Genomic DNA, 53,621 nt, shown 5'->3' with positions numbered 1-53,621 from the left:
CCTGGGATGGGGACTCCCCACTGCCCTGGGCAGCCCCTTCCAGTGCTTTACAACCCTTTCCATGAGGGAATTTTCTCAATATGCAGCCCAAACTTCCCCTGGTGCAACTTGAGGTTGTTTTTCCCTTGTTCCCTGGTAGCAGATCCCAAATCCCCCCTGGCTCCACCAGGAGAGGGAGAGGGTCCCCCCTAAGCCTCCTTTTCTCCAGGCTGAGCACAGGGACTTGTTTTAACCATTCTGAGCTGTATTTGTGGTAAAACCCAAAGGATTTGGCTGTGCCAAAGTCAAGCAGAGGGAATTCTGGAGCTGGGCCACTCCTGAGCCATATCAGCAATTCCAAAGTCCAGGAATGAGAGATAAGGAGCCATTGCAGTTACAGACACACCAGGCATGGACAGCATGGAAAAGCTGGGAAAATAGGAACTATCAACTCCAACCCACACTCCTCCCTCAAACAGCAGCCCAGGAGGACTCCCCAGGCACATCCTGGGGGGATTCCCAATAAATAAGGAACATGAACCAGGGTCTGTCTGAAGGAAAAGATCCTTCCAGCCAGGTGCAGGGACAGCAATTTGGGAGGCACCTTCCTAGCAACTCTTCCTAGAATTTTTCACAGGGAAGCATGAAAATCCCCAAAGGAAAAAGAAAGGCAAAAACTCTTTCCCCCTTTAACTGGGAGCAGGGATGGGGCTGGGCTTAGTTCAGAAACATTTCAAAGGTGAAAGAAAACAGCACCAAATATTGACACAAGGGAAGGGAAACATTCCATGGGGGAAGGGTGTGGGATGCATGATCCTCCAGTGCCCCCAGCAGCACAGCTGGGAAAGAGCAGCAGGAGCAAAGGGAGGAAAACACACCTTGAGTGACAGCCCTGGAGTCAGCAGAGCTTCCCCAGAGCTCCTGGAATGTCAGGGAGCTGTTCAGTTCCCAAAGGGATTCACGTGCTGGGGGAGCTGCAGGATCCCTGGGGAAGTTGCATTTATGGGAAGGGCCTCAATGGTTTCCTGCAGCCCTGCTCAGCATCCTGAAACACCTGGGATCATGGAATGGTTTGGGTGGGAAGGAATCTTAAAATCCATCCCAACGTCAGGGACACATTCCACTGTCCCAGGCTGCTCCAACCTGGCCTTGGGCACTGCCAGGGATCCAGGGGCAACCACAGATGCTCTGGGAAATTCATTCCAGGGCTTCCCCACCCTCCCAGAGGGGAATTCCTTCCCAATATCCCATCTATCCCTGCCCTCTAGCACTGGGAGCCATTCCCTGCGTCCTGTCCCTCCATTCCTTCTCCCAAGCCTCTCTCCAGCTCTCCTGGAGCCCCTTCAGGCACCAGATGGGGCTCCAAGCTCTTCCCTTCCCTTCCCTTCCCTTCCCTTCCCTTCCCTTCCCTTCCCTTCCCTTCCCTTCCCTTCCCTTCCCCTGACAGATCCACACATTTCCTTTCCCCCCTACACTCTCCCTGCAGGAGGAAACAAGGAATTCCCAGTAAGGACAAGGACAAATCCATCCAGGTTTTCCCCTGTCCCTGCTCACCTGGGCAGGAGCAGCGACACACGAGCACCACCTCCTGGAGGTGACACCTCCTGTCCCTCGGGGATGGAGCTCACCTGGAACAAGGCTGAGCTTCCCTCACTCCCATTGCAGCAAGGAAAAGTGGAAGTACAACAGAATTACCTGCTCAGTTCCCTGGCACCCCTGAGGTGCTGAAAGGAATGGGAATAAAAGTGGGATTAAAAACCCCAACACGGAATTTAGGATAAAATTCAGTGATTTTTATTCCAAGGATATCATTCCCAAAAGCACTCACCGTTAGGGATGAACCTGTCCTGGGAGAGTTCAGCCTGGGCTGCTGGGTCCAGGCAGGGGATTGTCCTGCAGGTGCCTCACCCCAGTCCTGGGGGAGTTTTGGGTGGATTTTGGGAAAGGGCTCCTCATCCAGAGGATGCTGGGCACTGGAACAACTCCCCAGGGAATGGTGACAGCCCCAAGAAGCCAGAGCTCAGGGTGCTGGGATTTTGGTATCAGGGGGATTTTTGGGTTGTCCTGGGCCAGGAGTTGGAGTTGGTCCCTTCCAACTCAGGGTACTCCATGACTCTGTGATCCTTGTGGGTACTTTTCAAGTCTGATTATTCCATAATTCTGGAGGTCAGGGAATGCTTGGGCAACACTCTCAGGCAGTGGGTGGGATTTTGGGATGTCCTGTGTGGGGCCAGGAGCTGGAGTTGATGACCCGGGTGGGTCCCTTCCAACTCTGGATGTTCCATGACTCTCAGATCCTCACAGGTCCCTTTCAGCTCTGGGATATTCCATGATTCTGGAGGTCTGGGAATGTCTGGACAACTTGGGCAACAGGATTTTGGGGTTAATGGGATTTTTTTGGAATGTCTTGTGCAGGGCCAGGAGCTGGACTGGAGAATCCTTGTGAGGCCCTTTCAATTCTCCCAAAAGCACTCACCATTAGGGATAAACCCCTGTACCAGGAGAATTCAGCCTGGAGTTTTGGATGTCTTGTGCAGGGCCAGGAGCTGGACTGGAGGATCCTTGTGAGGCTGTTCCAATCAGGACATTCTACATTCCCTCGGGCATGTTTCCTGGTATTCCAGAACAGCAGCACTGTCCCAGCCAGGGTGGGTTTCAGGTGGGATCAAACCTTTGCTGGGCCAGGTGAGGCCAAACCTGGATCCAAGGCAGGCCTCTGAGGGACTGCTATTCCAGGGATTATTCTTGATACACATGGACAGCACATGTAGGAACTTGGACTCCAGGAGCACTTCCTTGAACAACCTCCCACCCCGCAAAACTGGTTAAAAACAATCAGTCACAGACATTCCTTGCCCTGGATTCCCACAGGAAGCCAAGGCCCGGTCCTAGCAGGGATTCAGGAATTCCCAGCTCCGCCTCCTCGCCCGTGAATCCACGGCAGCGCGAGGCCGCCCCTCAGCCGGAGCCCTCGGGACGAGCAGCGGTGGATTTGAAGAGCAGCAGGCTCCTGTCCCAGGAGGTGCTCCCGAAGGAGCAGACCAGCTCCATGGCACACTCCTGGGTCAGGATGCGGGTGATGCTCTCGGCCATGTCCCCGTTGATCCGCAGCGAGCGGAAGTGCTCAAAGTCGTCGCGGCCCAGCCTGCGGAGCCGGCGCGCGGCCGCCCGGTAGCACCTCCAGGGCTGGGGCTCCACCAGCAGGAAGGTGCACAGCGAGGCCAGCAGGGCCAGGAACTCCAGCAGGCCCCTGTCGCCGTGGTTCAGGTGGATCCACATGGTCACGGACATGCAGAAGCCGATGTCGAAGGAGGAGCGGCCGAAGCGCTCCAGGTAGGAGCTCAGGAAGGGCTCCCTGGCCCCCGAGTCCATGATGTCCAGGCTGGCGAAGGAGATGGAAGCAGGGAAGGGGCTGCTCTGCTGGGCCCTCCGGATCAGCTCGGGATCGATGTCACAGCACAGCAGCTTCAGCTCCTTCCCGGCCCCTGGCGGCTCCGGGCTGGAACTGCTGTCCTGGAGCCCCAGCAGGTGCTGGTACAGAGCCACGCTGAGCTCCTGCAGGAGGAAAACAGGGATTCAGGGAGAGCTCCCACAGCTTCCTCTCGTGGCTGTCCAAAGGAAAATCTAACCAAGATCAGCAAAAGATCTGTCCTGGGAGCCCTGAGCACCTGGAGTGGATCCCCCATGGGGCAGCAGCTCTGTGCCCACAGAGAGAGGCACAGCTTTCCCAGGCATGGTTCTGGGGAAGGCTGTGAGAAGATCAGAGAAAAGAATGAGAAACAATTCCTATCTTCACTTGCTGCACCCGGTGTTGTGAACATGTGGAGATTTGTTTATCAAAGGGTGGTTTGTTAATTAACCAATGGTGATGGTGTTTTAATTAGAGGACCAATTAGGTCCCCCTGTAGCAAACCAGGGTGTAAAAAAGCAATGGGTTTCTTAATAAAGAAACGGCTCAACCTTCTGTGAGTGCGTGGAGTCTGTGTAACTTATTTCAGTTATTATTCAACCTTCTGTGAGTGCGTGGAGTCTGTGTAACTTATTTCAGTTATTATTACATGGGATCCCCCTGCGCTGACACCCCCACAGCGAGGGCCTGCTAAAAATCCAGGGAATCATGGAATGCTCTGGGCTGGAGGAACTCAGCTCATCCACCCCTGCCATGGGACACCTTCCACAAGAGCAGGGCCTCCAAGCCCCTGGAATGTCCAGGTCCCCAGCCTGGAATCTCTTTCCACAGTGCACACTGGTGGAAAGTGAATTAATCCTTAATTAAAGGAGATCCCATGGAGCTCCTGGAGCCACCGGCACAGGACAGGCTGGGAAGGTCCTCTGGTGGTGACAGGTGCCTCTCACTGACCTGCTCCACCGGCTCACCTGGAATGGGATCTGGAATTGTCTCTTTGGTAATGCCTCAGGGGAATTCCAAACCCCAGGAACAGCAGCAGTGTCCCGGCCAGGGTGGGTTTCAGGGGGGATCAATAATTCACCTTTGCTGGGTCAGGTGAGGCCACACCTGGATCCAGGGCAGGCCTCTGAGGGACTGGAATGTGTCTGGAGCTGGGAAAGGACTGGAGCACCAGTCTGAGCTGGAAATCCCTGAGGGAGCTGGGGGTCTCACGTGGGACCTCCTCACTCTCCAAACTGGACAGGAGGTGGAGCAGCAGGGGTCAGGATCTGCTCCCAGGAACAGAATGAGAGGAAGCAGATCCCAGGGGAGGTTTAGGTTCAATTTTAGGAAAACTCCTCATGGAAAGGGCTGTCCAGGGCAGGGGAGGAGTCCCCATTCCCAGAGGGAATTAACAGACCCAGGACAATGTTTCTGCCCAGTCTGCCCCACTCCTCCCAGTGCCCCATGGAGGTGACTGTCCCACTGCTCCCAGTCCTCCCTCCCACGCTGGGCACTGCCTGCCCCAGTGCTGCCCATCTCTCCCAGTGCCCCCAGCACGCCCCACCAGTGCCTCCCTCGGCTGCTCCATCTCCCCCAGGCCCCTGCCTTTCCCTGCATTCCCAGTTTGTCCCACTGCCCTCCTCTGTTCCCCACCAGCGTTCCCAGTCTGCACCACCCCACGCCAGTGCCTCATCCCGAGCCTTTTCCATGGGCTGGATTGTCCTGAGTGCCCCCCAGTCTGTCCCAGCGCCAACTGCCCCCAGCAGTGCCTCCCCAGTGTGCCCCAGTACCCCCAGTACCAGGGCACTGCCAGTGTCCCCAGTGTCCCCACCAGTGCCTCACAGTATTCCCAGTACCCCACACCAGTCTGCACCAGCGTCACCCAGGACCTCACGCCAGTACTTCCCAGTCTGTCCCAGTGCCCCCAACACCCCAAACTGGTGCCTCCCCAGTCGCCCCCACACCCCCACAAAGGTGCCCCAAACCCGCCTGCGTGTGGCCCCCTCACCCCGGAGTTGCAGCCCACATCGAGCCCGAGGAGCGGGCGGGTGGCCGCGGGAAAGAGGCTGCGCAGGAGCCCTTGGGGCAGGAGGCTGATGCGCCCCTCGGGCGGGTGGAACCGGGAATAATTCGGGAAGTTGCCGTAGGGAGCCGCGCCGGGCTCGGAGCCGCGGCTATCGCGGCTGATGGGCGCCGCCATCTTGGCACTGCTCCCCGCGCCGGGCGGGAACCGCAACTGGAGAGAAACGTTCCGGGGCAGAAATGAACCGCAACTGGGGAGCAACGTTCCGGGGCAGAAATGTCCGGAGGAGGGACAGGGACAAGGGACAGGGACAAGGGACACCACCACCAGGGCACCCACTTGGGGGTGAAAAGAAGAGATTTTGTGTAAAGAATCCTGTCTGGGCCCTGCCGAGCTGCAGAGGGACGGCGCCGACCACCCGTGTGTCTCCTTGGAACGCTCCCCCCACGTTGCCATGGCGACGCCGCGGCCCCAGAGGGTCTGAGGCCTTGGCGGGGTTCGGGCGTTTAAATTACACGAACCTGTTAATTAAGTAATATAAACAAAATATTTTGTCGTATAAAACATATGAATTTTGTTCAAATAAATAGCGTGTAAATGCTGCGTATATCAACGCTATTGAAAGCATATTTGAATAATATAGACCGATGTTATAAAATAAATACTGTATAAATGTTATACACATCAATGATAAATAAAAGTTGTTTAAATCATAATTAAACACATGATGGTGCTGGGGGTGCCCAGGACCCCACGGGCTGCAGCTGAGAGAGGTTTAAAAGCAGAAGAAAATGAAAGTTCTCTGTTAAAGGGGGGTTTAAGGGAGAGGAGGTGCAGGTTAAAACCAAGCCTGGCGCAGGTGTAGGGTTAAGCTGGCACAACAAGCTGCGTTTCATGTGCTGCTGGTTTCAAGCACAGCGTGGAGAGCAGAGGGCGCCTGGAGCTCACAAATGCAGGTGAAAGGCTCTGGCTCCTTGCATCTTCTGAGTTTTCATGGGATCACAGAATGGTTTGGGTGGGGAGGGACCTTAACATCCATCCCATCGATCCATCCCATCCCACCCCATCCCACAGGACCCCCGGGCACAAAAGAAAGGCAGAAGATAGTGCAAAAATAAATACAATTTCCCCCCTTCTCCAGGCAATGGAATTCAGGGGTTTGAAGACTCCTCTGACTCTCTCTGGCTGGATTTAGGAGCCCCAAATTCCTGTTTTCAACAGGCATGGGAAGCAGCTCCATCCCTTCCTCCTTCCAGCATCCCTCACACCCTGACCAATCTTCCCCCTTATCCTGCATCCCTCCATCCTTCCTTTGATGGTTTCAGTCTGATTAATCAAATTTTTTGCCTGAGCATCCAAAAGCCCAGTGCTGAAATTTGATGGAATCATCAGCCTTTCATCATGTCTGTGGTAGTTTCAGGGAACGCTGATGATGCCTCATCCTGCTCTTGGACACCTCATTATTTGTGTGAGAATGTTCCACTTCAGTCTTTTTTTTCTGCAGAAAATGCAGGAAAATCCCTCCTGGCTGCTCAGCATCACTTCCCAGGAACCAAATTGCCCACATTTTGGTTTGACTCCTTCCCAAAAGCACAGACTGCTTTTGGGGAGGATCCAATCCCTGCTGCATTGGGATTTCTGTCCTGGACAGCCATCCCTTCAGAGCTGAGGGACTGAGATGGGAATTCACCCCTCCCAGCGCAGGCTCTCATTTTGGGTGTTGAATTGTCCGTGGAGGAATTTTTTCTCTTGGGAAAGCTCCACCTGCTCTCCAGCACGGCAGAAAATTCCCTTGGAGCTGGAGCCCTCCCACGACTTATCCCCACTCATTGAATTTTGAATCCTGTGGCCATATAAACTGAGTGGGAAAGGGAGCAAATCCCTCATTCCAGGAGCCCTTTGGCCCTCAGTTCTCAGCTACTCCGCAGCCATGACACCTGTTCCAGATCCATGTGCTTTTATTGCTCTGTGTGGGATGTTTTCCTTACTCATAACCGGGGAAGAGGTGACTCGGGCTCCGTTAAACCTCTGGGCCATGCCAGGATCTTGTTTACATCTGAAGGGATGAAGCAGCACCTGCACAACCAGAGCAGGAACAGGCACAGGAACAGTTTTGCAACCATTTATTAGCAATAGTCAGAGAAGATACAAAATTCTATTTACAGTGAAATCATAGGAACAACAGCTCTAAAGGATTGGGTTTGGAGCTGGATGAGGACTTGGGGCAGAGGACACAGGAGGAGGGGGAGCAGCCCTCCACATCCCACCCCAAATCCTGCATTCCTCAGCCTCCTGAGGAGCTGCACCTCCCCGAGCAGGACAGTGCTCAGCATCCATCAGGGCTGGCTGGGGTGGCATCAGTGTGGAAAAGGGAGCAGGACACGTGCAAGGCACACAGGAGGGCAGCAAGTCCCCCCCAGCCAGGTGCCTGGAGGGGGGTCATGCCAGGTGTTCCCAACAGGAGCAGAAAAGCCAGGATATATCAGCAGAAAGCCAGGATGCGGCAGCAGCAAAGCCAGGATGCAGCAGCAGCAAAGTTACTCCACACCAGAAGGAAAAAGAACAATTCCAGAGGGGGCTGCAGGTCCCTGTGCTCCTCCCCAGCTCCCAGCAGGGCATTTTGGAGGAGTTTTGGGACTATTTCAGAGCCAGAGCTCATCATGGAGCTCCACACTCCTCCCTCCAAGCCAGGAAAGCACAAATCCCTACAGGAAATAACTGTGAGCAAGGAACTGCCCAGCCAGTCTACTGAGGGCCAGGAAATTCCCTCTTGAAACTCTTAACTCCATCCACTTTTAGGGTGGTCCCGTGCAATTCCCAGTTCTGCCTGCTCAGCAATCCAAGGGTTTGGTTCTCCTCAGCAGGAACCAGCACGGCATGAACTTCCTGCTGGCTTCACCTCGTGCTGTCCTTCAACCCTACCAAGAATTGGGTTTTGGTTGGGGTTTTTTTTCTGTCTGACTGGGGTTTTTTGGCCTGGTTGGGGTTTTTGTCCAGTCAGATTTTTTGGTCTGGTTATGGGTTTTTTGTCTGGTTGCATTTTTTTGTGTCTGACTGAGGTTTTTTGGTCTGGTTGGGGTTTTTTGGTCTAGTTGGGTTGGGTTTTTTTTTTTTTTGGGATGTTTTAGGAAGGAAGACAAGGGGAAGGCATCACTCCTGCTCATCGCTGCAGCTGTGGAGGGGCCGGAGCGTTTCCATTCCCTGCACAGTGACTTTCCCTGGACACGTGTGGCAGGAGGACAGGACATGTGCGGGGTAAAACCCAGGGCAGAAGGAGCAGGAACGTTCCAGCGTTCTGGCAGAGTCTCTCTGCAGCAGGAATTGCTGGAGGCAGCTCCCTGACGCACTCGCCGGCATTCCCAGCGAGATGGGAGATACCAGGTCCTATCTGCAGGAGGGATCACTCTTGGAATGAGAGCAAAAGGCCCCTTATCTCCCCGGGGAGCTTTACAGCCCCAGATCAGCCAGCTGAGCCCCAAACAGGGAATGTGAGCGGCCACGGTGGAAAGTTACCCGAGCACATCCAGAGCCCGCGCTGACATTCCCGTTTGGGAGAGGAGAAATGGAAAACAGCCAGGGAGAGGGAACACTGCTGCTCCAATGGCCTCAGCCCCTGGAAAGAACCCCTTAGGAATGCTCAGTTGGAGCAACCAAGAGAGTTCTGTGGGGGTGTCAGAGCCTCAGGGTGGGTCACAGGATCCCAGCCCATTTCCCACATGGAATGGCATTTCCCAGCATGGAAACCCAGCCTCCTCCATCTCTTCTCTGCCATTTCTTGGCAATATTCCTTCCCTGGGATCCCAACCCCTCCATGAGGAACCACACTCCAGAGAGAACCAGCACACTCCCCTGGGTGGGACCCATGGATCTGGGAAGGGAAGGGAAGGGAAGGGAAGGGAAGGGAAGGGAAGGGAAGGGAAGGACATTCAGCCGGATGCAAGGGATCCAGGGGAATTTTTCCTGCAGTGGCACCAGGGATGGCCTCAGAGAGCTGCACGTCCTGAACAAACAGGTTCCCTATGCCTGGAGCACTGAAATCCAGCTACGTGATCCCACACTCCACGTTTCCAACAGCAGGAGTCACCAGGAATAGCACAGAGGCCACCAAGCTCCAATGGATTGTGGGAAACAGCACAATGCAAGGATTCCCCAAGGCTTTTCCCTTTTCCCTAACCAAATTCCCTGCTCTGCTGCCCTCACTGTTGTTTTGTCACAGCACTTTCACCCCATGATGGGCAGCACTCAGAGGGCACCTCCAGCAGCCCCTGGGGCCAGGAAGGTCCCGGTCTCCTGCCCCAGCCTCTGGACTGGTTTGGGCTGGGCAGGACTGGGGGAAGCAGAAGAGACACGAACTGAAGCCCTGCTTTGCTCTCTGGGTCACAAAGGCCTGGCAGCAAATGTACAAAGCTGCAGGAGGGGCCTGGGGCTCCTCAGTGCGTTGGATGGACCAGAAAGGGAGGGACTGGGTCAGGTTGGAGGGTTTGAACCCTTTCACCTCTGCTTTTCAATTGAACCCCTCACATTTGCCAGCACAGGGAGCATCCTGCCCTGCTGCCCTCACTCCTGGCTGGAGCCAAAGAACTGCAGGAAGAAGGAGAAGATGTAGATGATGTCCAGGTAGATGTTGAGGGCTCCAAAGATGTATTCCTCGGGGCTCAGCGAGTACCGGCGGTTCCCCATCAGCATCTGCGTGTCCAGGGCCAGGAACTGGAAGGGAAAGGAGGAAACCCTGGGACAGTGACAGGGAGGTTTGGCCCAGGGAGGCAAGAAGGGCTCTAATGACAGGAGAAGTCCCTGGATCAGGGTGCAGCCCCTTTTTATGTGCTGTAGCCACAATTTAAGAGCTCAGAACAAGGCACTGAATGAGCTGTAACTTTCTCCTTCCCTCATTTCCCTCCTGACAATCAAACCCCAAGTGCAGCTCCCACTCCAGGCCCTCTTCCCTCAGGCTTCCTCCATCCCAAGGCCAGCTCTGGAGCCACTCTCCCTCCTCTTTCTCCCCCAGAGCCCATAACTTGTTATTCCCACACTTCCCTCGGGTGGGAAACACCTGCCAGGGAACGAGGTGGTCACAGGGTGACCTGGCCCCAACAGGATACAGAGCAACACCACCAGAAATCCCAGATGTGACCCAAATCCACCATTCTCTCCTCCCTCCCTTTCCTCCTTCTGCCATCCTGCTGTCCCTCATGGCTCCAGAGTTCCCCAGGGCTGCACCACCCTCCAGAGATGCTGTTTTATCCCCCCAGAACAAATCCCAGCCGAGCTGCCCTGGCAGGGCCAGGCCGAGGCTCTGACTGATGTTTATGGGATAATTATCAGATGTTGAAGCCTCCTTGTATTTTACAGAGGGATCTTGAGCCACGAATCAGCGCTGAGCTCCCTGCGCTCCCTTGGAGTGACTTTTATGGGTGATAAAGGCAATTGCTCAACTGCTCCGATTCCCAACATGCCCAATGGGCACCGCCTCGGAGCCCAGGGCAGCCCCGGGCTGAGCCCCGGCCCCGGGGGCACCGGGCACCTCCCCTGGCATCTGCCCCGGCCGGGTCCCGGTGCAGCACCGCCGGGACGTGCTCGGGAACGGACCCCGGCAGCAAGCCAAGCCTTTTTTTGGAGGAGCTGCCCAGCTCCGGGGCTTTTCCCGCCTGTCCTAATGCCTCTTAATCCCCAATCTCAGCCTTCCCTGTTTTTCTGCACCTCTGTGAGCCAAGCTCATCCCAAACCTTGGCTCGCTCTCCCCCAACCAGCCCCGACTCGACCGTGCAGCCTCATCCCTGGATCCCAGCGCTCCCGGGGCCGTGCCGAGCTCAGCTCTGCCTGCTCCACTCCAGAGGCACTTCTGGCCTGTCCCCACGATCCCTGCGGAGCAATCCAGCCGGGATTGCTCACCCCACACGGCTTGGCACTCACTCCATGCCCTGCGCGGGCACCGGCACGTCTGCGGCAGCTCCCGCCGGGATCGCTGCTCCGGGGCTGCCCCGAGCTCTGCAACCCCTGCCCGGCTCCCTGCGAGGCTCCAACCCCTGCCCGGCTGCTCCATCCCCTGCCCGGCTCTCTGCCATGCTCCATCCCCTTCCCGGCTCCCTGCGAGGCTCCATCCCCTTCCCGGCTCCCTGCCATGCTCCATCCCCTGCCCGGCTCTCTGCCATGCTCCATCCCCTGCCCGGCTCCCTGCCATGCTCCATCCCCTGCCCGGCTCCCTGCCATGCTCTATCCCCTGCCCGGCTCCCTGCGAGGCTCCAGCTCCTTTCCCTGCTGTTTTCCCTGCCGGGTGCCAGGAACAGCCACTCACCATGGTGAAGATCCCAGCCCCGAGCAGAGCGTAGATCGCGTGGAGCCACGGGACCTGAAGGACACAGGGACAGGGATACAGGGACAGGAACACAGGGACACACGGACACAGGAACATGTACAGGGACACAGAGACAGGGACACAGGGACAGGGACACAAGGACACATGGACACAGGGACACAGGGACAGGGACACATGGACACACGGACACAGGGACAGGGACACAGACATGGACACAAACAGGGACACATGGACACAGACACACAGACACAGGGACACATGGGCATGGACACATGGACACAGACACACGGACACAGATAGGGACACATGGGCATGGACACATGGACACAGACACATGGACATGGACAGGGACACAGGGACACATGGACAGGGACACACGAACACAGACAGGGACACACAGACAGGGACACACAGACACAGCTGTCAGAGCTGCACAGAATGGGCTGTGCAGGACTTCCCTCCCAAGGTACTTGGCTCCCGGGTGGAGGGGGAAAGTTGGGAAATGCCCCAAAACCCAGGCTGGATTTGTACCACTTCCAGCTTGTGCAGCTGTTTGGGAATGTTTCTGTGGCACAGAGCAGGGCACGGGGCCTCGGCTCCTGAACTTCTCCACCAGCTGCTCCTTATTGCAAACAGCACTTGGCCCCAGTACCTGTCCTGTGGAAGTCATGGCATCCTGGAATGGTTTGGGTGGGAAGGGACCTTAAAGCCCATCCAGTCCCACCCTTGCCATGGCAGGGACACCTCCCACTGTCCCAGGCTGCTCCAAGCCCTGTCCAGCCTGGCCTTGGACACTTCCAGGGGTGGGGAAGCCACAGGTCCCAGTCCCAGCACTCTCATGATGGAACACTCTGGAGCACCCCCAGAATAGATTTATTACCCAAACACAGCTGGTCCCACTGGAAGAAACACCAAATATTCCAAGAGCTGGAGCCAGCTTTAACTGGCCTGAGGGAACAGCTGGGTCTGTGTCAGGGGAGGTTTGGGATGGATATTGGGAAAAGGTTCTTCTTGCACTGGAACACCTCTCCCAGGGCTGCCAGAGCTCCAGGAGCAGTTGGGCAATGCCCAGGCACAAGGTGGGATTGTTGGGATGTCCTGGGCAGGGCCAGGAGTTGGACTGGCTGACCCTGGGTGTCCCTTCTCCCTTAGGACACACCATGATTCTAATTAAAGAACAATTTAAATATATTAATCCGTGGGAATCTCAGGGGAATTTCATCGGGACTGGGAGCAAAGCTCAGCCCCTGCTGTGGCCCAGAGGAACCAGGAGGAGGTTCTGGTTCAATCCCAGATGGGTTCAGTGAAGCCAGGGCTGTCCCTGCCTTTGGGCTCATTCCCACACTGTGGTTTTTATCTCACCACGTGTCAGGTGAGGAGGAGCTGTCTCTCTGGTTTCATGGCTGTGCTTTGGCACTGGGAGCTGCTCCAGCCTCACGTTCCCACTGGGAAGAGGAGAAGCTCAAGCCCAGACAGCCAAACTCCAACCCTTTGGAATGGCCAGGCTGGGTTTGTCCAGCACCAGCTCCAGGGCTGGGACCAGTGGGAACCTCCTGGAGGTCTCCCTTAGGGAATGACTTGGGGCAGAGGAGCTGGCTGGGATAGGGAGGGATTTGGGATCCCAGGAGCCTCTCAGGTGATTTATGGCACCTGCCTGGCCCCATCCCCCTTCCCTCATCCATGCCCGTGTCCCCGGGGCTGCCAGACCCTCTGGGGGTGACACCTGCCAGGATGAGACACCCTTGGATGCTGCCCAGCCCTGCTCCAGGCTGGCTGGAAGCTGCTCCAAGATTTCCTTGAGCACAGCTGGGGCCAGGAGTGGCTGCAGAGGCCAAAGGGGGTGGCTGGAGCTATGTGAGGGCTTGGCAGGCCCTGGGGACACACAGGGGGTCACTGTCCCCTGGGGACACACAGGGCGTCACTGTCCCTCAGGGACACACAGGGGGTCACTGTCCCTCGGGGACACACAGGGGGTCACTGTCCCTCAGGGACACACAGAGGGTCACTGTCCCCTGGGGACACACAGGGGTCACTGTCCTTCAGGAACACACAGGGGGTCACTGTCCCTAAGGGACAAACAGGGGTCACTGTCCCCTGGGGACACACAGGAGTCACTGTCCCTAAGGGACACACAGGGGTGTCACTGTCCCTCAGGGACACACAGGGGTGTCACTGTGCCCTGGGGACACACAGGGCGTCACTGTCCCTCAGGGACACACAGGGGGTCACTGTCTCTTGGGGACACACAGGGGTCACTGTCCCTCGGGGACACACAGGGGGTCACTGTCCCTAAGGGACACACAGGAGGTCACTGTCTCTTGGGGACACACAGGGGTCACTGTCCCTAAGGGACATACAGGGGGTCACTGTCCCCTGGGGACATACAGGGGTCACTGTGCCCTGGGGACACACAGGGGGTCACTGTCCCTAAGGGACACACAGGAGGTCACTGTCTCTTGGGGACACACAGGGGTCACTGTCCCTCGGGGACACACAGGGGGTCACTGTCCCCTGGGGACACACAGGGGGTCACTGTCCCTCGGGGACACACAGGGGGTCACTGTGCCCTGGGGACACACAGGGGGTCACTGTGCCCTTGGACTTGGCTCCTGAGGATCACTCAGACCTCAGGGTCATTGCTGAGAAACTGAGGCCTCAAGATTTGAACTCTGCAGGTGCTGGGTGTTAGTCCTGAGCCCAAGTCCTGCCCTGGACTTGGGACAGAGTTTAATGAGCTCATTTCCTTGGTTTTTCTGAGGGGAAACTGAGGCCTGAGCAGAGGCAGCTGTGCCCAGGTGAGACCCCATTGGCATCCAGGGGGGTCCCAACACAGGAAGAGCATGGATGAGTTGGAATGAGCTGCTCCGAGGGCTGGAGGCAGGCTGGGAGAGCTGGGGGTGCTCACCTGGAGAGGAGAAGGCTCCAGGGAGAGCTCAGAGCCCGTGCAGGGCCTGGAGGGGCTCCAGGAGAGCTGCAGAGGGACTGGGGACAAGGGACAGGGGGACAGGACACAGGGAATGGCTCCCACTGCAGGGGGCAGGGATGGATGGGAGATTGGGCAGGAATTCCTCCCTGGGAGGGTGGGCAGGCCCTGGGATGGATTTCCCAGAGCTGCCCCTGGATCCCTGGCAGTGCCCAGGCCAGGCTGGACAGGGCTGGAGCAGCCTGGGGCAGTGGGAGGTGTCCCTGCCATGGCAGGGGTGGGATTGTATGGGCTTTGAGGTCCCTCCTGACCAAAATAATTCCATGATTCCACCGCCAGGAACAGCAGGAAGCGTCCTCAGCCCTGGGCAGTTCCATCCTTGAGCCGTTCCCCACGGTCCATCCCAGGGAATGACCCTGCCCTTCCATCCCTCCATGGCGGTTCCCACCCATTTTCAGGGAGCTGGGCCCCCCCTCCCAGCACGCCCAGTTTGGCCCAGTTTGGGCCAGCTTTCACTCACGTATTGGTAGGGCAGGATGACAGCCAGGACCAGCCCCCCCAGGAACAGCACCATGAGCAGCACGAAGAGAATGCCCTGGTACGAGGTGAAGTCGAACTGCGGACGGGAAGGAGGAGTTTCTGTTCCAGGGCTGCTCTGGGGGAGCTGCAGCTCCCGAGCCCCACTGGGACTCACCCGGAGCTGGTTCTGCCTCTGCATCCCAGCAGCCAGCCCCTGGCACAGAGCCAATGCCTCCCAAACCCCCCTTAGTGCCACGGGAAGGGCTTGGGTCTCGCCACGCACCGGGAATCCCAAATCCATCACACACGAGCATCCTCCTGCATCCCACAGCCCAGCCCTCTGAAACTCCCAGTCTGCCACCATGTAGCCTCTTCCAGCCCCTCTGACATCCCTGACACATCCCAATCCTCCAAAAATCCCAGATTATTCCCACACCTCAGCAACTTCCAGTCCATGTACACCTATGGCACACCCCAACCCACAAAAAAAATCCCATTTTATTCCCATATATCAGCATCTTCTAGCCCCCACCCCAATCCACAAAAAAAATCTCATTTTATTCCCATATATCAGCATCTTCTAGCCCCCACCCCAATCCACAAAAAAAAATCTCATTTTATTCCCATATATCAACATCTTCTGACCCCCACACCAATCCACAAAAAAAAATCTCATTTTGTTCCCATGAATCAGCATCTTCTAGCCCCACTTACATCCCAGCCACATCCCTCCCTAGCACATATCCTGATCCACTCCAACCTCCTTGTGGCATCCCCACCTGCCTCAGGCTGCTCCTGTTTCCAGAGCCCTCCAGACACCCCCAGCTGCCCCCACTGTGCCCCAGGAGTGCCCCTTCCCGAGGGAGGCTCCCACAGTCCCACCTTGCTCTGGAAGCTGAAGATGGTGACAGACAGACAGACCAGGGCCGTGATCCCCAGGCACAGCAGCACCGACTTGGTGTTGTAGTAACTGCAGAATGACCAGGAAAAGCACATTGGGATCATTCCCACAGGGATGGGAAAGGGGATTCAGACAGGCAGGAGCTGGGCAAGGAATCCCACAGGCACAAACAGCGCTGGAATTATCAATATTCCACACTAGTGTTAGAAGAGGAAGGATAGAAAAAAGCTTGGATGGGTTTTCCTGCTGTTTTGAAGCACAGAGAGAAGGCAGGAGGGTCCATCTGGACCTCCCAGAGCTTCGGAGCAGCTCCAAGTCCACTGTCCATGGACAGACGGAATGGGGGAGATCCTGACGAGGAGGCAACAAAACCAGGATGACAAAAGGCACTGTAGCATGAGGAGAAACCAAAGGAGCAGCCCCTGGCTCCTGCCCTGTCTGGCTTTTGGAAAAGGGCAGGAAGGAGGGATTGGAGCGGCCACAGGGGCTGCAGACTCAGGCTGGAATGGTTTCCAGGCTGGATCAGGATTTTGGCTGCAGTGCCAGGCTCAGTCCTTGGGAAAGCCAGTCCTGCTCTCCCTGGGGGCATTGGTGTGGAGTCTCTGGAGTTTTCCCCCTGGAGCTGCTGAGGCTGCAGATTTCTTTGTCCCAATCCATCCATCAGCCACCCTGGATCGTGTCCCTCTCTCCAGGCTCCCACGTGAGCTAGGAGCAGATTTCCTGGTGCAAATGAGCGGAAGGGAACAGGCTGGGATACAAATTCCTGAAACTGCTGGAAAAAAATCCTTGGCTCACTGCAGCCCCACCTGCCTGGGACCTGCCCAGTGAGAAATGTGGGATCACTGAGTGGTCACCTCCTGCCCATCCAGGTGCTGCCCTGTCCTGGCCCTCCAGGGCTCTCCTGCAGGATTTGGGACGTGGGAATCCTGCAGTGCTGCCACACTTGGGACAGGGACAGGCCTTGGAAACCTTCCTTGGAAAGTTTTCACAGGGAAGCTCCAGCTTTGTGTGGCTGCTGGGAGCCCCAGGCAGCTCAGGTAGCTCAGGAATATGGAATGTTTTCAGGAAGAGACAGGACACAGGACTGTGCCCAACCCACCTGGAGAGCATGGCAGTGAGATAGGCCATGGACAGGGTCTGGGGGAAAACACAGCCTGGTTAGTGCCCTCATGCCCAGAGCAGACACCACAGGAAATCCCTCAATCCCAGAGAAAAGGGCAGGGAAGCCTCTCAGACTCTCAGGAGAAGGAACTTGGCAGCATTTGGACTGCTCCAGTGATTATGGGCACAGGAGAGGGCAGGGGGTGGGCAAACGGGACAGGAGCATCCCCTGCTCCTGCATCCCTCCCGCACAGGAGCCAGCTCCCATCCCAGTTCCAGCTCCCATCCCAATTCCAGCTCCCATCCCAGCTCCCAGCTCCCATCCCAATTCCAGCTCCCATCCCAGTTCCAGCTCCCATCCCAATTCCAGCTCCCATCCCAGATCCCATCCCAATTCCAGCTCCCATCCCACATCCCAGCTCCCATCCCACATCCCAGCTCCCATCCCACATTCCAGCTCCCATCCCAATTTCAGCTCCCATCCCACATTCCAGCTCCCATCCCAGCTCCCATCCCAGATCCCAGCTCCCATCCCACATCCCAGCTCCCATCCCACATCCCACCCCAGCTCAAATCCCAGTTCCCACCAGACTCCACAGATTATTTTTTGCAAATTTTTAACAAACAGAGGCTCCCTTTTTTCCCAGCTTCTCTCATTCCAGTGCAACCACAGCTCCTCAGGACAATAAGGGGATGAAATTCCCACTTTTCCCCAGGAATGCCAGCCTTGTCCTTGGAGCCACTCTGACCCCAGGCAGATGTTGTCCAGATGTGCTACTCACAAAGATGCTGAGCAGGATCAGATTCCATGGGAAGTATCTCCTGCAAAGGAAACAGGGGTCAATCATCCGGGGCTGTGCCAGGGAATCCCTGACCATGAGGGTAATTAGTGACTGTGAGGGTAATTAATGACCATCAATGACCGTGCTGGGTAATTAATGTCCATGCTGGTAATTAGCGCCCTGTGCACCAGTGCTGGGGCAGTGCAGGGCACAGTCACCCTGCTGGGAGCCACAGGGCATTTGGGGTCCTCTGGGGCCAGCAGGACAAAGGTCCCCAGGGTATTCCTGCTCCTCTGGGAGCTGACAAGAGATCTTCTGCAATGTTTCATTCCCAGGGCTGCAAACGGGGCAGTTCCTGCTGGGAAGTCACAGCTGCCACTGGACTCCCCCAGAGCAGCTGGGGCTGCCCCTGGATCCCTGGAAGTGCCCGAGGCCAGGCTGGATGGGACTTGGAGCAGCCTGGGACAGTGGGAGGCGTCCCTGCCATGGCAGGGGTGGCACTAGATGGGCTTTGAGGTCCTTTCCAACCCAAACCATTCCATGATCCCAAGGAAACACAGCAGCTGCATCCCTGCCCCATAACAGGGCTGGAAACCTGAGGAAAACATTCTTGCTGCCCTCCCCAGGCTGTCCCAGACCCCAAAGCATCCCCTTACCTGGGCCCGGAGCAGCAGGCGAGGATCAGGTAGGTGACGAAGAAAACGGCGCTGCAAGGAGAGAGGGAGAGCTCAGGGGGGAAAAGCAACTGGGAGGGTGGTGCAGGGGGGAATTCCCTGCGATGGAATTCCCTGGAAAAGCAGCCTGGGATGGTGGCACAGGGGAGAATGCCCTGCGATGGAATTCCCTGGAAAAGCAGCCTGGGATGGTGGTGCAGGAGGAATTCCCTGCGATGGAATTCCCTGGAAAAGCAGCCTGGGATGGTGGCACAGGGGAGAATTCCCTGCGATGGAATTCCCTGGAAAAGCATCCTGGGATGGTGGCACAGGGGGAATTCCCTGGGATGGGGATGTTGGAGATGCAAACACCCAGCAGGCGTGGAGCAGGGTGGTTCCCACCCCTGGTCCCTCTCACTAAGCCCCTTCCTGCCCTCAGGGGCCTGCTCTGCATGTTCCTGTCCCCAGGGTGGGACAAAACATCCCTGGAGAAGCTGAGTTTGGAGCTGGGTTTGGAGCAGAGCCAAGGTCGGGTTCAGACCCCAGGGTGCACCCAAATGTGTTAATGACAAACAGGGCAGGATCTGGGTTTGTGCTGGCTCTTAGGAAACGTTCCTTCATGGAAAGGGAGGTCAGGCATTGGAAGGGGCTGCCCAGGCAGTGGTGGAATCCCATCCTTGGAAGTGTCCAAAAGCCTGTGGAAGTGGCACTGGGGACATGGGCAGCGGGGAGGGGAGGGTTGGTGGTTGGACTTGATGGTCTCCGAGGGCTTTTCCCACCTTCATGATTCCAGGATTCCATGGTTCTGTGAGTTTCTCACAGGAGGTGCCAGGCTTTGCCCCTCGTTTCCAAACCCTTTCTGGCTTGGGGGTGTCAAGGCTGGAGGTTCTTAGACCAAGAGCTAGCAAAGTGACCAGGTTGGAAGGGCTGTGCTGGAGGAGAAGCTGCTCCCATGGTACATCCCTCCAGAAATGGGAATTTCTGGACTTTCCACCCCTGGAAGTGTCCCAGGCCAGGCTGGACAGGGATTGGAGAAAGCTGGGACAGTGGAAGGTGTCCCTGCCCATGGCAGGGTTGGCACTGGATGGACTTGAAGGTCCCTCCAACCCAATCCACTCCAGGATTCCACTGCTGGAGTGCTTGAGGAAGAGCCCAGGGCAGGGAAGGGCTCAGGGCAGGAGGAGCTGCTCAGGGAAGGGCTCAGGGCAGGAGAATCCATTCAGAAAAGGGCTCAGGGACAAGCTCAGGGCAGGAGGATCCATTCAGAAAAGGGCTCAGGGCTGAGGATCCATTCAGAAAAGGGCTCGGGGACAAGCCCAGGGCTGAGGATCCATTCAGAAAAGGGCTCAGGGACAAGCCCTGGGCTGAGGATCCATTCAGAAAAGGGCTCAGGGACAAGCCCAGGGCTGGAGGATCCTCCCAGCTCAGCAGAGCCCAAGGTGCCGTGGCTGCCCAGCCCCTCCCAGGTGCTGGCAGGTTTTACCTCCCAGCATTTGACCCTCTCGAAGCACAGCAGCCCCAGAGCCGAAGGAGGCTCTCCTGCCCGCAGCTGGGTGTTTTTCCAGGCTCGGGAAGCTGCTCCCCTGCTCTCCCCGGGGCAGCAGTTCCGGGCGTGCCGATGGCTCCCGATAGCCACTGACCCTCGGCCACGGCAGGCAGGTGAGGGCAGAGCCCAGGGCCACGAGACCCAGGGCACAGAGATAAACCCGGGCCCAGCTCTCCCACTGGGAAACCAGGAAAGCCAGCCTGGACACGGCTGAGCAGCTGGGAGGAGACTGTCAGGAGCACAGAGCCAGCAGGGCAATCCATCCCCTGTCTGCTCTGGATTTATTGCCACTGAGGTGCCATCCCAGCAGTGGGAAAACATCCTGGGGTTCCCAGGTTTATTTTACAGAGGTCTCTGGTTGGGAAGGAGACCCAGGCAAAGAGCAGGAAAAACATTTGGAGACATTGGAATGAAGGGAAGGGCTTGGCTCACTGAGCAGCAAAAAACCAGACAAAATTAAAGATATGGAATGGCCTAGATGGGAAGGGACCTTAAAATCCAGCCCATCCCACCCCTGCCATGGCAGGGACACCTCCCACTGCCCCAGGCTGCTCCAGCCCTGTCCAGCCTGGCCTGGGCACTGCCAGGGATCCAGGGGCAGCTCTGGGAAATCCATCCCAGGGCCTGCCCACCCTCCCAGGGAGGAATTCCTGCCCAATCTCCCATCCATCCCTGCCCCCTGCAGTGGGAGCCATTCCCTGGCTCCTGTCCCCCTGTCCCTTGTCCCCAGTCCCTCTGCAGCTCTCCTGGAGCCCCTCCAGGCCCTGCACGGGCTCTGAGCTCTCCCTGCAGTGGGGTGAGCACCCCCAGCTCTCCCAGCCTGGCTCCAGAGGGGCTCCAGCCCTGAGCAGCTCCGTGGCCTCCTCTGGGCTCTCTCCAGCAGCTCCTCATCCTCCCTGTGCGGGACCCCCGGGCTGGGGCAGCTCTGCAGGTGGGGTCTCACCTGGGCACAGGGGGACAATGACCAGGGGGAAATTCCTCCAGGACAGAACACCCCAGCTGCCCCAAGGGTGTTCCTGCTGGGAAAGGGAGGGAATAAACTCCATCTGGGCAGGGAGCTGGAAGAGTGACCCCAGAGGCCAAGGTGGGGACCTGAGCAGGGCTGAGCCTCCTCTCCCTTGTCCCCTGGGAGGTGACACTGCCTCTCCAAGCCCAGCTGCCCTCTGGAGCACCTCTGGTTCCCTGCTGGTGGCCTGGAGCTCCCATTGCTGCTGTTCCGAGGGCTCTCCCAGGTTACATAAGCCGGTGTCTCATCCCCTGATTTGGGTGTGAACTGATTAAAGCTGAGTTCACCTCACACTCAGTGAGCAGCACTGACCCCACCAGCAGCCCAGAAACCACGGAGCCAGGAGATACCAGCATGGGGAAGCTCCGTTCTGGGCCGGCTGGGGGAACCAAGGAATGGAATCCCAACTTTGGGGCTCTGGGATGGAGCCCCAGGAGAGACAGTTCTACTCAGACATGGCCAGGAACATCCCAACACCTCCAAATCCACCCCCATATCCCCTGGATATTATGTAATGCAAATCCCAACAACCACCTGGCTTCCAAGGGGAAAATCCCAAAATTCAGCCTCCATGGTGCCCTGAACATCCTTCCAGGTGTCAGATATGGAGCTCTGCAGTGTTTTCCTGAATGCTCTGCAAGGAGGCCTTTGGAGCTTCCCAGGGGACCTTCCCAAAATCAACCCCCTAAGGTACCCTGGACATCCTTCCAGGTCTCATTAGGAGCTCCTGTTTCCCTGGAAACTCCCCAGTTTTCCCTGGCTTTCTGCAGGAAATAGGTATTTATTTCGACCCTGGTTTTTAGAGCCATTTTTGGGGAAGTGTTTCGAGTTCTCCTCTCTGGTGTCTCTTGCTCATTCAGGTGCGATTTCCCATCTGCTCACCTCAGGCTCACCCATGGCTTGGTGCCCAGAGCAGCTGGGGCAGTGCCCAAGGTTGGGCACTGGGGCTTGGAGCAGCCTGAGATGGTGAGAGGTGTCCCTGCCATGGTGAGCTTTAAGGTCCCTCCCAACCCAGCCCATTCCATGATTCCATGACCTTCCCAGTTGCCCCTGGACTCTCTGGAGTGATGCTTCGCATGCAGGACAGGGAAGTGTTTGGGGAGTGTTGGAGACCCTTCCCACATCCCCACAGCCCCAGCCAGGCTGTCTGGAGCGCACAAGGCCTAGGAAAAGCCAGGGATACTCACTAGGAAGCCCAGTACCAGGCAGAGTGGGTCTGGATGTAGCCCTTGACTGGTTCACTGCAAGACAGAAGGAAAAGATCCTGAGCAGGAAGAAGCCAGTCCCTCACAGCTCCCTGCTCAATGAACCCAGGAACAGCCCTAGCACGGGATTAAAAACCCAGCCCTGGGTGAATCCTGAGCCTGTGGAGAGGAATTCCAGCTGCCAGGTGGGAAGGGCAGTGCTGCTCCCCCAGTTCCACAGCGGAGCTGGCTGGGAATGGCTCCCACAGGGGATTAGGGAGCCCAAATCCTCAGGCTGGCAGTGATCCATTATTTATTCTGGAGGCAACATGAGCCACACACACCCAGAGCGCTCGGTCATCCGAGCTGGACAGGGGGATGAGCAGGGGAGGGAAAGCAGCCCCTGGAGCTGGGATCTGGTAACTCCCACTGGGAAAATCCAGCAGTCACTGCCAAGGGCAGCAGCCCTGGGGATCACTCAGGATGGAAGATCCAATCCTGAGCGTGGTTGGGAATGGGAGCAAAAGGACTGAGGGACCTCTGAGTGTTCCCTCAGCTTTGCTTTTCTATTGGAATACTCAGAAAGAATCCAGGTGTGACACAGCCCCCAGGAAGCTGCCCAGGGCCCGCTCCCAGGTGGCTCAGGACACACCCAGCACCCACCAGAAGGTGAAGAAAGCCACGATGACAACGGTGACCAGGAGCTGGACCATGAGGATGGCGTAAACCTGCAGGGAGAGGTGATCCATGGATCCCAGAATCCAGCAGAGCCGGGCCCTCCAGGGGCTGGGGGTCCAGCTCTGCCAGCCCAGAGCGCGAGGGACGTGTCCCTCCCTCACCTTCCTGATGAACACCCTGCGCACGTTGCGGTCGTCCCAGCTGAAGGTGGTGAGCAGCTCCGTGTCCCCCGGGTACCCCCCGCTGCCGTAGCTCGGGCTGCTGCCTGCAGAGAGGCCAAAGGAGCTGCTCCAGCTCCCACCCCAATTCCCCCCCAGCTGTGGGACCTGACCCCAGGGAGCCACCACGGCTCAGGTGCCCCAAATTCCCACATGTTCCTTGTGGCATTCACACCTCTGAAAAAATCCCTTCGCCCAGGATTTTTCTCCTGGGAAGCTGAGAAGCCTCAGTGAGAAGGAAAGCAATTCTTATCTCATTTGCTTCTCCTGTGTTCTGCTCATGTGGAATGTGTTTGGAGGTTGTTCACCCACAGGTGATTGTTTCATGGATTCTGCTGTGAATTGAGTCTTTGGCCAGTTGGGGCCAAGCTGTGTCAGGACTCTGGAAAGAGTCACGAGTTTCATTATTATCTTTTTAGCGTTCAGTAAGTATCCCTTCTTTACTATAGTTTAGTATTCTTTAATATAATACAACATCGTAAAGTAATAAATTAGCCTTCTGAGAACATGGAGTCAGATGCATCGTTCCTGCCCTAGCTGGGACACTTCCCAGCAAATACAACAGTTCCTCTGCTCCCTTCCCACTCCTGCTGCTCCTTAGGACCATCCCTGGGAACAGAGGGGAAACGTTCCCACAAACCATCCCAACACCAGGCTGGATCCTTGTCTGAGGAAACACCAAACCCTCCACAGCAATGGGAGGGCTGGGATCATCCCTTGCTCTCCTTTCACTGGATGTTAAACATCCCCAGAGCAGCTGTGACTCAGCATTCCCTGCGGAGCAGGAGGATTCCCTCGCTGCTCTCCTGAGCTGTGTTTGCATCGTGGCTTTGTCAACAACCTCCCTGCTCCAAGAGCAGCTCCTGGCAGCTCCCTGAGCTCCATCCCTCAACCCCATTTCCATGCAGGGACTCAGGGAACAGTTAAGCACCGAGCCTGAAAAAGGAGGAAACAGCTCCAATGCTACCAGTGAGAAAAACCTTCCCCCAAATCCTCAAATCCCTGCACAAGTCATCTCTGCTTTGCCAAAACAAGAACAGAAGCTCCTGTTGCTGGTTTTCCTTACCCCATCCCTGGAATGTCCCAGGCCAGGCTGGATGGGGCTGGGAGCAGCCTGGGGCAGTGGCAGTGTCCCTGCCATGGCAGGGGTGGCACTGGATGGGCTGTGAGGGCCCACCCATCCAAACCAATCCATGACTCCATGATCCTGTGCCCTCTGTGCTTCCCTTGGTGATGTCCCCTCCTGTGTCACTGAAGTCACTGCTGGGTTTCCACTGAAGGATTTTTGTGTGATTTTCTGCTTTACATTCCTGTTCCTGCCTGGTCCACAGACACCTCCCCTCCTCCTGAGGCTTCTGAGCTCAGGGATACCCAAATCCTTCAGGAAGGTGGAGCAAAGATCCTCTTAATCTCAGAGCAGACGCCAGGAGAGCCAAACTCAAGGTCCTGATCCTGATTTTCTCCTGTTTTCCTGGTCAAAAGTTACTCATTCAAAATGCAGGAGCCTCACTTAGGTGACCCTAGCAGCAAATAAGTCCCTGGTGCTGTTCTGTTGCCAATAAATCCCTTGGTCCTTCCTTCCTGCCCCACTGGAGCTGAACCTCCTGCGTGTTCTCCTGGATCCCCCATGGGGCCCAGAGTGCCTGGGGCAGGGAGAATCCCTGGGACACTTCCAGGCCTCCTGCACCAAAGCAATCCCAGCCCACAAACACCCAGCTGGCCTCTAAACACCCAACTGACCCCTAAACACCAAATTAGCCCCCAAACACCAACTGGCCCCTAAACACCAAACTGGCCCCTAAACATCAAACTGGCCCCTAAACACCAAACTGGCTCCTAAACACCAAATTAGCCCCTAAACACCCAGCTGGCCCCTAAACACCAACTGGCCCCTAAACACCAAATTGTCCTCTAAACACCCAGCTGGCACCTCAGTGCCCCCAGGAACTGAAGGGTTTTACCCTCCTCCCTCCCTGCCAGCATCCAGAGGGTTTCATTCTCCTCCCTCCTGGTGTCCCCACATCTGTCCCCCCACCCAAGGCCACAGCAGGACAGTGTGTCCTGAGTTCACGGTCACAGAAACAACCCCAAATCCACACCCCTTCTCTCCAGGTGCTCCCACTCAGGTGTGAGACATCCCATAGAATGGGTTTCCCACCTGGAGCCCCAAAACACCCCATCCCACCCCCTAAACCCCAAACAGCCCATCTCACCCCCTTTAGGCCTCACCCCCAATAATTCATGGTGACAGCAGAAAAATCCAGATGATCCCCAGAGGCACCTGGGGGGATTTATCCTGTTCCTTAGGGGAAAGACTGAGAAACCATCAGAATATGCCAGCACAGACAGCAGGGGAGGTTTTCACTCCTTCCCCTTCCCCAGGTATCCCATCCCTGCAGCTGGACAGAACAGGCAGCAAAGGATGGAGCAGGGCAAGAGCTCAGGAGCCCCAAAATCCCATAATCCCAGCATTTTCTCTGGCTGGAACTGTGCTGAGTGAGCACTTAGCCACCCCCAGGGTCACTTCCCAGGCACCACCCCCAGCTGCAAGCCTGCAGCCATTCCCTGGGCACAGCCAGGTCTTCGTCCTTTGCTATGGCCCAGCAGGAGCTCCAGGGAGCTTCTGTGTTGGAAAAACTGCTGGTTTGCCCAGGAATGGCCACAAGGATGCTGGAACAATCCAGCCTTTGGCTCCAGCCATGTCCCAGCCTCCCTGGCTCTGGCAGCAGCCACACTCAGGGCTGTGACACCTCTTGTGACACCAATTGTGCCACCTCAGCTGCTCTGAGAGCTGGGGCTGAGCAGGAGCTGCAGGAGGGGGTGGGGGGATCCCTGCAGCTGCTCCAGGACTTTTCCTCCAGCCCTGGGAGCTGGGAATGGGGATTTCTCCCACCATGGGACAGGGAAGGAGTTTACCCCCTCGTCTGGAAGGGGGTGAGCTCTCTGGGATGGCTGGAATGGCTTTTATTCACAGATACAGACTTTTATCTGCAGATGGAGATTTTATGTGCAGATGGAAACTTTTACACATTGATAGAGACTCTCCTGTGCAGACAGAGGCTCACAGCTCTACCCTGGGCCAAACTGGGCACCACATCCCTGGTTCCTCTCTTATCCCTGCTCCCCCTCTTATCCCTGCTCTCCCTCTTATCCCAGCTCCCCCTCTCCTCTCCCCTCCATCCCGGGGGGATCTCTGCCCCCTCTCCCAGGCTCACCCAGCCCAGCCATGGAAGGACTTACTGGGATCCACGTAAGCCCAGCTAGGGTGGAGCGGGGCCGCGGGCGGGGCAGGAAAAGCCCCGGATTTCATCCCTTCTCCCGCTGTCGCCTCCTCGTAGGACGGGGGAGCCGGGGGGGCTGTGGCATTGTCCTTCTTGTCCCCCTGCCCCTCAGAGCTGGGGGGTTTGTTGTTCACAGAGAGCTGCACAGAAAGGGGCAAAGAGAGAGAGAGCTGAGTGAAAGCATCCCAGAAACCGCCCTGGACGAGAAGCTGGCACGGACAGGTTCTGGAGAAGGGGTCAGGAACTGGGAGATGCAGGAACTGAACTGGGAGCCCCCCAGCCATTCCTGGGGGCTGGGCACGGGCCCATCCCTGCACCTCGGGAAGGGTGTTCATAACTCGGGGGAGATGGGAAAGCCCTGGAAGTGCTCATTGGGATGAGAAGTTCCAGGCAGGGAGGTCTGAGGGGAGACCCGGAGCCCCCGCGGTGCCTCGGGCTCAATGTGACACCAAAAACATCCAAGGAATTCTCTGCTTCTCATCAAACTTCCTACATTGCTCCTTAAAAAGAGCTTTCAGTTCCTGGGCAGGAAATCCTGAACTCTTCATTCCCATTTAGCCCATTTTGGGTCAGCTGCTCCCAGGAATGCTCTGGTTTGGCCCTCCAGAATTTTCTCCTCGGTGCCCGTGAGGAGGCTCAGCTCTGCTGCTTCCCCGCATTCCAAGGACGTGGGACTGCAGCAAGGAGCCAGCCTGGGGCCACCTGAGCACTCTCCTTGGGAACATGATCCCTTTAACCTGCCGGCTGGGCCTGGGGTAGATAAGTGCCTGGATAAACTCTGCTGCCCGCGGAGGAGCCAGCTCGGCCCCGGGAGCGGCGTCCCCACAGCTCGGGGGGCTGCAGTGGCAACGAGCCCCAAAACCAGGGAGCATTAACAGAGCAGAGTGAGCAGGGCTGAAGGGGCCAGGGCCCTGAAAACAGCAGGGGTCGAGCTGAGATGAGTCCCACGGGCAGATCCAGCTGTGCCAGCCCCCCTGCCAGCCCCTAGGGTCTGTCCTTCCCTGTCCTTCCCTGTCCCTTGGGTTTAGGGGGCCGAGATCCTGCAAGCCCCCTCCCCACCCCCCCGGATATCCAAGGAGATCCAGAGGGATGGAGCTGCATCCAGAGCGTTGCCATGGCAATGGTGCATGAGCTGGCAGAGGATCCACAACCCCCCCTCCTCGGTCTGAGAGCATTGGAGAACCCCAAAATCCCCCAAATCCCCAAAATCCAGAGCCCCCGGGCCGGGCAGGAGCTGCCAGGTGGGGACAGGGTGGAACAGCACAATCAGCTCACAGAGTCCCCCGACACCTGCAATTTGGGGGGCGCAGGGGGGTAAAGCGGCCACAGGTCCGGTCCAACAGGGTCTGAGCTGTGCATCCATCACCCCTAAACCAGCCCGATCCCAAAACCAACCCCAAACCAGCCTCCACTCCCAAAATCATCCCTAAATCAGCCCCCAACCCCAAAACCAGCCCCCCAGCCCCTTCCAGCCCCCAGCCCCTCCGCCCCCACGGCAGGTTCCGTGCAGGGTACCCAGCTCCCCTTCCACCCATCGTTCTGCTCCTAAATCCCTTCCCTGCGCCGCTCTTCCCCTCCGAACGCGCCGTTATGCAACAGGGACGGGCTCATCCTGCTCGCTCCGGCCTCCCTCACCTTCCCCTGGGTCATGGCTGCTGCTGCCCCCGGATCGGGACCGAGCTGGGCGCGGGGTCCCTTCCAGCCCTTCTCCCGGGCGGTGTGGGGCTGGATGCGGCTCCCGCAGCCCCCGCAGCCGCTGCCTTCAGCTTCCAGCAGCGTCCCTGGAGCTGCGGGCTCTGCAGGCAGGGCTGTACCACTGCCAGCCCGCGGCACAGGGGAGCCGGGAGAGCAGCGAGGGATGGGGGGGGAGAGAGGGTCGGCTGGGGAGAGGGTCCAGATGGAGAGAGGGTCGGGATGGGGGCGATGGAGAGAGGGTCGAGATGAGAGGGATGGGGAGAGGGTCTGGCTGAGGAAGAGGATTGGGATGGGGAGAGGGTCAGGATGGGGCAATGGAGAGGGGGTCAGGATGGGGAGACGGAGAGAGGGTCAGGATGGAGAGAGGGTCGGGATGGGGGGGCAGAGAGAGGGTCGGGATGGGGGGAATGGGGAGAGGATCAGGATGGAGAGGAGATAGAGAAAGGGCTGGGATGGAGAGAGGGTTGGGATAGAGAGAGGGTCGGGGTGGGGGGAAATGGAGAAAGGGTCGGGATGGGGGCGATGGAGAGAGGGTCGGGACGAGGGGATGCGGGGATGGGCTTAGGGATGGAGAGGATACAGGGCTGGGGTGATGAGGAGGATGCAGGGATGGGATGGGATGGGATGGGATGGGATGGGATGGGATGGGATGGGATGCAGGGTTAGGGAGGATGCAGGGATGGGATGGGGAGGATGGACAGACACGGCACCCAGGAGCGTGAAGGGTTGGGGTCAGGAATGGGGAGGGTGCACAGATGGGGAGGATGTGGGGATTCAGGGAAAGGGATAACCCAGGGTTAAGGAGGATGTGGAGATCCAGGAACAGAGATGATCCAGGGTTAGGGAGGATGTGGGGATCCAGGAACAGGGATGATCCAAGGTTAGGGAGAATGTGGGTTTTCAGGGAAAGGGATAACCCAGGGTTAGGAGGATGTGGGGATCCAGGAACAGGGATGATCCAGGATTAGGGAGGATGCAGGGATAGGGTCCCACTCCAGGGCTGGGAAGCAGCTGCCCCAGAGCTGCTGAACCTCGGGACTGGGATTTGCAAAGTGAGGGAGGCTCTGAGGAGCCTTTGCTGCTGCCTCAGAGCCAGCCGTGGGAGCAGCTCCCAAATATCCTGGGGGTGCTGTGGGGGCTGGAGGCTCCAGTGGGACAAGAGGGAACAGCCTGAGCCGGGCTCGGACAGAGGGCAGGAGGGAGCAATCCCACATGGACGGCTCCTGGGTCCCACCCTTGTCCCCTCGGGGCCGCTGCAGCCCCAGGGGGCACAGGGAGGGTCTGCAGCAGCCCCATCCCCACAGCAGATTATTGATCAGCGTTATTGATCCAAGCCCATGGGCAGGGGGAAAATGGGGATCCCCCAGCCCGGGGGAAGGGGCATTGAGGGAATCGGGGTTTTCACTGCTCTGACAGAGCCTGGGTGGGGGAAATACAACCTCAGGGTACAGGGAGATGGGGACATCTGCTCTTGCGCCACAGGCAGTAGGACGTGGGGGAAAATTGTCCCTTTTGAAGGGTGAAGGGGCTCCCATGGGCCCAGGACAGAGGAAGGAACAGTGGAAACACAGCCCAGGCTCCACCTGGAGCCCAGAGAGGGGCTGGAGAGGAATGGGAGCTCTCAGCAGAGCAGCCGCGCTCTCTGTTCCCCCTAAATGAGACAATTTGGAGCTGAGACCCTCCATCCCCCCTCCCGTCCCTCCCCAGCCCCTTCCAGTCACTCCTGAGTTTGCCAGGTCGATAACAGAGGTACAAACAATAAATCAGCTGTTCTGAGCACTCTGCCGGGGAAAAAACCAAAACGTGACGAACTGCAGGCTCCCCCGACCCAGCGCACAGAAGGTGAGGAATCTATGCAGGGAAACGGGGTGGAAAAACCATCCCCGTTCCTGGATTCTGCGGAGAAGCCGGGAAAGGAAGGGTTAAAAGGAAAGCACGAGCTGGAAGGGCAGGAATGCAGCCAAGCAAAGCAGCGCTGGCATCCACACGGACCCAGCCCGAGCCATTCAGTTGGAAAGGGGCGATTCCGCAGGACCTGTCAGGATTATTCCGAATCAATTAAGGGCCACTTAACCTGCGGCTCCTCAAGGGCTTCATTCTCCTGGGGCTGGGCCGGGGCTGAGAGACCTGGGCAGGTCCCAAGGGAGGGAGAGAAACTGAGCCCGGATTCCGGCTGCTCTGCGAGGGTGAGGATGGACAAACAGCCAAGAACAAGGATGGATAAACAACCACGGATAAATTACTGAGCACGAGGACGGGTAAAGAACCTCCAACACACTCAGGTGTGAGCCCCTCCAGGCAGGGGCCCGGCCAAGGGCTTGGGGCAGGAGCTCTGGGTGCTTTGTGAGCCCAATTCCTCAGGAAGCCCCAGGGCTCTGCTGCCCAGCCAAGCCAGGTTCCTTGGAGCCCTAACTCCCTCCTGGGCTAGAAAGGCTCAAAGAGGTGAAACGTTCTGGGGGAGGAAAAACTCCCAGCAAAGCATCAACCCCAGCAGAGCATCAACCCCAGCAGCTCCTCCTGGATAAAAACAGCAGGGAAGAGACTCCAACCCCTGCCCTGCTCTGTTCAGGGAACATCCTCATTGACCCCCAGGATCATCCAGTCCAACCCCTGGCCCTGCACGGACACCCCAAAATCCCACCCTGTGCCCGAGAGCGGTGTCCAAAGGCTCCAGGAGCTCTGGCAGCCTTGGGGCCATGACCAATCCCTGGGGAGCCTGTTCAGCACCCCAGCACCCTCTGGGGGAAGAACCTTGTCCTGATCTCCAGCCTGATCCCCCTGGCCCAGCTCCAGGTGTCCAAGGTCCATCCCCACCCAGGGGATCTTGGTCTCCTCTCCTGGCCCAGCCTGGCACCAATCCAGGCACCACCCCCGTGGGGCTCTGGGGAGCCACCACGTCCTTCCTGAGCCAGGAAAAGCATCTGGGAGAGCCCTCAGGGCTCTGCTTGGTCCTGGAGAAGACGAGGATGACTCTGCCCAGCCCACAGTGATGGAGAGCAGATCCCTTGGGCTTGCAGGGACCATCCCTTCCCCCAGACCCCTGCCCCAAGCCTGGATCCTTGTTCTCCTGTTTGAGCTGGCAGCTCCCAATGTGCCAGAGTCCTCCCAAGGTGTTAATTGTCCCCAGGGCCTGTCCCACAGGGAGAGGAGCCCAGGTGCAGGTGCCTGGCATGCCCATCCAGCTCCAGACATTGCCCTCCTCACTCTTCCCTTTAACACTCAGGCTGAGAAATAATGGCAATAAAAAATCTCTGTCCAGGCCACACCCAGCCAAATCCACCAGGGATTTTCCAGGATTAAAACAACTTTGCTGAACACTCAATCACATCAAAAACAAAGGAAAGGGAACCTGATGGGATAATTAAGGGATTTGCTGGGCCAACATCCACAGTGGCACACCCAGAAGCCCTCGGTAAATACTCTCTCCCCCATCCCAAGAGGGAAAAAAAACCCCTGGCAGTGAAAGCTGTGCTGTGGGCTTCAAAATAAAACATTTAAAATTCAGGAATTTACCCCAGGCCGCTGAATTATCTGTGGATTATTAATGCTAAACCTCCGGTCCCTGGGTGGGGGATTAACATGCAGGCTGGGAACATCAGGGAACGCACGGAGAGGGGTTTGGAGAATAAAAGAAATGAAAACCTCCTTGTCCTTGAGGGGCAGAGCCCTGCCAACATCCCAGGAAGGTCCCCAGGCCTGTCAGCCTTGGAGCTTCATCTCCATGGGAGATGGAAACCTGGACAGGACAAGGGAGAAAGGTTTTAGACTAAACCAGGAAAGATTTAGAGGGGATGTGAGGAAGGGATTCCTTCCTGGGAGGGTGGGGAGGCCCTGGAATGGATTTTCCAGAGGATGCCCCATCCCTGGAAGTGTCCAAGGCCAGGTTGGAGGAGCTTGGAGCAGCCTGGGACAGTGGAAGTTGTCCCTGCCCTGGGACTGGGTGGGCTTGAAGGTCCCTTCCCACCCAACCATTCCATGATTCCCAGCCAGCTCCTGCCTCTTGACTCCCACCCAGCCCCCTCCAGCTGAAATTCCTCCCCAGGATGTTCCTGAAGGATGGGACAACACCCCATAAACACGTGGGAGCAGGAGCTGGATGAGCCTGGACGCTTTGGGATGGGAATGTTCTCTGGGGTTTCTGCACTCAGGCCTGGAGAGTGCCTGAGCTGACCCCAAACCCCCTTCCAGCACCCCCTTCATGCCTCCAGTTTTCCATTGCCTGGAGGGAGATCCCACAAACTGAGCTGTCCCCCTGATCCAGGGCTCTCAGGGAACATTAATTATAACCCTGAGCAGCCGCTTTAATTAACGAGGGCTTGGCCTGCCCTGGTGGGCAGCTCCCGCGAGGAGCAGCAGCTGAGGAAGCTCCTGCTTCATCCCTGCCTGGGGACCAAGGCAACGGCAGGATTGGGGTGTTTGGAGAAATTTGGGGCTGGTTTATTTCTCTGAACACCTGCAGAGCTGTGGTGTGAGATTTCCACGGATCACAGGGGATGGTGTTGAGAGGAATGAGGGATTTGTCTTTCCAAACCAGCTCTGGGTCTGCTGGGGGATAAAACCAGCACTGGGAGATAAAATAAACATGGGAAGGATTCTACTGATTGATGAATGGAAGACAGTGTGGACACGAAGGAACAAACGGAAGCGAGATCCGCGCTCCCACGTCAGAGCAGCAGCTCTGTGTGCTCCCGGGCCCGAGCAAACACTGCAATCCAGGCTCTGCCCAGGACTGAATTGTGCAGCTCTCAGGCCTTGGCAGCGCTCCCTGCCCGCTGCCAGCAGAGCCTGTCCTGCCCCCGGGTGCAGCCGGGCTGCTGGAGGGCAGGAATTGCTCAAGAGCTCCCGGTCCTGGCTGGGAGGGGGAGCAGAACAGGTTTGGGGACACTGGCAGCGCCACCTCCGCGCCGCCGAGCAGTTCCTGCTCCGAGCTGCTTGCAGGGATTTTATATAACACAGCCCAGGGTGCCCACGGCGTCTCTGGCTCTGCTGCTGGCCAGGATCACTGTGCTGGTGGCATCACTGCATCCTGCCAGCACAGCACATGGCATCCTTGGGGATGCCATGCTGCACATGCCAGCACAGCACCCCCATCCTTGGGGGTCCTTTCCTACTCAGGGTATTCCAGGTTCTGTGGTTCCAGAGCCCAAATTGCCAGCAATTGGCTCAGAACCCAGGTTTGCTGGTGTTCTCCTGGAAGGATCCTCTGTCCTTGCCCTGGAAGGCCAAATTTAGAAGGAAGGGCATTTCCCACCTGGCCTAAGGATGTCTCAGGAATGGAACTGCACAATCAGGGGATCCTGGAATGGTTTGGGTTGGAAGGGACCAGGGCAGGGACACCTCCCACTGTCCCAGTGTCCAAGTTGGCCTTGGGCACTGCCAGGGATCGAGGGGCAGCCAGAGGGAAATCCATCCCAGGGCCTGCCCACCCTCACAGGGAGGAATTCCTCCCCAGTATCTGAACTGCACCTCTCAGGTTCTTGCAGCAGTTTGTGATCCAAGCCTGTGGCTGATGCCTCCCTGACCTTCATGTCTGGCACACAAAGACCTCACTATCCTCCTTTGTGTGGCTGCAGACATCCCAAAAGCCACTTCTTTCTCTCTTTCCTCCCCAAACCCCACCTTTCCCCTGACATCCCTGCTCTCACATCTCTGCCTGGAAAGCACCTTCAGTCCCTAAATGGGGGCAGATTTCTTTCTCTCCCCTGTTCCACCATGAGGGAACGGCTCCATCCCTCCCAGGATGGACCTGGCCCTGCCCCCAGCTCTCCCTGTCCCACGTTGGGACCTTTAGCCCCAAAACTTCCAGGCAGAATTCTTTTAGTCTTAGTTTGTGCTCTTTGGGTGGACTGTCCCAGGTTTTGGGGTACAGCAAACCTCCTCCACCCCCAGCGAGGCCCAGCCCCTCTTGGATTCCAGAGCAGCAGATTCACGAGCTCCACTGGAGCAGCAGAATGAAATTCTGAGCTCCCTGGGCAGCTCTGTCCCCACCCAGGAGAGGATTTCAGAGCTTTGCTCACGCTGGACTGGCTGGCATGGCCTCGAGGAGCTGCCAGGGCTCCCCCAGCCTCAGCACAGCTCAGAGAGCCAAAGTAAATCACAGTGACAGCGGGGCCAAATCCCATCAGCACGGGCATGGGCACGGAGGAAATCAGAGCCACAGCCCAGATTTAAAAACAAAACTCCTCCAAAAGTCTCTGTACCGTGGCAGGAGGGCAAATCCCAACCCTGGCCTCACCACGCCCAAACCCCACTGAAATCCAGTCACCACAAACAAAAATATCCCACCCTGAACCTTCACCCTCCCCTTCCTCCTCCACAGTGAGAAGGAGACAGAGCTTTTGCAGAACCCATTTTGGGCTTCTCTCGTTTCAGCCTCAGCACTGAGGAGGGGTCAGGAAGGACCAGGAAGCAGAAGGAGGGACATGGAGGATGGAAGGTGAAGGAGGTGATGAAAAGAGATGGAAGGAGGGAAGATAAATGGCCCTTCCACTGAAAATTGAAAAGCAAGAGGTTGGATCTCCTGCCTGCACCTCCTGTGTAAAAACAAAAGTTTTGGGAGCAGTTTTGGAGCCTGTCCCAGACCCTTTCCAGCTGCTGATCACACAGAGACCTCTGCAGAATCTGGGCTGGTGGGAAGGGCTGCAGCCAACCCTGATGGCTGTGGAGGCCTTTCCATGGGGGTGTCCAGTTGTGGAGCTGTTCTGCCCTTTTGCCTGCTTCTCCCACCCTCTCAGACTCCATCTCCATGGGAAAAACTTTCCCACATAGGGAAGCAATGAAGCAATGTAGGGATCATGAGAAGTGTGAGGTTTTCATTTGCTGTGCCTGGAGGTTGCCAGAGCAGCTCCCAGGGGCAGCTTGGGGGGGATGGAACTCTGGGAATTCATCACAAGCTCCCAACCTTGCTTCTGATGCTGTCCCAGAACCCAGAATGGCTTCCAATCCCTTCCAGCCCCAAGAGGGACAGCGCCAGGCAGCTGCTGGAGGACAGAAACTATCTCTGTCCTCTTGGCTCTGGGCACAGTGACTTCCCTGGATCCCATCCTGGCTGGGATCGACCTCCAGTGATCAGCTGGTCCAGTGCTCCTGCACAAACCCCACTGGACTCAGGAACTCAGCACTGGGAATGCTGGGGCTGTCAGATCCCAGCTCAGTGTCCAGATCCCAGCTGCATACCCTGATCCCAGCTCAATGCCCAGATCCCAGCCCAATGCCCAGATCCCAGCTCCATACCCTGATCCCAGCTCAGTGCCCAGATCCCAGCTCAATGCCCAGATCCCAGCTCCATACCCTGATCCCAGCTCCATACCCAGATCCCAGCTCAATGCCCAGATCCCAGCTCCATGCCCTGATCCCAGCTCAATGCCCAGATCCCAGCTCAGTGCCCAGATCCCAGCTCCATACCCTGATCCCAGCTCAGTGCCCAGATCCCAGTTCCACACCTAGATCCCAGCTCCATACCCTGATCCCAGTTCAGTGCCCAGATCCCAGCTCAGTGCCCAGATCCCAGCTCAATACCCTGATCCCAGTTCAGTGCCCAGATCCCAGCTCCACACCCACATCCCAATTCCACATCCAAATCCCAACTCCCCACCCAGCTCCCAGTTCCCCACTCCCCCAAAGCAGAGGCAGGAGCAGTTCTTGCTCAGGAATTGATTTGAAGATGTTCCATGTAAAAGCTGGGAGGTATTTGCTGCAGTCCAACATTTCCTCCAGCTTCCTCTGATTGCTGCACCTCAGCCTGAAAATTATCCTTGCTTTTTTTCCCCTGTGGACCCCAAAGTTCCCTGCCCTGCCTCTGCTGTGTCTGGCCCATGAGGGCCATGGACTGACCTTGGGATCAGGTGAGAGAAGCCAAAAACCTTTTTCTTTCTGCCTCAATCCCAGCTGGTTTTTAGAGGGATTTTTGGCAATAACCCTCTCTTCTTTCCATGCCCATCCCTGCACCTCCTCACCAGGAGCAGCTCCCCAGGAAAGGCACTGGCACAGGGATAATGTGCAGGGGACAGGAGAGGAGAGGACAGGGAATGAGAACCTTGGATCCCTGGGGCTGGAGGGGACAGGGAGAAGGGGCTGCAGCTGCCAGGTGAGGAGGGGATATGGGACATCATTCCTAGAGCCACCACCAGGACCAACTCCCAGCAGCATCTAACACTGGTTTTAATTTTCTTTTTAACTCTGGGGTCACCTGGAGCTGGCATCTCCCAGAGCTCATTCCCTTCCAGCCCACAGCCCCGGGATTACCGAGATTTACATAAAATGAGGAAAGCTGAGCTCAGCCTGGCACTGCCCCGTGTCACTGCTCGTCACTGCTCCGTGTCACTGCTCGGTGTCACTGCACCATGTCACAGCCACTCCCCAGACCCACCCGCAGCACTGGGGCTCTCGGAGGTGTTTGGTTGTGCAAACAAACCCCGGTGCAGCCAAGCTGAGCTCTCCTGCCCGGCTCTGTCACCAGGGTCGTGTCCCACCCTCCCTGCTCCTCACCGATGTCACATTCCTGCCTGGTCAGGTGGCAAAGAGCTTCCAACACCCAGCGGGGCCATGGGGGCTCCATCACTTGGGAGTCTGCTGGTTTCTGGATGTCCTGGATCTGGATGGAGTTGTTTCATGGATTTGAGAGAAAAGCATTCATTATCTTCCTATAAATGTTTAGATGCCCTGGCCTGAACTTCAGCACCCAACAATGGGAAGAACGTTGTCCTCTCTGCCATCCCTTAGGTGGGATTGAAGGGAGGTCCCAGCTTCCATCTCTGATGCCATGGGATGTTGGGAATGGCCAAACCCCAGAGAAGCTGAGTCTGCCCCATCCCTGGAAGTGTCCAAGGCCAGGTTGGATGGGGCTTGGAGCAACCTGGGATAGCAGGAGGTATCCCTGTCATGGCAGGAGTGGGACAGAATGGCTTTAAAGTCCTTTCCAACCCAAACTGCTCCGTGATTCCTGCTGGGCCAAAAGGCTCCGTGGTCTCCACAGCCATGGGAATGTCTTGATCCCAGCAGGATCCACAGCCTGGCTCTGGCAGCACCAGTCTTGCTGTCTGCCTGCACTAAAACCCGGGCAAACATTCAGGACTGAACTTGCAGGTCCTTGAGATGGGTTAAAGAAACCAAGCAAAGCCTCTCAGGCGGGTTCTGCTCCTGGCCCACGCCCAAGGTCCCTTCGGGAGGCACTGGAGGGAATCGGGGCTGCAATAATCCATGTGCCTCCCTAAGGAACAACAAACACAGCCAGAGCCAACAGAGGCTTTGTGTAAAAAGGGATTTAGGACTCAGCCTGAAAGGCAGAGAAGGTGGGGATTCTGTCCCTACTTTGCTCACCTGAATGAACTTCCTTTGGATGGAATTGGGCTGTGGGAGAAAATCCCTTCTCCTGATGGTCACCATAAGGGACCTTAAACCCCTCCCTTGCTGCCACAGCTCTCTGCTGGAGAGGGGCTTGGGACAAGGGGTGGAGGGACAGGACACAGGGAACGACTCCCACTGCCAGAGGGCAGGGATGGATGGGATACTGGGATAGAATTCTCCCTGTGAGGGTGGGCAGGCTCTGGGATGGATTTCCCAGAGCAGCTGTGGCTGCCCCCGGATCCCTCAAAGTGTCCAAGGCCAGGTCCAGGCCAGGTTGGATGGGGCTGGGAGCAGCCTGGGACAGTGGGAGGTGTCCCTGCCCAAGGCAGAGGGTTGGAATTCAATGGAATTCAACCCAAACCAGTCTGGAATCAGGCAGCAGGAGCCAAATCCTGGAAAAACCCAGCACAGGCCCCCTCCCACAGTGAGGGACCTATGTTTGGTCCTGTCCCTGCTGAGGGATTCCCACTCACAGCCCCTCCTGTCGGGGGATCCTGCCAGGATCAGGAGCTCCAGGGTGCAAAGATCTCTGGAGCCAAACTGCTGCTGCTGCTCCAATTCCCAGATGGAAGCCAGGCCCAGGGGTTTCTGCCCCTGCTGATCCCAACACAGGTGAGTCCATTCCTTCATTCCCATCTCTTCCCATGCCCACGGCTGCCATTCCCCACACTCTGCTGGGGAGCAGGATGGGACCAAATGCTCAGGCACATCCATTTTTTTCAAGCAGCCAACAGAGAACCAAGAACAGCATTTGTCACAATACAAGAATTTATTTCTTTTCTTTTAGTGGCTGCTCCTTGAGAGCTCTCTAAGAGAGGATTTCAGTTTTACCCATTCCAGTTTTACCCACTTCAGTTTTACCTATTCCAGTTTTACACATTTCAGTTTTGCCCCTCCTTTGTGGGACAGAAATCTTGCATTTCAAGGAACAGCAGAACCAAAACCATTCAATTTGTACAAAATTTTCTCCTAAGCCTTATTCCAGTGGTGGATTCTCCAGTGTCCAATGAAAAGGGCTTTTGCTGCCTTGGGAAGAAGCAGTTGAGGTTGTCCCTTAGGCTATTTTAGAGGAGGGGGTGCCTTCAGGAGCTCCCTGCTCCCAGAAAAGAGCAAAAAATGGGATTTCCAGCAGGTCTGGCAGCACATGGGACTCCTGTGACAGGTTGGATCCAAGCAGGAAAACTGCGTGTTGTTTATGCAATAAGTGTTTTTGTGGCTCCGAGGTATTTCAGATGGAATGGAGATACCTCGGGATGTTTATACTTTCCTGGAAGCCAGGGGAGCAGAGATATCAGGGCCATCTAAAGCACTGGAGGAGCTCCTGGTTGTGCAAGAACCATTCCCTGCCTTGCAAAACGTTCTTCAAAATACGGCACCTTCAAAACATTCTTCGAAACGCGGCACTGGGACCTTCCCTGCTGCACCAGCACGGGGCTCAAACACGGGGCTCAGACACAGGGTTCCAAACACAAACACCAACACGGGGCTCAACCACAGGGTTCCAAACACAAACACCAACATGGGACTCAAACACAGGGCTCAAACATGGGGCTCCAAACACAAACACCAACACAGGGCTCCAAACACAAGGTTCCAAACACAAACACCAACTCAGGGCTCCAAACAGGGGGTTCCAAACACAAACACCAACACGGGACTCAAACAGAGGGTTCCAAACACAAACACCAACACAGGGCTCCAAACACGGGGTTCCAAACACAAACACCAACACGGGACTCAAACACAGACAGGGGCCTCCAAACAGGGGGTTCCAAACACAAACAACAGCACAGGGCTCAAACACGGAGTTCCAAACAGGGGGCTCAAACACAAACACCAGCACAGGGCTCCAAACATGGGGTTCCAAACACAAACACCAACACAGGGCTCAAACACAGGGCTCAAACATGGGGCTCCAAACACAAACACCAATATGGGGCTCAAACAGGGGGTTCCAAACACAAACACTAGGGTTCCAAACATGGGGTTCCAAACACGAACACCAATATGGGGTTCCAAACACGGGGAACCCACACAGGGCATCAACACAGGAACCAACACAGGGCTCAAACAGGGGGTTCCAAACATGGACACCAACACAGGGCTCAAACACGGGGCACCAACACCAGATTCCAAACACAGGGAACCCACACAGGGCATCAACACAGGGCTCTAAACACGCGGTTTCAACACGGGGCACCAACATGGGGTTCCAAACACTGGGCACCACAGGATGGGGCACCAACAGGAGGCACCAGCACAGGGTTCCAAACACAGCACTGCAACATGGGACACCAACATGGAGTCCCAATTATGGGGTTCCAACACAGGGCACCAAGATGGGGTTCCAAATACGGGGAACCCACACGGGGTTCCCAACACAGGGTTCCAACATGAGACACCAACATGGGGCTCCAAACATGAGGTACCAACACAGGCACCAACATGGGGTTTAAACACGGGCAACCAACATCCCATTACAAAGACAGAGTTCCAAACATGGGCACCACCACAGGGCTGCAAACACTGGACACCAGCCTGGGGTTCCAAACACAGGATTCCAACACAAGCACCAACACAGGCACCACCATGAGGCACCAGCTCAGGAAATCCACATAGGGCACCATCAAGGGGTTCCAAATATGAAGTTCCAGCATGGGACATGAACATAGGGAATCCATGGGCTGGAACACTGGCACTAATACAGGGTTCCAAACACAGGCTCCAACACAGGGCACAAATACAGGGTTCCAAACATGGGCACCAACACAGGGCACCAACACAGGGCACAAATACAGGGTTCCAAACATGGGCACCAACACAGGGCACAAATACAGGGTTCCAAACATGGGGTTCCAAACATGGGCACCAACACAGGGCACCAACGCAGGGCACAAATACAGGGTTCCAAACATGGGGTTCCAACACAGGGCACCAAAATGGGGTTCCAAACACAGGACATGAAGATGAGGCACCAACACAGGGTTCAAACACGAAGCACGTGGCATCAACATGGCGTTCCAAACATGGGCCTCCAAACATGAAACATCAACGTGGGGCTCCAACACAGGGCACCAGCATGAGGCACCAACACAGGGTTCCAACATGAGGCACCCACAGGGGTTCCAACTTCCTGCAGATGCCAACCCGCTCCTCGAGATGATTAAATTTGCACTTGGTCCCAGGGAGGGCTGATAACACCGTCACACTCTAGGGGCTGGTGTTGGCAGGTAAAATAATGCACTTTCCCAAACTTGTTGGACGCCCTGCAGGGCTGGAATGCTCCTGGCTGCTCCCAAAGCAGCACGCCTGGGATGAGGTGGAAAGCCACATTTCCATCATCTCCAGCAGCTCCAAGACCCCCTCCTAGACACAAGCACACATTAACAGCCCATTCCCAACCCTTCAGCTTGTGGGATCTCCCATTTTTCCGAGGCAGTGCCCTACCATGGCACTGCCAGGAAACCTTGGCTCTGCCACTGACTCAGTGCCTGGAGTCAGCAGGGTCTGGTTTTGTGCCGTGGATGGATTCCTCTGTAAAACCAGTGGAATTACAGTGCTGGGGGTCTCTGGGAAAAGCTGGCATGGGCTGTTCTTGGAAAACACCATCTCCCAGCAAATGCCATGGACACCACGACAGCCAGTCTCAAAGTACAGCTCTGACCCTTTCCCCACAGTCCAGCACCACAGGAACCCCAGCCATGGCACAGACTGCTCCAAAGCTCAAAACAAACATCTCCAATTTCAGCACCAGCATCTCCAAACTCAGTACAAACGAGCTGCAATGAGTTTTGCATCTCCAGACAAAAGTCAGGACCATGGGGTTGGACTTCTAAGTGGCTCAGAACTAATCCTGCTGACTTCTCTTTCCTTTTAATTAGTCCTGAGCACTGAGACATCCCCACGCTCCCCAGAAGTAACCACTAATCAGGCAGGGTATGAGCTCCAGTAATTACCCGGATTTGCTCTCCATCCTCCCTGCAGTAATTGCAGCCCTGAGTAACTCCTGCCCTGAGTAGGGTTGAGCCCTGTGCCAGGCATGTGGAGCACGAGCCTGGCCAGGACCATGATCCTGAGGCTCAGCAGCACCCAAATCCCTTTAGCCTCCAAACCTGTTTTACGAGACTGACTCCACTGATGGAAGAGCTCTGGCTGGAGAGATGCTGGGGCGGGACACAGTCCAAGGAGAGGATTTCCAGAGGAAAAGGTTTTATTGGACCACAGTCCCACCTTGTTCAGACTCAGCCATGGGCTGGACTTGTTTCTCCCACAGTCCCTCACTTGCTAAGAGCAATGTTCCAAAAAAAAATATGTTCTCTCTTTTCTTAGAGGGAAGAAAAGGGAAAGGGAGAGGGAGAGGGAGGGGGGGGGGGGGAGGGGGAGGGGAAGGGGGAGGACTTGTTTCTCCCACAGTCCCTCACTTGCTAAGAGCAATGTTCCAAAAAAAAATATGTTCTCTCTTTTCTTAGAGGGAAGAAAAGGGAAAGGGAGAGGGAGAGGGAGAGGGAGAGGGAGAGGGAGAGGGAGAGGGAGAGGGGAGGGGGAAAGAGAAGGGAAAAGGGGATGGAGGAAGGGGGAAAAGAAGGGGGAAGGGAAAAAAGAAGGGAGAAGGAGAAAGCAAAGGGGAAGGGGAAAGAGGAGGAGGAGGAAGGAAGAGAGACAAGAAGGGAGAAGGGGGAACACGAGAAGAACAGTTCCATTGGAAGGGACCTACATCGATCCTCTGCTCCACCTGGAGCTCTGTTCCCACCTGTCATGGAGAAAAGAACCTTCAAAAACCCCTGTGGGTCCCTTCCAGCCTGGGATACCCCATCATCCCATGATATAATCCCAGCAATACGGAACATTGGCCATCAGTCCCACGGCACTTGCACAGCTCCTCTGGAAGGGAAAAATACTCAGTTTCTTGTAGAGCAAGAGCCTCTGTTAGAGCCCAAACATGGACACTTGGTCCTGCTGCTCTGCATCCCTCTGGGATAAAATGATCCCACCTCAGAGCTGGCTCTGGGGAGGAAAAACCAGCTCCTCAATTTCCAGTAAAGCCACCAACCCCAATGACAAGGTGAGGAAAAGGTTTTGCAGACATCCCTCAGGAACAGGAAATGGAGAAAAGGGAAAAGAAACTTTCTGGACAAGGAGCAGATGGGAAGAACCAAATCCCAGAGAAGAAATTCTCACTCTGGGATTGACACCAAGAACTAAAAGGACGTTTATGAAGAGCAGAGTTGGCCAGAATGGCCAAAATCAGGGTACAGTTGGTGCTCCAGCTGTGGGGTTACATTTTCACATGGGAATTTCTGACAGTCTCTGCTTTGAGATTGGTTCCCAATTTTCTGGGTAGGAAATCTGTGTCCAGGCTGCAAAATTCTGTGCTCTGAGGAGCTGAGCTGTAGTGAATCCCTTTTGTGCCTCCCCCATACTCTTCATGGAATCATGGAACATCCTCTGTTGGAAGAAACTCTCCAGGATCATTGAATCCAACTCCTGGCCCTGCACAGGACACCCCCAGGAATCCCTCCATGCTCCTGGATTTTTCTGGTTGTTAAGTCACAGCCCATGGCCTGATTTTCAACACAACCCGACCTCAGCTCCAACTCCACAGACCCCCCCATTGCTTCCTGCCCTCTCCATGGTCCCAGGGTCCAGCTGCAAGAGGATTTCTGGGGATTGATCCCAAGTAAGGAAGCCCAGGAGAAGGGGAGCAGTCCTTCCCAGCACTGCTGGAGGCTGATCTACGACCTCCCCAGGGCGGCGAGCGCTGCATTCCCCGGCTCTAATAGAAGGGGCAGGATCTGATGTTCCCTCAGCTGGAACACAGCAGGAAAAAAGCATCAGATTTCCCGGGACCATGATCCCATCCCCTTCAGCAGCTGATCCTGTGCCCCCCCTGCCTCCAGGTATATAAATGTTGTCCCAGGTCACCCTCAGGGACACAGCAGGAGGTGGCACTGAGGACGCTGCGGGCAGGAACGTTCCTGGGAGCCTCCATGATGTGGGAACTGCGCTCCATCGCCTTCACCAGGGCCGTCCTTGCGGAATTCCTGGCCACTCTGGTCTTCGTCCTCTTCGGCCTGGGCTCGGCCCTGAACTGGCCCTCGGCGCCGGCCCCAAGCACGCTGCAGATCGCGCTGGCCTTCGGCCTGGCCATCGGGACGCTGGTGCAGGCGCTGGGCCACGTCAGCGGCGCCCACATCAACCCCGCCGTGACCCTGGGCTGCCTGCTGGGCTCGCAGCTCTCCCTGCTCCGCGCCCTCTTCTACGTGGTGGCGCAGCTGCTGGGCGGCGTGGTGGGCGCTGCCATCCTGCACGAGGTCACCCCGGCCAGCGCCCGCGAGGGCCTGGCCCTCAACAAGGTGAGGCCGCGGCACGGGGTGGGCTCGGCAGGCTGCGGGGTGGCAGGAAAAACCCCCTCAGCTGGCCCATAACCTCCAGCTGGCGATCCCAGAATTCCCCAAAATTCCCACTGGGATTTTCCTCAGAGAACTGGGAGAGGCCCAAATTCCATGGGAGTTTCATCCCAAATCCACCCAAAAATCCCTAAAAACCCCCTCAGCTGCTCCAAAACCTCCAAATCCCGATCCCAAAATTCCCCAGAATTCCCACTGGGATTTTCCTCAGAGAATGGGGAGAGGCCCCGAAACGGAGGAATTCTGTGCAAATTTCATCCCAAATCCACCCAAAAATCCCTAAAATCCCCCTCAGCTGCTCCAAAACCTCCAGCTGGGGATCCCAGAATTCCTGGAATTCTCCAAAAATTCTAGGGATTCCCCAAAATTCCCACTGGGATTTTCCTCAGAGAATGGGGAGAGGCCCCGAAACGGAGGAATTCTGTGCAAATTTCATCCCAAATCCACCCAAAAATCCCTAAAAACCCCCTCAGCTCCCCAAAACCTCCTGCCAGGGATCCCAGAATTACCAAAATTCCCAAAAATTCCCAGAATTCCCAGTGAGGAAGCCTCTGAATGCCACAGCCCCACACCTGCTGGACCCTGCTGCTCCAAGGGTCCTGTCAGGAGCATGGAAGAAGGCAGGACTCATCTTCCTCCTCTGGTTTTATGGCTAAAATTTCCTGAGGTCCATCAACTATTTCCCATTGAGCCACTTCTTCCACCTGGGAAATTTCTCCTCTTTTCATATTGGTGCCAAAAATGTCCCCTGGTTTTGGGGCTAAAGCCAGAGGAAGGATCCAGCTGGCCACAGACACGTCCCTTGGAGTCACAACCATCTTGTTTTTCCCCAGGACTGTTCTCAGGGGACTTGGATTCTGGGAGTCCCAGGGGTTTAAGGAAGGACACATCCAAAACACCCCCTCTCCATTCCTCTTGTCCCAGGCTCATCCCAATTTCCCCTCAGGTGTGGGCACAGGCAGCCTTTTCCTGGCTCTGCTTTGGCCAAGCCACAATTCCCAGGTTGCTGAAGTGGTAGGGACAGGAGAGATTTGGGTCTAAATCCCAGATTTTCATTAGATTCAGCTCGTTGCCTCCCACTGTGATGGGATGATCACACCAGATCCAGCTGCTTCATCCCAAAACCCAACACATGCATTCCCTACAGCTCCACAAGGATCTCAGGCTGGTTTCAGACAGGGAAAAAATAAAGCCAGGGAAGCTCAGGATGCTCACGGGGGATTCTCCAATGGTATCCTGGCCTCCAACTCCCCCTTCCCCACAGGAGGGGGAAAAGGAAATGAAACCCAGAGATTCACTATCCCATCCCAGGGGGGAACAGGCACCTGGCAGGATCAGCATCACCCAACCCCAAGGGAGCGAAGGAGGAGCAGGGAGCTGGGTTGGGAAGCAGCACATGGAAATTGCCTTTCCCACAGCAGGTAGGCACTGCCAGGACTCAGCAGCACTGCCAGCGTGATTAAGAGGGTTAAAAAGAGGGAGTTTGTTGTGGTTTAATGTGAATGAGGGGATTTAGGCTGGCAATGACTGAGGGTAATAAAAGCACGAGGTTTAAGGGAGACTCAGACTGCTCAGCTTTGTTGGTTTACAGCTTAAAGTGAGAACTGGGGATTTTGAGAAGGCTTTTGTCCCCTGTGAGCTGTTCATGGTGTGGCTGCCTGCACAGATTATCCCTGTAAAAAGGGAGGGGAATACTGGGGAGAATAAAGAATATCTGACTCTGGAGCTTGGGCAGGAGGGCAGTTAGGACCTTCCTGGGATTACCTGGGATTAGATTTGGGAGGGGAGAAGGAAAGAAGGGACTGAGTTGGAGGAGATGGGTTACCACCAGGATCAGCTGCAGATCAGACCTGACAAATTCTCTGAGTAAAAAAAGTGTGAAAAAGGATTTTTTTTCTTTTTTTCATTCCAAAATATTTATTTTTGATGTCTTCAAAATGCAACTTGTAAACTTTTCCAAAAGGCATTTTGAGTAGGAGGAAAAGGGAAAAAAATGCAAAAATACCAAAAAATTGCCAATAAAATTTCCTGAGAGGTCAATCAAGCATTTCCCATTGAGCCACTTCTTCTACCTGGGAAGCTTTTTCTTATTGGTGCCAAAAATCTCCCCTGTCTCCTTTGCCCCCCCCCCCCTCCCGATTTTGGATTCCTCCTCCATATTTCCTCCGTACCTCCATACTCACAGAACCTGGCCTTGGAACATGTTTTTCCTCCCATTCCAGCTGCACAATGAGACCACGACGGGGCAGGCAGTGACGGTGGAGCTCTTCCTCACCTTCCAGCTGGTCCTGTGCATCTTTGCTTCCACAGACGAGCGGCGTGAGGACAACCTGGGCTCCCCTGCCCTCTCCATTGGCCTCTCTGTGGCCGTGGGGCACCTCCTCGGGGTGAGTGGATGGGCCAAAACTTGGCACTTTTGGAGTTCTTTTTTTGTTTATGCCCCAAGTTGGTTTGGCTGCATCTCCGGGCTTGATGGGGAATATGTAACCTGTGGTTTTGCAGTAGAGAGAGGGGAAAATCCCACTGAAGACAGAGAGAGCTGTGGCCTGAGCTCAGCCTTTATTTGGCATGAAAAACTTGGTTTCTGGACCCTGCCTCTCCTTGAGTCCCACTGGGAGTTCCAGTTATCTGTGGGATCTCTCCTGGAGAGAAGGCGTTGGCCGCTGGGGCTGCCAAGTGCAGGATGAGCCTGGGAAGTGTTTGGGATGGACACTCAGGGAAATCCCACCCAAATGCCCAAAGCAGCCCCCACACCAGTGCACACAGGGGAAAGCTGTTGGTCACACCACACCTTCCATCCTCAGTGCTCCACGAGCCCCTGTGTCCATGGGATCGTTCCTCTCCTGTCCCCAGAGGCACGAGAGGGAATTTTCTGCAGGACTGGGAGCTGGTCCCCGCAGGTCCTGGGGCTGCAGCACAGCAACACCAGGACACACAAGCTCAGACACCTCACAGTGCTGACTCAGGTGGAGGCAGCTCCTGGGATCCCTCCTCCTGGAACAGGAATGCTGAAGGGTGAAGCAGCAGCTCAGCTGTCACCCTAATGACACCCCAACGTTTTAAAAATGAGGTAGAAGGGCTCAGTGCTGACAGAGGCCGTGTTGTTCCCGGCAGATCCGTTACACCGGCTGCTCCATGAATCCCGCCAGGTCCTTTGCCCCCGCTGTCGTCGTGGGAGACTTCAGCGACCACTGGGTGAGAACTCGGCCCCGCGGGTTGGGTTGGATGAGGCCCCCACACTGCCAATATTCCTCGAAACTCACCAAGCCAGACAAATTCCGGGCATTTCCATGCCAGCTCCCCGCTGGAGGAGAGATGGAGAGATTAGGAGAAGGAGGTGGGGCTGCTGGGTGCTTAATTGGCTTTTCCAAACTCCAAAGTGGGAGCATTGCAACAGGATCAGGGTGTGAGGTCTGTTGACATGACTTGGCACAGGGAACAAAACCAATGGAGAGCGGAGCTGTTGCCAGTCCTGGGGAACTTTCCTGATTCCTGGATCTAGGTGCACCTTTGGGAACACTCCCTGGCTCCCCAGGGAATGGCCATGGCTCTGAGCCTGCCAGAGCTCCAGGAGCATTTCAGCAATGCTCTCAGGCACAGGGGGGGATTGGTGGTGGTTGTCCTGAGCAGGGCCAGGGAGGATTTTCAGGATCCTTGTGAGTCCTTTCCAGCTCAGGAGATTCCATGATTTTATTGTTTTCATCTATAAAGAGCCTGGCTGGAGGCAGAGCTGTGGTGTTCCTGATGTTTTCCAAGGCGTCTGGCCCAGACTGGTGCCTCCACCTCCTCCTCCTCCTCTTCCTCCTTCTCCTGCTCCTCCTCCCACAGCAATCCATGAGTGGGTAGGAAAATGCTCCTCCAGATGATGCCACATCACTCAGCACGTTCACAATGGGCCTGTCATTAATGCAGAGTCTGCGCACAGGGAGGATGGTGGAAGAGGATGGTTGGGAATATCCCGGCACTGGAGGGGAGCTCAGATCCCCAGCGATGGCCAAAGCAGAGCTGACTTGGTGTTTTGTTCCCAGAAAGGAACCCAAGCCCCTGGAATGCCCCTCAGAGTTCCTCCCCACCCTCCAAAGCCAGGCTGGGTTTTGCTCACCCCAATTTTCTCTCCTCTCCAGGTGTTCTGGGTGGGCCCCCTGATTGGGGCTGCAGCAGCTTCCATCCTCTACAACTACGTGCTGTTCCCTCAGGCCAAATCCCTCTCGGAGCGCTTGGCCATCCTCAAGGGCTGCGAGCCCGAGCAGGACTGGGCCGAGCGCGAGGCCCGGCGGCGCCAGTCCGTGGAGCTGCACTCCCCCCAGACCCTGCCCAGGGGGATGTCTGAGAAGGTGTAGCCAAACCTCTCCCTGGGCCGAGAGAGGAGCTGGAAACCTCTGGCACGGTTTTAGTGCTCGTCCAGAGGAGCACCTCACCTCTCCCCTCTCTCCCTTCGTTTCTCCTGGGGCACTGAAGTTGACTCCTCTCCCGGGGAGATGTGCGCTGGTCCCACCCACCTCCTGTCCCCAGCTCTCCCCACGCCCGGGGGGTCTGATCTGGGGGAGAGCCAGTAAATCCCAACCCTGCAGGAACAAGGGATCTCCCCAGGATGCCCTCTTCCATGTCCCCCTCGCAGGACACGGAGCTTGGCTGAGGCTGCTCCCGGAGAGCTCCGAGGAGCCTGAAGAGTGTTCATTACCCTGGGTGTGGAGGTTGCCACCCGATGCCTCATTGCTGCTGCACTCTGCTCCCGTCTCGGGTCCCTGCTTGGCTCTTGGCTGACACACAGGAGCGGGAGCAGGAGCAGGAGCAGGAGCACTCACTCTGAGCCATGAGTGCCACACATGACAGGTTCTGCTGTGAAAGGGACCATAAGTGCCATTTCCCACCCGCCACGGACACGGAGGTGCTCCCACAGGGGCGTTCCTGGGAAGATGGGACTGGGAGCATGGCCATGAGTCCCTGCAGGCCCCGCTGGGGAGCACTTGCAAATTCTCCCTCCTGTGAAACAACAAACCCGGGTTACAGCCCAAACTCATACCCACCTTATTGTTGCGCCAGGGTTGTCCTTCCTCTCTCTCCCTGATTTTCCCTTCTTTCGTCTGGTCCTGTTCCCCTCGGACGCTCAGATGCCCTGGAACACACCAAGGAATGATTTCACAGCCAGCGTGTTCCAGGTGTGAAGAACCAGAATCATGGAATGGGTTGGATGGGAAGGGACCTCAAACCCCACCCAGTCCCACCCCTGCTGTGGGCAGGGACACCTCCCACTATCCCAGGCTGCTCCAAGCCCTGTCCAACCTGACTGTGGACACATCCAGGGATCCAGGGGCAGCCACAGCTGCTCTGGGAAATCCATTCCAGGGCCTCCCCACCCTCACAGGGAGGAATTCCTTCTCATCTCCATCACTTGCTTCTCACAGCCCTTTCTCATGGCTGCATCACTCCAGACCCTCCAAACCCCACCCACGCCTCCCCTGAGCCCTCTCAGGACCTGGTCATGGTCCTCAGCCTGGCCAAGGAATTTGGGTTGGTCTTTGGGTGAACTTTGCTCTTTCAGCCATTGGTTTCACTTGCTTTGCCCCAAGTTCTCCATTCCCAGAGTGGATCCCAGCTGTGTCTCCAGCATTGTCCCACCAGTGTCAGCCCCACCAGGATTTCTCTGAAAAGGCTGTTATGGGAATATTTAATGAGACTGGGCCCAATTCCAAATCATAAGGGTGATTTATGGATCATTCTGGATCATTTCCCTCCCCCTGTTCTGACAGGACACCCCTCACCAAAGGATGCTCTTCACTCTGCTCCACTGGCACCATCCCCTCCTCCCATCAGATCCATCCTTGCCTTCCTCCCCGTGCTCTTCCTCAGATGTTGGAGTGGCTGTTACTGGAGGGGTGAGGAAGGAGCCCAGCTTTGATCTGGCCCAGACCTGGTGTTTATCCACAGCCAATCCATGCAAATACCCCCAGAGGGCTTTGCCAAGGCAGCACTTCCAGCCCTGGTTTGATCCACCCAAAACCAGGATTCTGCTTCCCTTTGCTCCTTGATGGTGGATTTGAATTTTAGCTCAGAAGAGGCTTCTCAAAAATTCCCTCTGTTCTCAGCAATGGCAATAAATCAATCCCAGTGTCAAATTGTATTTCTGTTATCAAATGCTCACTTTTGAAAGTCATATGGGGTTTTTGATGCTTTCTTAAAGGAAAATTAATCCATGTATGTGTGCAGGAAAATCCCAGCGGACTTTTCCAGAAGTCACTCTGGGCATGTTCTGGTGTAGAAAAAGCCACAGCTGAATTCAGTTATTTATTTAAATTAATGTTGGTGTGTTCAATGTCTCTTCTCCAGATCGAAGCATTTCATTTATTATTTACCCTGACGATGTTTAAGTCTCACAGGGCCTGAACCTGAGGTTTAATGTCTGGTAATTGCTCTCCTCTTTCCCATGAAGTGCTTTAAATTCCCTTTTACTCCCTGAATTCGGACACGGGGATCAAATACTGACACATTTACTGAAAACACTGACATATTTATGGTAAATAATAGCTATAAGGTCACTTCCCAGACCCCAAACCCCTCAGCCAGGGGGCTGAAGCAGCCCCAGTCTTCCTGAGAATACAAATTCACCTTCCCTGTGGAGTTGGGTCACTTCCCAAACTTGCCCTGTCAGGAAACCATCTCGACATTCCAGATTGCACCAGGGGAGCTGGAATTGGAGGGCAGGACCAGGAACCTGGAGCTGCCACAGGCCGACCACAATCCTCCCTAAACTGGCAGCACCTGGATGTCAGAGCCAGGATTTGAAGCATTCCCGTGTCTTTCCACCCCCAAGATCACAAGGTTTTCCCCTTCTCCCACCTTGGGGTCAGGGGTGCCTCAGCTTTGGGCTGATCCTTCTGCAGAGCTGCAAAAATTCCAGAGCATTTTGCACACCCTCACATCCCCTTCCTTGTCGTTGCTGCTTGGCCGCCATGTTCCTGGAGCCATGGAGTTGTTTAGGTTGGAAAACACCTTGGAGACCATCCAGCCCAAGCGTTTCCCCATCCCTGACCATGTCCCCAGCTGCCACAGCTTTGAAATCCCTCCAGGGATGGGACCCCACCCCTGCCCTGAGCAGCTGGAAAACCTGGTCTGGAAAACCCTTTCCATTGAGGAAATTTCCCCCGATATCCAGCTAAACCTCCCCTGGCACAGCCTACACCACATCCCCTTCCTTGTCCTTGCTGCTTGGCTGCCATGTTCCTGGAACCATGGAATTGTTTTGGTTGGAAAACGCCTTGGAGACCATTTCCCCAGCACTGCCAAGGCCACCCCTGACCATGTCCCCAGGAGCCACAGCTTTGAAATCCCCCCAGGGATTGGACCCAATCCCTGCCCTGAGCAGCTGTCCCTGGTCTGGAAAACCCTTTCCATTGAGGAAATTTCCCCCAATATCTGACTAAACCTCCCCTGGGCACAGCCTGAGGCTACTTCCCTTGTCCTGTTGTTCCCTGGGAGCAGAGCCTGACCCCCCTGACTGAACCCTCATGTCAGGGAGTTGTGCAGAGCCACAAGGTCCCCCCTGAGCCTCCTTTTCTCCAGGCTCAGCCCTGCCCAGGTCCCTCAACATATAAGTAAAATCATGGCCTGGAGAAGCCCAGGCCCACCTGTACCTTGGAAATCCCAGCACAGGACAAACCCCTTCAGCCCCTGGTCACACCTGTGGGACAGGGAGGACAGAGAATCTGGGAGAACCTGGGAGCACCGACCTGGATCAGTGCCTGAGGGGTTTCTGCATCACATGGGGAAACGGGAAAATGACTGGGATAGGGAGTTGTGCAGAGCCACAAGGTCCCCCCTGCAGGCCCACCTGTACCTTGGAAATCCCAGCACAGGACAAACCCCTTCAGCCCCTGGTCACACCTGTGGGACAGGGAGGACAGAGATCAGATTTCAGGCCCCTCTGTCTTGGTGCAGCTGAAGCTCCTCCAGGCCAGGTGGGATGGCAGTGCCAAGGGGAGAGGGAAAATCACCTTTGCAGGGCCATCTCCCTCCCCACATCCTTCCCATTTATTCCAGGATGTGCTTCTTGTAAACCAAGGAAGGACTGCACAGATGAAGACATTTCCACAGCAAACACCTTTCCAGAGGAAAAACACCACTGCCCCCAGCTCTGAATCCTGAGGGTACAACAAACGGCCCAAAAGAATTCCAAGTGAGCAGAAGGAGGGCCTTGGGATGTCCCTGGTGCCGGTGGCTTTGCTGGAAAGGGCTGGACCTAAAAATCAGGACACTGGGGGTTCATCCCACCTTTCCCGCTGTGTGGTTTGGTTTTCCAACCGGGCTTTGCTTTCCCTGACACTCATTATCCCACGGGACAATTTAACAGTGGTTTCAATGCAAATGAACTCCTGAGGGGGCAGAGCAGCCCCAGAGCTGCCGTGACCAGCAGGAGTTACTGAGCAAAGAGCAGAGCTGTCATTAAGCTTTGTCACCGGCCAGCATTAAAGAGCGTTCAGGTGGCACGCAGAGCACGGGTTAGCAGGTCACTGTCACCCCTGGCAGCCACGGCAGGCTGCAGGGACAGCAGCAGGGGACGTGAGGACAGCCCCAGAGCTCAGAGTCACAGCGTTCTGGCTCTGGAGCCAGCACTAAAGGAAGCCAAAGCCTCGTTGCTGCAGGGCAGGAGAAAGTGGAAACGCCGCCAGCCCCAGGCCAGCGGTGTCATCACTCAGCTTCAAAGACAGGGCAGCAGATGGCGGTCAGATAAGAGGGATCCTTAAATCCCCATCTGAAACACCTGCACAGGGGCATCCCAAAGCAGCAGAAAACACTTCCCTGCAGCCCTCAAACTGAGGATCACGAGGGCAAAGTTTGCTGCTTCTGCTCTGTGATATTTCAGTTTTTCCTTATCAATTCCCCATTGCAAAATGCTGGAGCTGAGCCAGCAAGAAACACCTTTTCTCTTGAAAAACTGAACGAAACTTTCTCTTCTGATGTCATCCCAGCCAAGGTCATTGGGTCATCTAATCCCTGCTCATGACTTTAGGTCATGGCTTGGACTTGAAGACCTCAGAGATCTTTTCCAGCTCAATTAATTGTGTGTTTCTGACCTCAGTTCCAGCAGAATTGGTGTCTCCTGCTCAGGACATCCTGTCACTGTTGTTATTCCTGCCTCTATTACTGGGCCAGTTTTAAGGTCCTTGGCTGAGGTACAGAGCCAGGCGAGGAGGAAATCCCAAACCCTGGCTCAGCAGCGTTTGTAACCTGAATTTGGAGCAGCCTCTGCCAGGCCCCAAGGTGCAGCACAGAGCTGAACTCACCAGAAAAAGTGAGGAAATGCAAATTAACAGCAGCAAATTAACAACAGCAAATTAACAACAGCCCCACACAGGCTCCAACTACGAGCTGGGTGACAGCAGGGACTGCCAGGGGCTGGCACAGGGTGGCCTCAATGACACACAGCCTCCCTGGGCGAGGCAGCCGCAGGTGAGGATGAGGCAGCAGCTGCCTCCCTCCCACCCCCTCCCCACTTTGGGGTCCCTCTCCTGAGTGGGAGATTGGGGCAGGTTTGGGTTGTGTTGTTTGCCTGCCGATGCCAGCGAGGAGGAGGAGGAGGAAGAGGAGGATGAGGAGGAGGATGAGGAGGAGGGAGGAGGCAGCCAAACCTGCCCTGGTTGCCAAAAGCCTCCTGTGCTGTCTCCTGCAGGGCGGGTGA

General features: G+C 56.3%; 3 protein-coding genes across 4 annotated transcripts; 1 reads left to right on the top strand and 2 right to left on the bottom strand.

Moving 5' to 3' along the window:
- Positions 1-1,602: 1,602 nt before the first annotated feature.
- BCDIN3D (BCDIN3 domain containing RNA methyltransferase) lies at positions 1,603-5,589 on the bottom strand. Of its 2 annotated transcripts, XR_005955404.1 has the most exons (3): positions 5,379-5,589; positions 1,808-3,534; positions 1,603-1,703 (listed from the first exon to the last, which is right to left on the bottom strand). XR_005955404.1 is itself a non-coding variant. In XM_041470556.1 (2 exons), the coding sequence occupies exons 1-2, from the start codon at positions 5,568-5,570 to the stop codon at positions 2,938-2,940; spliced, it is 789 nt and encodes a 262-aa protein (XP_041326490.1). In that variant the 5' UTR covers positions 5,571-5,589; the 3' UTR covers positions 1,751-2,937. The 2 variants fall into 2 exon arrangements, 1 of the variants encoding a protein (XP_041326490.1); XM_041470556.1 differs by lacking the exon at positions 1,603-1,703 and having other exon boundaries at positions 1,751-3,534.
- Positions 5,590-9,950: 4,361 nt separating this feature from the next.
- Positions 9,951-28,234, bottom strand: FAIM2 (Fas apoptotic inhibitory molecule 2). The gene is made up of 12 exons (XM_041470552.1): positions 28,134-28,234; positions 26,458-26,638; positions 23,161-23,264; positions 22,985-23,049; positions 22,325-22,378; positions 18,589-18,639; positions 17,933-17,972; positions 17,149-17,186; positions 16,031-16,118; positions 15,150-15,245; positions 11,686-11,739; positions 9,951-10,100 (listed from the first exon to the last, which is right to left on the bottom strand). Exons 1-12 carry the CDS (start codon positions 28,146-28,148, stop codon positions 9,951-9,953), a joined length of 936 nt encoding a protein of 311 aa, XP_041326486.1. The 5' UTR covers positions 28,149-28,234.
- Positions 28,235-43,525: 15,291 nt separating this feature from the next.
- On the top strand, positions 43,526-48,285 carry AQP2 (aquaporin 2). Its single transcript, XM_041470547.1, has 4 exons — positions 43,526-43,891; positions 46,168-46,332; positions 47,060-47,140; positions 48,070-48,285. Exons 1-4 carry the CDS (start codon positions 43,526-43,528, stop codon positions 48,283-48,285), a joined length of 828 nt encoding a protein of 275 aa, XP_041326481.1.
- The last annotated feature ends 5,336 nt before the right edge of the window (positions 48,286-53,621 follow it).

This window comes from Pyrgilauda ruficollis, unplaced genomic scaffold (genome assembly GCF_017590135.1).
Source record: "Pyrgilauda ruficollis isolate IOZ18807 unplaced genomic scaffold, ASM1759013v1 scaffold248, whole genome shotgun sequence".
Classification (NCBI taxonomy): domain Eukaryota; kingdom Metazoa; phylum Chordata; class Aves; order Passeriformes; family Passeridae; genus Pyrgilauda; species Pyrgilauda ruficollis.
The sequence above is the reverse complement of the archived record's forward strand: the minus strand, read 5'-3'. Positions and strand labels throughout refer to the sequence as shown.

Bases quoted from the DNA above. Each gene is read 5' to 3' on its own strand.
- BCDIN3D (XM_041470556.1), bottom strand. From the start codon at position 5,570: ATGGCGGCGCCCATCAGCCGCGATAGCCGCGGCTCCGAGCCCGGCGCG. The intron at 3,535-5,378 runs GTGAGGGGGCCA...TTCCTCCTGCAG, and splicing joins ATGTGGGCTGCAACTCCGGG to GAGCTCAGCGTGGCTCTGTA.
- FAIM2 (XM_041470552.1), bottom strand. The intron at 17,973-18,588 runs GTAAGGGGATGC...TTTCCTTTGCAG, and splicing joins GCCTGCTGCTCCGGGCCCAG to GAGATACTTCCCATGGAATC. The intron at 17,187-17,932 runs GTGAGTAGCACA...GTTTTCCCCCAG, and splicing joins TGATCCTGCTCAGCATCTTT to ACCCTGTCCATGGCCTATCT.
- AQP2 (XM_041470547.1), top strand. From the start codon at position 43,526: ATGATGTGGGAACTGCGCTCCATCGCCTTCACCAGGGCCGTCCTTGCG. The intron at 43,892-46,167 runs GTGAGGCCGCGG...CTCCCATTCCAG, and splicing joins AGGGCCTGGCCCTCAACAAG to CTGCACAATGAGACCACGAC. The intron at 47,141-48,069 runs GTGAGAACTCGG...TCTCCTCTCCAG, and splicing joins GAGACTTCAGCGACCACTGG to GTGTTCTGGGTGGGCCCCCT.